The sequence below is a fragment of the Plecotus auritus genome (assembly GCF_963455305.1).
Source record: "Plecotus auritus genome assembly, chromosome: 2".
In the NCBI taxonomy this organism is placed as follows: domain Eukaryota; kingdom Metazoa; phylum Chordata; class Mammalia; order Chiroptera; family Vespertilionidae; genus Plecotus; species Plecotus auritus.
In genome coordinates this window covers 173,158,654-173,230,742 of record NC_137771.1, presented here as the reverse complement: position 1 = coordinate 173,230,742, position 72,089 = coordinate 173,158,654, and the positions used below count along the sequence as shown (strand labels likewise).

General features: G+C 41.1%; 1 protein-coding gene across 2 annotated transcripts; it reads left to right on the top strand.

Moving 5' to 3' along the window:
- The first annotated feature begins 35,142 nt into the window (after positions 1–35,142).
- TFRC (transferrin receptor) lies at positions 35,143–71,290 on the top strand. Of its 2 annotated transcripts, none has more exons than XM_080656249.1 (19): positions 35,143–35,168; positions 45,257–45,315; positions 46,116–46,323; positions 46,838–47,036; positions 48,099–48,248; positions 48,394–48,496; positions 51,135–51,248; positions 51,825–51,923; positions 52,780–52,919; positions 57,442–57,599; positions 58,643–58,762; positions 60,957–61,042; positions 61,221–61,284; positions 63,557–63,624; positions 64,488–64,546; positions 64,763–64,844; positions 65,799–66,020; positions 67,070–67,210; positions 68,247–71,290. In XM_080656249.1, exons 2-19 carry the CDS (start codon positions 45,280–45,282, stop codon positions 68,487–68,489), a joined length of 2,292 nt encoding a protein of 763 aa, XP_080512375.1. In that variant the 5' UTR covers positions 35,143–35,168; positions 45,257–45,279; the 3' UTR covers positions 68,490–71,290. The 2 variants fall into 2 exon arrangements, with proteins under 2 accessions (XP_080512375.1, XP_080512374.1); XM_080656248.1 differs by lacking the exon at positions 35,143–35,168 and adding an exon at positions 39,274–39,346.
- The last annotated feature ends 799 nt before the right edge of the window (positions 71,291–72,089 follow it).

The following is a 72,089-nucleotide window of genomic DNA, read 5'->3' as shown; positions in this document are numbered from 1 at the left end:
CTATGAAAAAAGAGATTTCTGTTGTTCAAACACTGGGTCTCCTCAGTCACTGGCCACTTACCTTGCTATTACGTATGGTCCCTGGACCAGTAGTAACCGTCCCCTGGGGGATGGTTAGGAAGGCCCCACCCCAAACCTACTGAGAAGAATCTTCATTTCAACAAGATCCCCAGGGGATTCAGGTGAGCATTAAAGTCTGAGGAGCTTTGGGACTGGCCACTGAAACGGGTACTTGAAGGCATGTCCAAGTGGAGGGGTTTTGGCCCCTTTGCAGCCAGGACCTCACTGGCCCTCCTGGTCCTGAGACCAAGGCATCTGGAGGTGCTGTGTTTTGTCTCCCTTCTGCCTGCTGGAGATGCCTGGCCCTGGGGCCTCTCCACCTGATTCCTGCCTTCTGCACATCCAGATGGCACTTCCATTTCCCTTTCTCTTGTTGGGTCCAACAAATGGGGGCATATAGGAGACCCTGGCCTTGTCTTGAGTTTACCTGGAACAGAGAGTTGGTGATGCATCTCCTGTGGAGCCCCCGGTTTGCCAGAGAGTGACCTTCTATAAATCCCAGTGGCGTGCAGAGTTCAAGACAACTTCCCCAATAGTCATCCAAGGTCAGCCTACCCTGCCAATGAGGCAGTCATGGGCTGGCTGTGAGGATGACTATTCTGAGAAGTTGGGGTCAACCAAAAACCCTCAGCAAAGCAGAGGAGTTAGTTAGTTCTCATTAGTTCTCCCCAGCATCATGTTTTTATAGGTAACTGTACTTCACTTAACTGGCTCAAACAGTTCCACTTGTTCTAGAAGTCAGGAAAGCTTTGGTGTGGCCACTAATACTCGTGTGACCTCAAGCAGGTCTCTGTGTCTAGGCTCACATGGGGTCAGATGTAACATGAGGGAAGTTCTCTAAAATCCCTTTTCTGTGTTCAGGTAAATATGCCTGAATTGGTGAATGCAGGTCAAGTTTTGAAGGACCTGGAAGGTCAAGCTGTGAAATCAGACTTGGCCCTCTAAACCTCTGCTGTCTGATATAGTAACACTGGCCTCAGGTTGCAGTGAACACTTGAGATGTGGCTACTCTGAATTGAGACACACTGCAAGTGTGAAATATATGCCAGATTTTGAGACTTCATATGACAAAAAGAATATAAAATATCTTGTTAATGTTATATTGATTACATATTGAAACTATAGTATTTTAGATATGTTGGTGAAATAACATACTTTTAAAAATTAATTTCACCTGTTTCTTCCTCCTGCACATGCCCAACCTGGAGCAGGGATCAAACCTGCAACCCAGTTATGTGCCCTTGACCAGGAATCGAACTGGTGAGCCTTCTGTGCACAGGCCGATGCTCTAACCACTGAGCAACTGTCCAGAGCTTGTGTGTGTTTTAAATGTGGCTACTAGATATTTTTTAAATTTTTTAAAATTGATTTCAGCTAGCTGGTTTGGCTCAGTGGATAGAGCGTGGGCCTGTGGATTGAAGGGTCCCGGGTTCAATTCCAGCCAAGGGCACATGCCTGCAGGCTTGATCCCCAGCGCAGGAGGCAGGCAATCAATGATTCTCTCTCATCATTGGTGTTTCTATCTCTCCCTTCCTCTCTGAAATCAATAAAAAATAATAATAATAATAAAAAGGAAAGTGTAGAATAATGTGATCCCATCTGGGCATAAAAAGAAAGAGGGTAGGCCCTAACCGGTTTGGCTCAGTGGATAGAGCGACGGCCTGCGGACTGAAGGGTCCCAGGTTCGATTCCGGTCAAGGGCATGTACCTTGGTTGCAGGCACATACCCAGTAGGGAGTGTGCAGGAGGCAACTGATGGATGTTTCTAACTCTCTATCCCTCTCCCTTCCTCTCTATAAAAAAAATCAATAAAATATATTTAAAATAAAATAAAATAAAATAAAATTGATTTCAGAGAGGAAGGGAGAGAGAGATAGAAATATCAGTGATGTGAGAGAATCATCGATTGGCTGCCTCCTGCATGCCCCCCACTGGGGATCGAACCCACAACCTGGGCATGTGCCCTTGACCGGAATCCTGGGACCCTTCAGTCCGCAGGCTGATGCTCTATCCACTGAGCAAGCCGGCTAGGGCTGTGGCTACTAGATTTAAAATTACATGTGTGAATTGCATGATACTTCTATTGAACAACAATGCTCCAGAGCTATTAAGCTTCTCAGAGAGAATGGGATGGAACCAAAGAATATTTTAATCCTTGGAGAGGGCCCTAAGGGAAACACTTGTAAATTTAACCATCAAGGAAAGAATCCATTGGGAAAATATGAGGGATAGTTCTATAGATATTCTAATCAAAGTTCCAGGTTTTGTCTGTACTTCCCCACGTCAGAATTTGAACCCATTGTTCTGTCTTTGGGGCACAAGTCAGTGTCTGCTTTAAAGGCCAGTTCGATGAGAACCAGGGACAGGTCTCTGGAGTGTGAGATAATCCTTCAGGTCCTTGAATGACCTGGCAGAGACCTAAAATAAAGCGATGTGGTAATGCTCAAAGTGGCATTGCAATAAATTTTCCTGATGCAGAGAATTCTTTCCCTGGTATAGAGACAATGCTTTGTGGCTTAGATAAAGACTGGAAGAGTGGCCTGGCTGGTGTAACTCAGTGACAGTGTTGACCTATGAACCAAGAGGTCACGGTTCAATTCCCGGGCAGGCTCAATCCCCAGGCAGTCTTAATCCCCAGGCAGGCTCACTCCCCAGTGTGGGGTGTGCAGGAGGCAGCTGATTAATTATTCTCTGACATCATTGATGTTTCTAACTCTCCCTTCTCTCTGAAATACAAATATATACATTTTTTTAAAAGACAGGAAGAGTGGCAAAATGTTAGCATATGCATAGGAGGAAGTTACCAACCTATCCTCTGCGGATCAACTTCCTCTCATGAAATTCCCACCAAAAGCCCCACAGGCATGTACCATGTGGACAAGGCTTATGTCCACACTGGGGACCACGGGGCATTAGGACTGTATGGACTGTGCCCTTGGGGCCAGAACTGCTGGGTCATTTACAATAAGCTCATTTTCCCGCTCAGTGTTTTGGAGAGGAACCAAACTTCCTTGACCTAAGCTCTCATTACACAAACAAACGTCTCCTCAAAAAGCCCTAGAGTGAAAGGGACGTGGTGACTATACTTTTGGACTAAAAAATTTGGACATGGGATCAGATAAGAACGGGCTTATTTATGGCATGAATGGGGCTGTCTCTGCTCATTTCACGGAGGTCATCTGTTCCAGCCTCCACAGGGCACCACTCTCCAGCCACCCCCAGCCATTGAGCACGGAGCTTTTTATTAAAAGGCTCCAGAGGGAGAGACTCTCCACTCCATAGTCCCAGCAGGAAGAGGGCATGTTTGTTTCTGATTCTTCCCTGGAGAAGTGCCCCGGAGCCTGGGACTTTCTCAACTGGCTTGGCCCTGGTTGTCTCAGCCATCAGGAATGAAACCAGCCTCGTTCATGCCACATGCCACTCTTTTTGTGTGTGTTATTAGCCACTTGGCATTTATTTATTTGTTTGTTTGTTTGTTTGTTTGTTTATTATTATTTAATCCTCAGCCGAGGATGTTTTTCCATTGATTTCTAGAGATAGTGGAAGGGAGGGGGAGACAGAGAGAGAGAAACATCCATGTGAGAGAGACATATGACTTGGTTACCTTCTGCACGCACCCTGACTCTAGGACTGGGGATGGAGCCAGCAACCAAGGTACAAGCCCTTGACAGGAATAAAACCCAGGACCCTTTAGTCCAAGGGCCAATGTTCAATCTACTGAGCCAAACAGGCTAGGGCTCTCATTTTTTTTATATATATACTTTTATTCATTTCAGAGAGGAAGGGAGAGGGAGCAAGAGAGAGGTGGAAACATCAATGATGAGAGAGAATCATTGATCAGATGCCCCCTGCATGCCCCACACTGGGGATCGAGCCTGCAACCCAGGCATGTGCCCTGACTGGGAATCTAACTGTGACCTCCTGGTTTGTAGACCGCCTCTTAACCACTGAGCCATGCCAGACGGGCAAGGATGTTACTATTAAAAAATCACAAACAATCCTATATAATAAAGAGATAATATGCAAATTGACCATCACTCCAACACACAAGATGGCCACCCACATGTGGACACAAGATGGCCACCACAAGATGGCCGGCAGGGGAGGGCAGTTGTGAGCGATCAGGCCAGCAGGGGAGGGCAGTTGGGAGGGACCAGGCCTGCAGGGGGAGGGAAGTTGGGGGTGATCAGGCCTGCAGGGGAGGGCAGTTGGGGGTACCAGGCCAGCAGGGGAGGGCAGTTAGGGGCAACCAGGCCAGCAGGGGAGGGCAGTTGGGAGGGGGGGGGACCAGGCCTGCAGGGGAGGACAGTTGGGGGTACCAGGCCTGCAGGGGAGGACATTTGGGAGGGACCAGGCCTGCAAGGGAGGGCAGTTAGGGGCAATCAGGCTGGCAGAGGAGGGCAGTTAGGGGTGACCACATTGGCAGGGGAGGGCAGTTAGGGGCAACCAGGCCTGCAGGGGAGGGCAGTTGGGGGCAACGAGGCCTGCAGGAGAGGACAGTTAGGGGCAATCGGGCTGGCAGGGGAGCAGTTAGGCATCGATCAGGCCAGCAGGGGAGTGGTTAGGGGGTGATCAGGCTGGCAGGCAGAAGTGGTTACGGGGCAATCAGGCAGGTAGGCAGGCGAGCAGTTGGGAGCCAGCAGTCCTAGATTGTGAGAGGGATGTCCGACTGCCTGGTGGGGTTGGGGCTAAACAGGCAGTTGGACATCCCTCAAGGGGTCCCAGATTGGAGAGGGTGCAGGCTGGGCTGAGGGAAATACACCCCCCTGCATGAATTTTGTGCACTGGGCCTCTAATATAACTATAACAGATTAAACTCCAAGTGACAACAAGGCATGAAGCTCCCGTCTTCTGCTTCAGCCTGGTCCTCTTTCTGATCTTATCCTTCCCTGGGTTGTGTTTGGCAAACTTTGCTCCATCCAGTTAAATTTCAAACCTCGCTGTAACTATGTAAGATGATGCTATTATTAAAAAATCATAAGAAGAAAAAAAGTAGACTCTGTTAACTTTACAACAAAAATAACATTTCTAAAATTTTGTATCAGCCACCACCCCTCTCTCTTCAAAGGGACTCTGGACCTGGGTTTGTGCATCTGCACATTAAAGGGAGCAACGAGATGGCTGCTAAGGATCTCTCTTCCTAGTTCGGATGCTCAAGGGAACTGAGTAGGCAAGTAAATATAATTATGGGCATAAAACTAAAAATATTTCTTTTCTTTTTTTTCAATATGTTATTATTGACTTCAGAGAGAGGAAGGGAGAGGGGGAGAGAGAGAGAGAAACATCAATCAGCTGCCTCCTGCACGCCCCCTCCCCCACCCCCAATGGGGATTAAACCCACAACCTGGGCATGTGCCCTGACCGGGAATTGAACCAGTGACCTTTTGGCACGTGGGATGATGCTCAATCCACTGAGCTATATCAGCTGGGCTAAAAATATTTCTTAAATAACCAACAAAAGGGAACTGAGGTAGAGACACTGCAGACCAATAGATCCTTAAAAAAGAAAAGCCACTTTGTCCCAGACAGATGACTCAGCTGGTTGGAACATCATCCTGTACACCAAAATGGTGGTGGGTTTGATTCCCAGTCAGGGCACATACCTAGGTTGGGGGCAACAGATTGATGTTTCTCTCTCACATCAATGTTTCCCTCTCTCTCTCTCTCCTTTCCTCTCCCTCTCTAAATCAATAAAGAACACCCTTAGGTGAGGATTAAAAAAGAAAAGCTAGTTTGATATTTAATTAAGTATATGTACAGAGGAATGGTTACTATGATATCCTATTTAAGTTGTAAGCACATTCTAGGTCACATACAAGTAAATAAACAAATATGTGGCCCTGACCGGTTTGGCTCAGTGGATAGAGCGTTGGCCTGCGGACTGAAAGGTCCCAGGTTCGATTCCAGTCAAGGGCATGTACCTTGGTTGCGGGCACATCCCCAGTAGGGGGTGTGCAAGAGGCAGCTGATCCATGTTTCTCTCTCATCGATGTTTCTAACTCTCTATCCCTCTCCCTTCCTCTCTGTAAAAAATCAATAAAATATAAATAAATAAATAAATAAATAAATAAATAAATAAATAAACAAACAAATATGTGATTCTGATGGGGAGTTGAAAAAATAATAAAATTATGTTATATCAAAATAAAGCCAGTATAATCTTGGTAGCTAGGATAGTTCAATGTGTGAACCTCGGTGTCCATCAGGCATGATGTCAATTAGAAATCAGAACATTTCTCATCTGACAATAGGTAATCATGATGAACTTGGTTAATAGATCTAACACCAGATTCCTCTAAAACAAGGTGAAGCTAAAACTGGCAAATAGACCAGAGGAAAGTGAACCATTTCCACAGAGAGGAGAGCTTCTCTCACCTGCTCCTCCACTTACTAGCACCTGCCCTGCACCCCCAATAATATTTTGGAAAAAATTTTCCCAGTTAAATAACTGTTATGACTATGCACCCGCCAAAGTGGTAAAATATACATTTGAAGACAAATTCACATTTTATGCGTGCACAATTATAAACTGGGTCAAGGACCTCTGAGGACCCTCTTTGAAAATCTAGAATAGTTGCCTCTGAGTCCCATAATATTTATTGTATTAACCAACTCCTCCCAAATGAACCACTATAGATGCATTCTTTTTAAATCCTTATAGCTGGATTCTTTTTAATATCTGCATTCTTTTTAATATCTACACCTGAATCAGTGGCCTGCAACTTACCCAGGAGAATAAGCATGAGTTCATGTGTTTTTAAGTGTTAAGCCCTAGGCGATTTGGCTCAGTGGATAGAGTGTTGGCTTGCGGACCAAAGGGTCTCAGGTTCGATTCCGGTCAAGAGCATGTACTTTGGTTGCAGTCTCCTCTCCTCCTGGACCCTGGTTGGGGCGCGTGCAGGAGGCAATCAATTGATGTGTTTCTCTCATATCGATATTTCTCTCTGTCTTTTCCTCTCTCTTCCACTCTCCCTAAAAAAAAAAAAAAATAGCCTCAGGTGAGAATTAAAAAAAATCGCAAGCTGGATTTAACACCTCTGTGTGTGTTCTCTCTCTGCTCAAATCCCTTAAGTTAGAGCTCCATTAAGAAATTCATCATTATTAACATTTACAATCTTCATTAGCCTTGAAGATTTTTGACCTTTTCTTACTTAGAACAAAGGGGTTTTTCCTTTTTGCTTAACTTGAGACTTCAGGGGGAAAACAAAAAATCCCAGTTTTAACTAAAGAGCCTTTCAGGAGGAAGCAACTTCAATGTCAAGTGCTTCTGAGAAGTATGATTTGGATTGTTCCTTTTCAATGGTTTGTAGGATTTCTTTTTCTTTTTCTTTTTCTTTTTGTCATTCCATCAGTGTTGGAGGAAACATTAGGATTTCTCTGTTTCCCCCCCAGTCTCTAACTTCGATGAGCTTCTATAGATGACCAAGTCTCAAGGCATCCCTGAAGAGACAGCACCCTGTCAGGGGGCTAGGAGGGTACATGCCCACTAGACTGTCAGAAATGGGGCCACTTAACAATCAAAGCTTACAACTGTTGCAGGTAGGGTGTCTGGGAAACAGACCCAGAGGGAACTGTGTACCCAGAAGTTGATTAGAAATGCCCTCTGAATTTACCCATGTCAGGAGGGAGGGCAGCAGGTCGGCCTGGGTGGCAGGTATAACACAGCGTCAGCTGGTCCTAAAATGACAAGCTCTTGAACTGGGTTAACCTCTTCCATCAGGAGGGCATGACCTTGGGTAAGGCAGGTCTCTTTAGCCTCAGTGAATCTTCAGAGCAAATTTCTCTTGTCCTAAATCCATCCTAACAGGCACCCTTCTGATTACATTTCCAGTTTCCTCTGTGTTTGTCTGACAGGGACATGGGAAAAGTCTGGAACATCTGAGAGTTTTATCTTCATACTCGTTTTTATCCCTGTATCATTCCAAATGTGGATTTGAGGTGGCAACAGAGAGCAATGCAAGTTTTAAATTGTCATGTTGGCTACCATTTATTGAGTACTATTATAAATTGTATACTGGGTTAATTGTTTTACATAGATTACTTTACTATTCATCGGAACAACCCTGTGAGGGAGGTACTGTTATCTCGTAGATAAGGACGCAGACTAAGCATCTTGGCTTAGGTCACACCATTGGTTAATGGCAATGCGGAAGGTGGGACTGGCTCCTTGCCTGTTGTTTTAACCATTCGGCCCCATTGAAGACGACAGGAACATAAGATAAAACAAGGCGGGAAGGGCCCCTATCTCGAAAATGCAGGCCTTGAAGTCCTGCACAGTTGCTGGAATTGGGCCCCAGAACGGATTCTGACTTCCTGGGGCTACAGAACAGAGAGAAACGCGAACAGGAACCAGAGTCCCAGCAGCACCTGTGCATTAAAAGCAAACCTGGGATGGCTGAACTGTGGTGGCTCCTGGGAGGAGGGTGTTGACTGAGAGGGACCAGAGGGAGGCTCCTCGGTGCTGCAATGTTCTCTGCTGTGAGCCAGGAGGTGTAAGCATGTATGAGCATTTCAAAAGTTGTACACTTAAGGTTTTGTACTTTAGTGTGTTATACTTCTGTTAAAAAAAAAAAAGTTATCAAAATTGTGTCAAAAATAAAACAACCCAATTGATCAGGAGGACAGCCTTTTCTGGTACTGAAACCTTAGGAAAATTCCCAGCGCCTCATAAGCTGGACCCTGTGTGTGATGTGGTCATGGCCCTCTTCCTCAGTAGCTCCTTACTGAGTTACATGTGACTTTTCATTATTGTTCCTCAATGAAGGCAAATGGTATGATGCTTAAGAAAATTCTAGTGCAGGCTTGAGATGCCAGCAGTGTGGTTGGCAGAGCTCTGTTTTCGTTCTCATTATGGTTAAGTTGGCACTCACAGTACTAGTGTAGGTTCCTCAGGGGGACTGCTCTCTCCACGCTGGCTGTGTGCCTGGGGTTGTCCTGGGTCTCTGGCTTCAACCACAGGGAAGCTGTTGGAGCACACACACTGGGGCACAGGGGATTCAGTGGTTGGGAAACCTGGGTTCACTTGTCCTGCCCAAGCCCAGGTCGCCTGCGACTGCATCCCTTCTACTCCCTCCCTTGGGACAGCCCTCCCTTATCTCACAGACTGTCACCAGTCACCAGACCTCTGCATTGCACAGCTCCAGGGAGCACCACTCACAACTGTGAATGTTACAGTGACTCTGTCAACAATGGCCCCATTTCCCCTTCTCCACGCTCCTGCTAAGGAGGGAAGGAAAGGCTTCACCCCAGCCTCATAGCTGGACTGGTGGTTGGACCCAGAGGAGTGTGTGGCCTGCGTGGCTGCCAGGCAGAGACGCTCCGGACCTGATCATCTACGCTTCTGCCATTACTCTGAACCTTGGCTACTAACCAGCCCTCAGGCTCCGGGTTTCATCATAGCAAAGGTCAACATGGCTTCAGAGTCAACAGACCTGGATTCAAATTTGGACTCTATCCCTTACCAGTTGGGCAAGTTCCTAATCACTCTAAGTTTTCCCTGCTGTTAAATGGGTGTGATTAGTGCCCACTTCATTGAGTTATTTTGAAAATTGATCGGCACAACATATGCACAATGTGTAACGCCTTGTATGTGCTCAGTATGCGTTAGCTATCTATTATCTATTATTATCTGTATTATGTTCAACATAGGATATAGCTATATATCCTATTATATAGTAGAAGTAGATATAACAGAAAGGAGAGAGCCAGTTAGTTTTTAACAAATAATCATTTTCTTTTTTTGTTGTTGTTTTGTTTTGTTTTTAATCCTCACCTGAGGATATTTTCCAATTGGTTTTTTTAAAACATATTTTTATTGATCCCATTGGTTTTTAAAGAGAGTGGAAGAGAGAGGGAGACAGAAATATGGATGTGAGAGAAACAAATCAATTGGTTGCCTCCAGCACATGCCCTGACCAGGGCCCGGGCCAGGGAGAAGCCTTCAACCAAGATACATGCCCTTGACTGGAATTGAACCTGGAACACTTCAGTCCACAGGCCGACGCTCTATCCACTGAACCAAACCGGCTAGGGTCATTTTCTTTTTTTAAGTTAAAAAAAAGTTGTGGGAGAGGGAAATAGGAAGATGTTGGTCAAAAGGTACAACATTGCCATTATGCAAGATGAATAAGCTCTGAAGATCTAATGTACAACAATATGACTATAGTGTAGTTAATAATACTTACTGTATTGTACACTTAAAGTTTGCTAGGAGGTAGATATTATGCAGTCCGGGATCCCTAGGGGTATGTCCACCAGCTGGCTTAGGGGATCAGGCCTAAGCTGGCAGTCAGACATCCCTCTCGCAATCCAGGATCCCTTGCTCCTTACCACCTGCCTGCTCACTCCTTACAGCTTGGCTCACTGCTCCTTAGTGCTCCTGCCACTGCCGCTGCACTTGCCAGCTGTGAGCCCAGCTCTGGCTGAGTGGTGCTCCCCCTGTGGAAGGGCACTGACCACCAGGGGGCAGCTCCTGTGTTGACTGTTTGCCCCCTGGTCGTCACTGCACATCCTAGCGACCAGTCATTCTGGTTGTTCTGCTGTAACGGTCACTTAGGCTTTTATTATATAGAATAGGGGCCCAGTGCACGAATTCATGCACCTTGAAAGGAACTGTGGGCGTCAAGGTTGCAGTGGGCACAGGGGTGGGTCTCAGCCCATCCTCCATGCCACCACCCGACCCCTCCTGCCGCGGGCCACAGTCCCCTCTCCCACTGCTGCTGCTCCCCCCATGTGCTGATGGCGCCAGCCCCACTAGCACCCACTGACAACACAGAGCTATTAGGGCCAGCGCCAGCAGCAGGTGTGAGTGGCAGCTCCAGCACTGGCTGCGGGTGCGAGCAGGGATGGTGCTGGCAGTGGGTGTGAGCACTGGGTGGGACCACTGCTCGCAGGAGCAAAGAATTTTCAGTAACCACCAGAGGCTCACCCCGATGACAGCAACCAGCACCCCACCTTGGTCTGGCTCCCTCGCTCACTTGCTCCACCTTCCCACTGTGGCCAATGCCTGCCATGTTCTGCACACACACCCCTAGTGGTCAGCGCACGTCATTGCAACCAGTTGTTCGGTTGCTCAGTTGTTCTGGTTGTTCCGCCGTCTGGTCTATTTGCATATTGGCCTTTTATTATATAGCATTACTACAGTTATTTTATCACACCTAATGAACCAATATTGATACATTATTCTTAACTAAAGCCCATACTTAATTTGGAGTTTTTGTTTTTATGTAATGTTTCATTTCTGTCTAAGATTGTACCCAAGACATCACATTGCATGTCATTGTCATATCTCTTGGCTTCCTATAGAACGTAAGAGTTTCTCAGATTTTTCTTGTGTTGGTGAACTTGACAATTTTGAAGAGTGCTGTTCAGGTATTTTGTGGAATGTCCATCAGTTGGGATTTATCGTCTGTTTTCCTCATGAGTAGTTTGGATTGGGGGGGCAGAACCAAAGAAGTAAAATGCCGTTTTCATTACATCATATCAAGGGTACTAGCAACATGACTTATCACTGTTAACGTTGACTTCAATCACTTAGTTGAGGGACTATTTGTAAAGTTTTCTTTTTTTTCAAAGCTCCTTAAAATGATTAAAAGTTTTATTGGCAATTATGCTTCCACTTACTTTATTTTATTTTTGAGGTGGTATTTCATTGTGGTTTGTTTGTTTTTTTCTCTTTATTTTATTTTATGTTTTTTACAATATACAAAATAAATCTATTAGCAGATTGTAGATACAAAATAATTAGCCATTTACATGGAATAAACATTTATATTTCAAGAAAAAAAGGTTTTTAAATATAATATTACCAAAACTGTACTAACATAGTATAATATCACAAAAGTTGTAGGAGATATTAAAAATCTGAAAATAACAGGATTACTTCTATTATATTCTAAAATACTTTTTTTCTCTGGCTCTATTTTGGTTCATCAGTTTATGTTGTTCATTATATTCCACAAATGAGTGAGATCATGTGATATTTATCTTTCTCTGACTGGCTTATTTTGCTTAGCATAATGCTCTCCAGGTCCATCTATGCTGTTGCAAATGGTAAGAGTTCCTTCTTTTTTACAGCAGCGTAGTATTCTGTTGTACAGATGTACCACAGTTTTTTAATCCATTCATCTGCTGATGGGCACTTAGGCTGTTTCCAAATCTTAGCTATGGTAAATTGTGCTGCTATGAACATAGAGGTGCATATATCCTTTCTCACTGATGTTTCTGATTTCTTGGGATATATTCCTAGAATTGGGATCACTGGGTCAAATGTGAGTTACATTTTTAATTTTTTGAGGAAACTCCATACTGTTTTCCACAGTGGCTGCACCAGTCTGCATTCCCACCAGCAGTGCAGGAGGTTTCCTTTTTCTCCACATCCTCGCCAGCACTTGTTGTTTGTTGATTTGGTGATGATAGCCATTCTGACAGGTGTGAGATGGTACTTCATTGTCGTTTTGATTTGCATCTCTAAGGATGATTAGTGACTTTGAGCATGTTTTCATATGTCTATTGTCCTTCTGTATGTCCTCTTTCGAAAAGTGTCTACTTAGGTCCTTTGCCCATTTTTTAAAATTGGATTGTTTATCTTCCTATTGTTAAGTTGTATGAGTTCCCTGTAAATGTTGGAGATTAAACCCTTATCGGAGATAACATTGGCAAATATGTTCTCCCATGCACTGGGCTTTCTTTCTTTTTTTTTTTTTTTTAAATATATTTTATTTTGGATGGAATTAGAGAACATTATGCTAAGTGAAATAAGCCAGTCAATGAAAGAAAAATACCACATGATCTCACTCATTTGGGGATAATGAAAAACATTATAAACTGATGAACAAAAAGATAGTTACAGAGGCAGTAAAGCATCAAACAGACTGTCAAATTACAGTGGTAAGGTTAGGGAGAGGTGGGGGAAATAAGAGATCAACTGAAGGACTTATATGCATGTATATAAGAGTAACCAACGGATGCAAAACATTGGGGGGTGAGGGCATATATGGGAGTGGGGTGGGGGTCGGGGGCAATGATAAGATATGTACACATGTAATACCTTAATAAAAATTTGAAAAAAAAAAAAACAAAAAAAACAAAAAAAAAAAAAAAAAAAAAAAAAAAATAAATATATTTTATTGATTTTTTACAGAGAGGAAGGGAGAGGGACAGAGAGTCAGAAACATCGATGAGAGAGAAACATCGATCAGCTGCCTCCTGCACACCCCCCACTGGGGATGTGCCCACAACCAAGGTACATGCCCTTGACCGGAATTGAACCTGGGACCTTTCAGTCCACAGGCCGACGCTCTATCCACTGAGCCAAACCGGTTTCGGCCGCACTGGGCTTTCTTAATGTTTTGTTGATGATTTCTTTTGCTGTGCAAAGCTTTTTATTTTGATGTTGTCACATTTCTTTATTTTCTCCTTAGTTTCCATTGCCCTAGGAGCTGTATCGGTAAAGATATTGCTACGACATATGTCTGATATTTTGCTGCCTATGGATTCTTCTCAGATTTTTATGGTTTCCCATTTTACATTTAAATCCTTTATCCATTTTGAGTTTATTTTTGTGTATGGTGTAAATTGGGGGTCTAGTGTCTTTTTTTTTTTGCATGTATCTATCCCATTTTCCCAACACCATTTATTGAAGAGACTGTTTTGACTCCGTTTTTGTAAAATATTAATTGAGCATAATGGCTTGGGTCAATTTCTGGGTTCTCTGTTCTGTTCCATTGGTCCTTATGTTTGTTCTTGTGCCAGTACCAGGCAGTTCTGAGAACAGTAGCTTTGTAATATAGCTTGATATCTGGTATTGTGATCCCTCCAACTTTCTTCTTTTTCAAGATTGCTGTGGCTATTTGGGCTCTTTTTTTATTCCATATGAATTTTTGGAGAGTTTGTTCTAGGTCTATGAAATATTCCGTTGGTATCTTAATGGGGATTGCATTGAATCTGTAGATTGCTTTGGGTAGTATGGACATTTTAATGATGTTGATTCTACTAATCCATGAACATAGTATATTCTTCCATTTGTTTATGGCTTCCTCTATCTCTTTTTTCAACGTCCTGTAGTTTTCCAAGTACAGGTCTTTTACCTCCTTAGTTAAGTTTATTCCTAGGTATCTTAATTTTTTTGTTGCTATGGTAAATGGTATTTTTTTTTAGTTTCTCTTTCTGTGAGTTCATTATTGGTATATAAAAAAGCCATAGATTTCTGGGTGTTAATTTTGTATCCTGCTACCTTGCCGAATTCATTTATTAAGTCTAGTAGTTTTTTGATGGAGTCTTTGGTGTTTTTTATGTACAATATCATATCATCTGTGAATTAGAGTTTTCTTTTTCCTCCCCTTTTCATACTATTTAGAAGGAAGTCACTATGCACAGCCCATACTTTAGGGGTATGGAGTTTTGCTCCATCTACTTAATGGAACAATATCTACATCCTGTATATTATTTGGAATTCTTTTGTACAGGAGATTATTTATTCCCACTTATTTCTTTTTAAAAAAATATATTTTATTGATTTTTTACAGAGAGGAAGGGAGAGGGATAGAGAGTTAGAAACATCGATGAGAGAGAAACATCGATCAGCTGCCTCCTGCACACTCCCTATTGGGTATGTGCCCGCAACCAAGGTATATGCCCTTGATGGGAATTGAACCTAAGACCCTTGAGTTCGCAGGCTGATGCTCTATCCACTGAGCCAAACCGGTTAGGGCCCCACTTATTTCTTTAGTCTATCATTTATTTATATCAGTAGGATCTAATGGATGTTTATTTTATACTTTTGGTTATAATCCAGTATTATGCTATTTACTTTGTTGCTCAAATTGTTCCAGCTTTGGTCATTGGGAGCTCCTTCAGTTGGCCCCTGTGCCATAGACATATCTCATGATTTTGTTCTTTGAGCTCTTCTGGAACTAGCAGATGCTAGACTCATCTTGTAGATTCCCTGCTCCAGCCATTTCTCCAAGGAGCCTGGTTTCTTTTTTATCGAAGAATGGTATCAGAAATGATGATCTGGGCACTGGGTGTGCTCATTGTACTTGGGTGTTGTTGCTTCTAGCACCTCTAGGTAAACAGAGCTTGGAAATATGGGTGTGTATACTAATAGCTTCTTAGTGGGTTTATAAAAACTGTCTATATACAAAATTATACTATCTGCAAATAGAGGTAGTTTTACTTCTTTTACAATCTGGATATTTTTTATTTATTTTTTCTCCTTAGCTTGCATTCTGGGATAAATATTGTTTGGTCCTGGTGTATAACTCTTTTTATGTGTTGCTGATTTCAGCTTATTTGTATTTTGTTAAGGGTTTTTGCATCTATATTCATAAGAGATATTGCTCTGTTTTTCTCTTGTGATGTCTTTTGTTTTTGTATTAGGGTAATAATAACCTCATAGAATGAATTGGAAAGTATTTCCTCTACTTTTATTTTTTTGGAAGAGTTTGTGAAGAATTGTTATTTCTTTTTCTTTAAACATTTGTTAGAATCTACCCATGAAGCTGTCTGGATGCAGACTTCTATTTGTGGGAAATTGAAAAATTACTAATTTCATCTCTTTACTTGTTATAAATCTATTTAGGCTTTCAATTTCTTCTTGAGTCAGTCTCAGTAGTTTGTGTCTTTTTAGAAATTTGCCCATTTCATCTAAGTTATCCAATTTGTTGGTATACAGTTGTTCATAGTATTACTTTATAATCTTTCTTATTTCTGTAAGGCTAGTAGTGATGCTCTCTTTCATTCCTGATTTTCATATTTTGAGTGAGTTTTTTCTCTTTTTTAAATTTTTGTCAGTTTAGCTAAAATTTTGTCAATTTTGTTGATCTTTTCAAAGGACCAACTTTGGTTTTGTTTACTTTATAATTTTTTATGTGTATACTAATCTGTGTATAGATGCACATGAATAATTGTTACTATATATATATATATATATATATATATATATATCCTATCTAATAAAAGAGTAATATGCAAATTGACCGTCACTCCACCACACAATATGGCCGCCCCCATGTGGACACAAGATGGCCACCACAAGATTGCTGGCAGGGGAGGGCAGTTGGGAGGGACCAGGCTTGCAGGGGAGGGCAGTTGGGGAGGACCAGGCCTGCAGGGGAGGGCAGTTGGGGGTGACCAGGCCAGCAGGGGAGGGCAGTTAGGGGCAATCGGGCTGGCAGCGGAGCAGTTAGGCATCGATCAGGCTGGCAGGGGAGTGGTTAGGGGGTGATCAGGCTGAAATGGTTAGGGGCAATCAGGCAGGCAGGTAGGCAAGTGGTTGGGAGCCAGCAGTCCTCGATTGTGAGAGGGATGTCTGACTGCCTGTTTATGGGATCGGGCCTAAACAGGCAGTCGGACATCCCTTAAGGGGTCCCAGATTGGAGAGGGTGCAGGCTGGGCTGAGGGACACACACCCCCCATGCACAAATTTTCTGCACAAGGCCTCTAATATATATATATATATCCAGCTGTATCTATATTAAGCTAAACTCAGGTTCATACTGATAACTCCATAACTCCAACCCTAATCTAGTATTACATGATTTATTCTAGCTTTCCCCCTTGCTTATCTGTAACTTCACACTCCAAGAGTGAGAAGTCTGACTCTCACTATCTGCCATTCATTTACTAATTTACTTATTTATTCAATCCCAGTATACATGAGTAGTAGTTTCAGAATTGTTAACCCATACGCCCATGGGAAACAACTTTACCAATTAGAACACAGTGCTATGTACAGTTCCTTTTGTCTTTAGTCTTATAGTCTCCATTTATTTCCAAAGTCATTTAGGCCAACATTTTCCCTCCAATCCCTTCAGTGAGATGATATCATACATTTTAATAACAGGTTTTTTTTTATTGCAGCCCATTTTCTACTCGGGGATTTTCTCAACTTCTTACTTCATTTTTTAAAAAATTTGCATACAATAAGGTTGATTCTTTATCTGTAAAGTTCTCTGGGTTTTTATAAATAGTGTCATGTGTTATACAGAATAGTTTTACACCCTAAAAGATGGTTCACTTATTCAACTCTCCCCAATCCCCAAACCTCTGGCAACCACTGATGTATTTTTTATCTATATAATTTCCTCTTTTCTAGAATGTCACATAAATAGAATCATGCTGTATGTAGTCTTTTTTAATAAATATATTTTTATTGATTTCGGAGAGGAAAAGAGGGGGAGAGAGAGATAGAAACATCAATTATGAGAGATAATCATCATTTAGCTGCCTCCAGCACCCCTCCACTAGGAATCAAGCCCACGACCAGGGCATGTGCCCTGACCCGGAATCGAACCGTGACCTCTTGGTTCATAGGTTGATGCTCAACCACTAAGCCACACTGGCCAGACTGTATGTAGTCTTCTAAGATTGGGTTCTTTCACTTAACAGTATGCATTGTATTTGGTCATATTTTCCATGTTGTTGCATGAATTGATAGCTCCTTCCTTTTTATTGCTGAATAGTATTCCATTGTATGGATGTATCACAGTTTGTCCCCTAGAATTTTTGGAATTCACCACATTCACCTTTTGAAAACTACCTTGGTTTCTTCCAGTTTTTTTTTTTTTTTTTTTTGAGGTTATGAGTAAAGCTGCTTCAAACATCGATGTGTAGATTTCTGTGCACATAAGTTTTCAAATCAGCTGAATAAATGCCTAGGAATATGATTGCTGGATTGCATAGTAAGATAATTTAAACTTTATAATGCAAGTGTCCCCCCCAACATCCTGCGTGGTTCAGGGTTCAGGTTCAGGGTTCGGGTTCTGGAGGAGGCCGCACACAAATGGAAGAGACAAAACAAGAAAATACTAATTTGGGAATTGGGGGCCAGGCGGAAGCCCAAGGAAGGACTCAGCTTTGCTCTGGCCTTGCGATCCCTTTCATTCAGGTTTGGGATATACCCATAGCCCTTAGGCAGGCAATTCCAGTAACAGGCAGACTATCTTATCAGTAAGGATTTAAATAAGACTAAAAGGTGGAAGTTGCTTCAGCTACCTTTGTCTCAACTAGACAGTGGGTGTATGGCTCTGACCTTTGCCAGAGCTCAAGGTCTCCAGCCTCCCGGGTTCCTTGTCCATACCTCTGTGCTAGTGAAGGCAATGGGAGGCTTCCTGCATTATAAGAAACTACCAACCTGTCTTCCAGAGTGGCTCTACCAGTTTGCATTCCCAGCAGCAACGAGTGAGAGTTTTTACACACTACAGGACTTTTCAGCTAGAATGACCCAAGATCTAAATTTATGGCCCTCTGCTAATCTTGCTCTTTATTTCTCTGATGGATCCAAGGCCATGGGAAACCACAGGAAACTAAAGGTGTGCCTGGGAAAGTGTTAAGAACCCATTAATCAATTTTATCAGTCTCTCCTTATGAACACCAGATGTCAAGGACATTATATCCTGCTAATTATAAAGGACTATGTCACACAGGGGAAGGGTTCTTTTTTAGTGAACTGGTAATCTCAAAGCCTCTCAAAGAGATTTCCCCTAGGCCTTCTATATTTTGCTCCCCTTTCCAAAAATCCAGATGGTACCATTTTATAGGGTACTACAGATACTTTATTTCTCATAAAATGCTTAGCTATTCCTGTTGATTTTGTTGTTCATAGTAGGAAAGCTATACATTTGAGTTGAAGTGTCATAGATAAGATGGTCCCCTTATTATTATTTTTCAAACTATAAAAGGTTTATTTAGAAAGTCACAGAGATAGAAGAAGTAAGCCATAGAAGAAATGGGCTTAGGAAACAAGTTACAGAGGCCAAAGAAGGGGCGTTGGAGCTTAGGAGAAAGAGAGGCAAGGAAAAATGTGCCTGGGGGAAGAGGGTAGGGAAAGGTACGGGCATGCTCCAGAGAGAGAGCCACCAAGGTCCCTTTATTATAAATTTTGAATTCCAATTGGAGATGAATCTTAAGATATAGCTGTGACACAGGCAAATGAATATGGCATTAGGACTGTTGGTTTTAAGGACACCTAGAGGGACTGACAGGTATTAGGACAAGTGTGGGAAAGGGGGATAGGGAAGCCACCATGTTCTTCCATTTAGTGGGTGTCTTTTCATTTTATTGGTGGTTTCCTTTGCTGTGTAAAATCTTTTTAGTCTTCTGTAGTCCCATTTGTTTATTTTTTATTTCCCTTACCCAAGGAGATACATCAGAAAAAATAATTCTAAAAGAAATGTCAGAGATTGTACTGCCTATGTTTTCTTCTAGGATTTTTAGGGCATTGAGTCTTACATTTAAATATTTGGTCCATTTTCCGAAAGACTCCATCAAAAAACTAACAGACTTAATAAATGAATTTGGCAATGTAGCAGGATACAAAATTAACACCAAGAAATCTATGGCATTTCTATACACCAACAATGAACTTACAGAAAGAGAGACTAAAAAAGCAATCCCATTTTCCATCGCACCAAAAAAATTAAGATACTTAGGAATAAACCTAACCAAGGAGGTAAAAGACCTATATGCGGAAAACTACAGGACACTGAAAAAAGAGATAGAGGAAGATGTAAACAGATGGAAGAACATACCATGTTCATGGATTGGGAGAATCAACATCATTAAAATGTCCATACTACCCAAAGCAATCTATAGATTCAATGCACTCCCCATTAAAATACCAACGGCGTATTTCACAGACCTAGAAAGAACTCTCCAAAAATTCATCTGGAATAAAAAAAGACCCCGAATAGCCACAGCAATCCTGAGAAAGAAGAATAAAGTAGGAGGGATCTCAATACCAGATTTCAAGCTGTATTACAAAGCCACTGTCATCAAAACAGCCTGGTACTGGCACAAGAACAGACATATAGATCAATGGAACAGAATAGAGAATCCAGATATCGACCCAAACCAATATGCGCACTTAATATTTGACAAAGGAGGCATGAGCATACAATGGAGTCAAGACAGTCTCTTTAATAAATGGTGTTGGGAAAATTGGACAGATACATGCAAAAAAATGAAACTAGATCACCAACTTACACCATACACAAAAATAAACTCAAAATGGGTACAGGACTTAAATATAAGACGGGAAACCATAAAAATACTAGAGGAATCCACAGGCAGCAAAATCTCAGACATTTGCCAAAAGAACTTTTTCAGTGATACTGCCCCTAGGGCAATGGAAGCCAAACAGAAAATAAACAAATGGGACTACATCAAAATAAAAAGCTTTTGCACAGCAAAAGAAACCATCAACAAAACAACAAGAAACCCCACTGTATGGGAGAACATATTTGCAAATGGTATCACTGATAAAGGTTTAATTTCCAACATCTACAGGCAGCTTATACAACTTAATAAAAGGAAGATAAATGATCCAATAAAAAAATGGGCAACGGACCTAAATAGAAGCTTTTCGAAAGAAGACAGAAGGAAGGCCAAGAGACACATGAAAACATGCTCAAAGTCACTAATTATCCGAGAGATGCAAATCAAAACAACAATGCGATACCATCTCACACCTGTCAGAATGGCTATCATCAACAAATCAACAAACGACAAGTGTTGGCGAGGATGCGGAGAAAAAGGAACCCTCGTGCACTGCTGGTGGGAATGCAGACTGGTGCAGCCACTGTGGAGAACAGTATGGAGTTTCCTCAAAAAACTGAAAATGGAACTCCCATTTGACCCAGTAATCCCACTCCTAGGAATATATCCTAAGAAACCAGAAACACCAATCAGAAAGGATATATGCACCCCTATGTTCATAGCAGCACAATTTACAATAGCTAAGATTTGGAAACAGCCTAGGTGCCCATCAGCAGATGACTGGATCAGAAAACTATGGTACATCTACACAATGGAATACTATGCTGCCGTAAAAAAGAAGGAATTACTACCATTTGTAGGCACTTGGATGGAATTAGAGAACATTATGCTAAGTGAAATAAGCCAGTCAATGAAAGAAAAATACCACATGATCCCACTCATTTGGGGATAATGAAAAACATTATAAACTGATGAACAAAAAGATAGTTACAGAGGCAGTAAAGCATCAAACAGACTGTCAAATTACAGTGGTAAGGTTAGGGAGAGGTGGGGGAAATAAGAGATCAACTGAAGGACTTATATGCATGTATATAAGAGTAACCAACGGATGCAAAACATTGGGGGGTGAGGGCATGTATGGGAGTGGGGTGGGGGTGGGGGGCAATGGTAAGATATGTACACATATAATACCTTAATAAAAATTTGAAAAAAAAAAAAATAAATAAATAAATAAAAAATAAATAAATATTTGGTCCATTTTGAGTTTATTCTTGTATATGGTATAAGGAGATGGTCTAGTTTCACTTTTTTATTTTTTATTTTTGCATGAATCTGTCCAATTTTCCCAATAGCATTTACTGAATAGACTGTCTTTACTTCATGGTATGTTCTTGCTTCCTTGGTCAAATATTAATTGACCATATAGGCTTGGGTTTATTTCTGGGCTCTCTATGCTGTTCCATTGATCTATGTGTCTGTTTTATGCCAGTATTGTGCTGTTTTGCCTACTATGGCCTTGTAGTATAGTTTGATAACTTTGTTCTTTTTTTTCTCAGGATTGCTTTGGCTATTCAGGCTCTTTTGTGGTTCCATATAAATTCTTGGATTATTAGTTCTAGTTCTGTGAGATATACCATTGGTATTTTTAAAGATTTATTTATTGATTTTTAGAGAGAGGAAGGGAAGGGGAGGGAACAAACAATGATTTGTTGTTCCATTTATTTATGCATTCATTGGTTGCTTCTTGTATGTGCCCTGACTGGGGATCAAACCCACAACCTTGGTGTATTTGGACGATGCTCTAACCAACTAAGTTACCCTGTCAAGGCATACTATTGTTATTTTGATAGGAGTTGTGTTGAATCTATAGATTGCTTTGGGTAGTATGGACATTTTTACAATATTAATTATTCCTATTCATGAGTACAGTATATTCTTCCATTTATTTGTATTTTTTTCAATTTATTTTTTTAATTAAAAAATATTTTTTTCAATTGCAGTTTACATTCAATATTATTTTGTTTTAGATTCAGGTGTATAGCATTTGGTTAGACAATCATATACTTTACAAAGTGTTTCCCCTGATATTTCCAGTATTCAACTGGCACCATATATAGTTATTACAATATTATTGACTGTATTTCCTATGCTTTACTTTAGATATATTTTGTAACTAACAATCTGTACTTCTCAATCCATTCACCTTTTTCACCTAGTCCCCTAACCTCCCTTCCTTCTTTAATTTCTTTCTTCAGTGTCTTATTTTCTGAGTATAGGTCTTTTTGTTTTTTAATGTTTTTATTGATTTTAGAGAAAGAGGAAGGGAGATAGAGAGATAGAAACATCAATGAGAGAGAAACATCATCTATTGGTTGCCTTCTGTATGCCTCCTACTGGGGATCGAGAATGCAGCCCAGGCATGTGCCCTGACCGGGAATCAAACCAGTGACCTCTTGGTTCATGAGTCAATGCTCAATCATTGAGCCACACAGGCTGGGCTGAGTATAGGTCTTTTAACTCCTGGGTTAAACTTATTCCTAGGTTTTTGCTTTTTTTTGATGCAATTGTAAAGATATTATTTTCTTAATTTCTCTTTCTGATAGTTCATTATTGGTGTATAAAAATGCAGCTGGTTTCTGAATATTTATTTTGTATCCTGATAGTTTGATGAATTTATTTATCAGTTCCAATAGTTTTTTTTTTTAATATGTTTTTATTGATTTCAGAGAGGAAGGGAGAGGGAGAGAGAGATAGAAATATCAATGATGAGAGAGAATCACCGATCTGCTTCCTCCTGCACACCCACTTCTGGGGATCGAGCCCGCAACCCGGCATGTGCCCTTGGCTGGAATTGAACCTGGGACCCCTCACTCCACAGGCCAACACTCTATCCACTGAGCCAAACCAGCCAGGGCTCCAGTAGTTTTTTTGTAGAGTCTTTAAGGTCCTCTGTATACAGTACATTGTCATTTATAAATAATGATAGTTTTACTTCTTCCTTTCCAATTTCAATTCCTTTTATTTCTTCTTATCTGGTAGCTGTGGCTAGTACTTCCAGCATTATGTTGAAATAAGAGTGGTGAAAGTGGACAGCTCTGTATAGTTTCTGATCTAAAGGGAAATGCTTTTAGTATTTCCCCATTCAGTATGATATTAGATGTTGTTTGTCATATATGGCCTTCATTATGTTGAGATATGTTACCTCTGTTCCCACTTTGCTGAGAGTTTTTATCATAAATGGCTGTCAAAAGCTTTTTCTGAATCTTTTGAACTAATTATATAATTTTATCCTTTATTTTATTTATGTGGTATATCATGTTAATTGATTTTCTAATACTGTACCAACCTTGCATCCCAGGAGTGAATGTTTTTAATGTTTTGCTGAATTTGGTTTGCTAATATTTTGTTAGGATTTTTACATCATGTTTATCAGGGATATTGGCCTATAATTTTCTTTCTTTGTAGTGTCTTTATCTGGTTTTGAGGTCAGGATAATGCTGGCCTTGTAAAATAAGCTTGGGAGTCTTCCCTCCTCTTGAACTTTTTGGAATAGTTTGAGAAGGATAGGTGTTAGTTCTTCTTTGAATGTTTGATAAAATTCACCTGTGAAGCCATCCAGTCCAGGACTTTTGTTTGTTGGCAGTTGTGTGTTTTTTTTTCATTTCTGCCTCAATTTTATTAGTTCTAATTGGTCTGTTCAGATTTTCTGTTTCTTCTTGATTCAGTCTTGGAAAATTGTATGTTTCTAGGAATTTATCAATTTTTTTCTAGATGGTCCAATTTGTTGACATATAGTTGTGTATAATATTTTCTTACAATTTGTATTTGGATTCTTTTTGCTGCTCTGACTGGGTGTTTTCTGCTACCTTGTCTTCCAAATCACTGATTTGATCCTCTTCTTCATCTAGTCTGCTATTGATTCCTTCTAGTTTACTCCTCATTTCAAATATTACATTTGTCATTTCTGACTGTTTCCTTTTTTATAGTTTCTATGTTCTTTTTTATGCTTGATATCTCTTTGTAAAAGATGTCACTAAGTTTCTTGAATATTCTATAACAATTGTTTTGAACAGTGCATCTGCTAGATTGCTTGCCTCCATTTTATTTTGTTCTTTTTTTCTGGGGATTTCTTATGTTCTTTCATTTGAGTCATGTTTTTTTTCTCCCCATTTTGGTTGCCTCTATGTATTTGTTTCTGTGTATTAGATCTGTTATGTCTCCCAGTCTTGGTAGGGTGGCCTTATGTCATAGGTGTCCTGTGGGGCTGAGTAGTGCAGTCTCCCTGGTCACCTAAGCTAGTTGCTCCAGGAATGTTCTTGTGTGGGTTGAGCCCTCTTGTTGTAGTTTAGTGTTGATTGCTGTTGGCTTGTCTGTGGGTGGGGTTTCCCCTTAGGCTGCCTGACTGTGAGGATTAACCCTGTCCACAACGTATGAGCTGCAGTGCAAGGGCTAAGCTCACAAAGCAGAATTTGCTCCAACAGAGTCTGGTGCCTGCTGAAATCTCCCCTTGAGTGTGCTGCTAGTGGAACTAATCCAGTTGTGCTCTGGTGTGGTCTGAAACCAGCCACTGGATGTGTTGGTTCTGAGCCTCTTGGGAGGTACTCCAGTGTAGATCAATGTCAGATGCTCCCTGTGACCAGCCCTGGGCTACCTGTTAGTAGCTACGAAGTGATCAATCCATGGTTAGTACCCTCCTTTGTTGGGCCTGGGTGCATATGGAATGGACCAAGCTGCATACTGAGACTGGCTTCCAACAGTACCAACCTGGAACAGGTCAGCAAAAAGGCCAAAGGCATCCCACAATCCCCCACCTCCTGCTGGCTACCTGCTAGGCTCAGCCACTGAAAGAGTCTCTGGCAGTATTTAAGTTCTGTGAAGCAGGCAAGTTCTGAGTCACCAGGTAAGGGCGAGTGGTGTTCACCAAGTTGATACAGATTCAAGCTTAGCACAAGTCCTGGGTCTGAGGCCACTAAACAAAAGTCTCAGGGTACACCAAAGCCAGAAGGCACCAGCATGGGGCCTGTGGACCTTTGTGGTTGGGTGGGAATCTCAGTGAGTTGTCAGTAGAGTTGTCAAGCTAAAACTGATTAAGATTTGGCTATGTGAAGAGAGGGCTCTACACAGGAACAGTGGTGCTGATCAAGGCACAGGGCGAGAAATGGCACTCACCCCAAAGCTACACACTCATTCTCTCCCTGTACATCTCTTACACCCCTGGATTCTGCCCAGACCTCATAGAGGGCCTTCCAAGAAAGTCTCTACGTGGGCTCAGGCTGACTGCAGCTAGCTGATTCCTTCACAGGGTAGGGGCTTGGCAAAGTAGAGCTACAGGGAGTCAGGAGGGTGGGGTTATTGCATTCCCCCAGTCTGATGCCCTATAGAGAGGAGTGCTCAACCCTGGAAAGAGTGTGTCTGTGAGCTGTGTTGGAGAGGGGGCAACTGCTGAACTTTTAACAATTCACTTTTTATGTCATTTTTTTTCTAACATTTTTCTTTTTAAATACACTTTATTTTTTTAGAACAGCATTAGATTTATAGAAACATTTTGAAGAGAGTGCAGGGTTCCTGGATATCCCTCAAACTCAATTTTCCTTATTATTTATTTGTTAGTGTTACATTTCTTCCTTTTGACCATTTTATTTTCTATACACATCACATAATTCTGGAAACACATTTTTGTTTGGATGGCTCAGCCTCCTCAGAGCTTAGCTTGGTGCTCTGCAGAGGAACCATCATTCAGCACAGGCCAAGTTCTGTGGAGCCAAACCAAGGTGAAATCCTCATTCTTCATCCAGAAGGATGCGTTAATATCACCTTTCCTTCCTTGAGGAAACTTAAAACTCTCCCAAGAGTGAGCTCTGATTTTTTTTTTTTTTTTTTTTTTTTTTAAGGAATGCTGGAATCTATTGGCTACTAGTCACCAGCAGCACCCAGCTTTGTGATTCTAGATCAGATCAGGAGAAGTTATCCAATAAATGAGCTGGTTTCATCTTAGCTCAGGAACAAACTAATGCCAAAGGAGCCTCATCCAATAAACATTTATTCAGCACCTACTAGGTGGCCATGGGGAGAGGCCCCAGAGCTATCAGTACTGTCCCCTTAATCTGTAAAGCACAGTGTCATAGAGCAGGGAAGAAAGGAGGCAGGAGCATCAGCTTTGGGGAGGAGGGTGTTGGGTTCTCTTTGGCACAGGTTGAATTTGAATGGGTCATCCAGGTGGAGGTGTCCCTGAGAATAAAGAGCTGGCAGGAAGAGGGGGGTGGTGGGCGGGGGGAACAGAACACAAATTGGTATGTGTACAGTGAGCAGAAGGAATCTCATTGGAGAGGTCCAGATGGATCATGTGGGTACCTGACCTTTAACTCATTACGTACCTTCTCTCAGATAATTCATGGCATTTGCACATCTGTTGCCTAGCTGGTTTTTATAGAAATTCTTGGAGCACTTCTATGCATGCTTTGTGCTAGCCATTTGTCTGTTTTAAGTGATATCTAAATATGAAACAAGGATGCTTATCTTAATGTTTCAAAGGCTTTTGATGCCATCGAAGTGGAATGGCAGGCTTCTGGAAGACAGATAAGTCATCAGTAAGAACCCAAGAGAAGTCTTCTAAGGCAGCTCTTTATCCCCAGGGTTCAACGCAGTGCCTGACACAATAGATTCCATGTAAACTTTTGACAAATAACCCCGGGAACAAGGTGAAAAGACCCATAAAGGCTCATTCATTCACAGACTCGGTCTTACTATGTAAACATGTGGAAAATCAGAGGTAGCCCTCAGACAGGGAGTAGGGACTTGACAGATGGCCCCAAAGCAGGCTCAGGACAAGGTAATGCAGTCTCTCTGGCAGAGGGAGCTGATGCCATGTAGACAAGCACCGAACAGGTGCCCCCAGCTCCTCAGGCAGGATGCTGGTTTAGGGCCATTCATGATCCAGCCCAGTAAGTGTGCTAAGTTAACAAAGAGAAATGGGTCAGAGCAAGGGCTGGCCTTCCAGGAGCTAACCACACAGATATCCAGAGAGGCTGGGGTGGTATCTGTGGGCTCAGAGCAGAGGGACAGAGCCTTAGGGGAGAAATCGGGGCTGTGTAGATCAGTGCCATCCTCACCAGAGTCTCATTCTCTAGGGGAGGGACACATCAGGTCAGGACTACCATGGGCAGAAAGGGGTCTTGAGAGCCCATTCCAAGGTAAGGGCCAATACCACCTGCACTGAGCCAGCACCGACCCCCCTCATTTCCAAGTATGAGTGTCCTTTCCCGGAAGCCACCTCTCTTTTCCAACTCAGAGAGGTGCAGAAGGCACAGGTCAAGGCTGGTGCCCACACAAGCTGACCTTTAACTAGACTCCAAAATTAGGTTCCCAAATGTACATTCTGTCATGTGTTTGTTTTATATCTTGTGAGTGTGAGTGGGTGTGTGTGTGGGAGAGGCGGGCAGGGGTAGTAGTGATTTAGCATGTTTCCTTTTAGTTTCTCAGTAAGAAATCTTGTTTGCTTGTGGGGGTTGTTGGTGTTTGACTGTTTTTTGGAAAACCCTACCCTTGCTCCAGGCCTAGCCCCGTCCGCAGGAGAGGTTTCCAGAGCAGAGTCTGCAGGGACCGGCTGTTCAGCTGGTCTTCCCGGGGACTTGGTGAAGGTCACAAATAAGTCTAGGCTGTTCCTCTATTTCAGTTTCAGAAACTCCATTTTATCAGTTCATCCAGCGTTATCAGGCAATCTGCTGCCCAAAGGCACAAAACATTGGTTCATAAGGCCTGTTTATTAATCTGAGTGGAGCAAGGTAACTGCTCTCTAGGCCAAGTCTAGTGTCTTCTCAGGAAACAAAATCTTTTCAAGAATTAGGATGAGTCCTAACCGGTTCGGCTCAGTGGATAGAGTGTCGGCCCTTGGACTGAAGGGTCTTGGGTTCAATTCCGGTCAAGGTCATGTATCTCGGTTGCAGACTGGATCCCTGGCCCCCTCAGGTCGCCTATGGGAGGCAACCAATGAATGTGTCTCTCCCCCTTCCTTCCACCACTCTGCCTAAAAATCATTGAAAAATTTTCCTCGGGCCTTGGCCGGCTTGGCTCAGTGGATAGAGCGTCAGCCTGCGGACTGAGGAGTCCCGGGTTCGATTCCGGTCAAGGGCACATGCCTGGGTTGCAGGCTCGATCCCCAGTAAGGGGCATGCAGGAGGCAGCCGATCAATGATTCTCTCTCATCTATCTCTCTCTCCTTCTCCCTTTCTCTATGAAATCAATAAAGAAATATATTTTTTAAAAAATTTTTCCTCAGGTGAAGATTAACAACAACAAAAATAATTAGAATGAGTGGGTTGTTTGGCAAAGGAGATGGATCATCTTAAGGGCTGTTTCACTTAAGCTGTGATGGCCCCAGGAATTGCCCCTGTCCCCTGAAAAATTTTGTAGAATAATAGGCCATTATAGCTGCATAAAAATAGCTGCCAAGCAGAAACCACCTTCATGCTAGTGTGCCCTCTTTGTGGGGAGTGCTGGAGAAACAGCTGGTAGAAACTTCTCTTCTAAACTTTACTCAAGTGTGCTCTGAAGGCCAGCAGCCTGGGATCTTTTTAGAAATGCAGAGTCATGGACCTTCTGAGTCAGAATCCGTATTTTAACAGACTCCCAGGAGACTCAGTGCTGTACATTAAAGTTTAAGAAGCCTTGCCGAAACTGGTTTGGCTCAGTGTATAGAGCGTCAGCCTGCGGACTGAAAGGTCCCAGGTTCGATTCCGGTCAAGGGCATGTACCTTGGTTGCGGGCATGTCCCCAGTAGGGGGTATGCAGGAGGCAGCTGATCGATGTTTCTAACTCTCCTTCCTCTCTGTAAAAAATCAATAAAATATATTTTAAAAAAATAATAATAAAAAAATAAAGTTTAAGAAGCCTTGAGATAGTGTCTAGACTCCATGTGGATCTCAGAATCCACTTCAGTCTGATTCATCTCAATACCTGCAGGGAACCCTGCCTGTCCCTTAATAAAGTCAACACCAGACTTGGATCTCCCATCTGAGATGAGCTGGGGGTGGGGCACACTGGGCTCAGCAGGACGGCCTCCTGTTTCCCAGGGTCTTTTTGTCTTTGGAGCTCCTTGCTGCCATTGCCTACCCAAAGTTCTGGGTTTGACTTGACTCCAGAAGCCAGTGGGTCTCTTCAAATGCTTCCTGTTTAAACCCTGTCTCAGAAGCAGTAATCTTATGATGTTTGGAGATGGTTTATCATGATTGCATTTTAAACTGGCTGCGTTTTAATTCCTGGTTGAGGGATATAGACCTTCATCTCATCGGTTAAGCAAATTCCAATGTCACTCTAAGATAGGTTACTTCCCAAAAGCATTTCTGGAAGATAGTTATTCCAAGCACATTGCACCTAATGACTTTGTCTTCATATGTGTGCCTGTGGTATTAGATTCTATTAAAAACTGGACTCAAACCTTCCTAAGTTGGTTATTTATAATTATAATACCCAGGATGCATCCTGGCAGCAAGTCATTCTACTTTGGGCACAGAGCTTCAACCATCTGCCTGCTGGACAGTATTTCAATATTTTAATACCTGAGATGCAGTGAAAGGTGGCTTTAAGACAGAAGATTGAATAGATATGATGTTAGGCTGTGCCTTTAAAAGCTGTACCACTTGGAGACAATTATTTTGTATTTTTGCACTTCCATTCATTCATTGGTATGGTACCTATTTCACAGAATTGTTGGGAGGCAAAAATAAGATGACACAGTAAAAGCACCAAGTACCTGGGCAGCTCAGGGGCTCAGTGAACGTTGGTAGACTAACACCTGGGAACCCTAGCTCTGGGATGTGGCTTTCCCTGCCCTTTAGGAACTGAGATGAACCGGCGGGAGCAAGGCCAGCCCTCACAGATGTAACCACCAAAAAAGTTGCCCCCTTGACCACATTTCCATGTAGGAGAAATAAAATTTTTGGCAGTATCATTTTCCAAATCAAGAGAAAATTTGTCTTGGGTATATTAAGCTGAAGAAACCAAAAGGTTTCTGTTGACATGGTATTTTTCCTGACCACAGGATCTGCTGATTTGGGATTTAGATTTAATTATCTGTTTGCAAGTTTTTCTTTACACATTTGTTCATTTTCTCCATCTATGTCAGCAGCCACCCAGCACTTCACAAAGTTCTTTCAAAGCCCTCTTCTTTAGTCTTTTTTTTTTTTAAGTCCTCAACTTAGACAGTGTTTGGCCATATGGCACAGTGTAGCAGAAGCTTAAGATGCCAAATTTACACCATAGAGGAAGGGAAACTCAGATATAAGCAAAAGAGTTGCCAGCTACAGATGTTAAAAGGAGGAAGGCAAAAATAAAAAAACCCAAACTGATTCATTGATGTTTTGGAAACAAAGTTAATAGAATTCTTTTAATTCAATAACTCTCCTTATCAAAGGTAGGTATATACAGTCTGAGAATTTAACAAAATTAGCTATCTGGTAGGGACAGTATGAATGCACTATAATTCTGTCAAATACATATCTAGATTTCTGGAGGACCAGTTATATGACAAAGTCTTATTTTAAGAATTATATGAGGTTTCCCCCTCAACAAGAATATAAATACAACTTCTGAATCTTCTCCAATCCCACTTGGATTGTCCCTGAACCTCTTTAATAAAATTTCTGCCTTGGGCAGAAGTCTGTAGAGTTGTCTATGCAGACAGTCTGTGTCATGGTTAGATTTGTAAAGAGGCAGTATAGTGGCATTGTTTAGGGCTGTGTTCAGAAGCTAGATTGCCTAGGTTTGAATTATGGTTGTCACCTCTTATTAGCCACACAACCTAGGGCAATAACTCCTTATAATGCCAGTTTTCACACCTGGAAAATTGGGATAATATTAATTCTTATTTTTAAGGATTGTTATGAGGATTACATGAGCCAATACTATAAAGGGTTAGAATTGTTCCCAGCACATAGTAGATGCTCAATAAATTTTAGCCCTAACCGGTTTGGCTCAGTGGATAGAGCATCGGCCTGCGGACTGAAGGGTCCCAGGTTCGATTCCGGTCAAGGGCATGTACCTTGGTTGCGGGCACATCCCCGGTGGAGGGTGTGCAAGAGGCAGCTGATCGATGTTTCTCTCTCATCGATGTTTCTAACTGTCTATCTCTCTCCCTTCCTCTCTGTAAAAAATCAATAAAATATATTTTTAAAAAAATTTATCTGTTGTCATTCAACTAAAATGGCAAGGATGTTCCCAGCCAAATAGACTAAGCTCTTTTCCATTATTAGCTATTTAGACTGGTGATAAATTGGGAAAGACAGTCAGCATACCGTATATCAGACTACAACAATATGTGGATATCACATTATCCACAGAAAGGAGAGAGATATGGAAAATTTGTACAATTAGAAAGTCAATGGCAAAACTAGATTTTGAACCCAGATCTTTCTATTCCAAAGGCCACTCTGTTCCCATTGAACCCTGCTGAAAGCTCAACATGAGTTGACAATATGCAGTAGCTGTTGAGGTAGTGAATGTGGTAGCAAACACATAGGATTCATATAGGCCGTAGACTCAGAACAGAGGAATTGGTGGCCCTGCTCCAACTGGAGTGGTAAAACTATGCTTCCAAAAGCGACCAGTGGGTGGGGAGGTGTGGAATCGTGCCCTATGGTGGCCCTTCTAAGAATATTTAGGATATTTAGCCTGAAGAATAGAAAATAGCTGTGGACATAAGAGCTGTCTTCAAGCAATAACCAATGTATAGAAAGCAGAGGGAGAGAGAATTCAGATTAATACAAGTAACAACTTTCTAAGCAGGAGCTACCCAAGGCTCTCTGCTTTGGGAAGTGACAGATTTGCCCTCTTGGAAAGGTTAAGGAGAAGCTGGATAACCACTTAATGGGGTGAAGTAGTGGGATTTTGTTCAATGAACTCAACATATGTTTATTTCACATTTATTATAGGCCAGAGATAGTATATAAGTTAAAGTTTCTCCCAAATTTGAAGTTCTATTATGAAACTAATTTTATTTTGCCCAGATGGGACTAAATAAAACCTCATAGGCTGTTCAAAACTCTAACTAGGCCACTATACTCTTTGGCATAAGTATCATCATAATTAATGTAAAAATTAATTATTCTCCTTCCTTGCCCCGAGTAACCTTTGCCACTTGCTATAAAGTAGGGGCAAACTCCTCCATATTAACCTGGATGTTGCTCCTGTTCCATGTTCTCCATGTGAGCTTCCTTTTCGCACAGGAGAAACAAAAATTAACTTAGTTCACAGTATTAGGACAGGAAACTGAAGGTTTCCAAGTACATTTTTAAGGGGAAAAAATGCAAAATAAAATGGAAAATAGTACCAACCTCAAATATATGAGCTGACAGTCCACCTCCAATCTCTGTAGTGCATCCTGTTCCAATGTGCTGAGCTCCACATTTTTATTTTATGATTCTAGTCTTAAAGTGATCGCCCTAGGCTTGGGGTTCCAAGGTTAAGAAAATGGATACAGTTTGTCAATAGGAACTGTAGTCAGAGCTGAATGCAGGTGAGAGTGGTTTCTGCAGTGGCTGCTGTGAGGACCTCCTATATGGTGGGCAGAGTCCGGCTATCATTGAGCACAGTGCAGGCCAGCATTTGAAAGCATTGAAAAAGACTTTATCTGTTTTCTAACTCTGCCTCCCAACTCATAAAATCTCAATCAATATTTGCTGAAGGGTAGGGTGGTAGAAAGTTGAAACAGTGGACAAAGTAACAGGGAGAAACCTCAGGAGTTGAAATTTAACTTTGAGCAAGTCATTTGTCCCCTTCACCAAAACGATTTGTGCTCTGAGAAAGATGACCCAGGACTGTGCTTTCCAAATACAGGTCACAACGCAGTGAGAAATCAAGCTTAATCGGTTGAAATCAGCATTTTAGAAATTAGAGAATTCTAGACTGCTTTGCACACAGCAAGGGTATAATTTCATGAATTTTTTATTTCAGTATCATGTAAACACACACACACACACACACACACACACACACACTTGTATACTGAATTGTGAAATAAAATGGACATTTTACCATGGAGCGCAGTTAAAAACGTTTGTGAAATGCTGACCTAAGAGACCCCATTTAACATTTAGGCCACAGATAGGACCCCAGAAAGAGCAAATGGTTTCGAATCCTTTATTACCGAGGTGACAGATTAATGTGTGTTTTTTTAATGTGATGAAATGTACGTAACAAAAACAGATTAATGTTTTTAAATGTAAGGGACAAAGTACTAAATTTAATGCCTTTGTCTAAAAACTAAAAAGCTCCCACTTTCAACTTCCATCATCTTGTAGGTTTGGATTTACAATGCCTTCCCCCTGCCCCATTCCACTTTTTTTCCAGCTAGGTTCCTGGTAAGAGCTGTATGTTTGGTCTTTGACCTTATGGGACAAACAGCAAAAGTTCCTTCTTGTACCTGTGACTGAGTTAGAGAGGAGAATGTGTTTACACTCAATTGTACTTTTACATTAAAAAGTAGATTATTTAAAAAACAGGTAAGCATGAAGATTAGCTAGAATCTAAATGGGCATATAATTTGGAACAAGGTTTAGAGAACTCCGAGTGTGCCTTGGTGAGCATACCAAAGCCGCACCTCTCTTTTCAGAACTAGGCATTTGGCTGTCACAGACCCTGACTTGCTTTTATTTTTGCTTGTATTTAACATTTGCATCCCTGTTATTTGTCCTGTAAACATAAATTCTGTTTCCCCACCGACCTTGTTTAACTTTTCAGGGGTACAGATTTATCTCCTGTCTTTTCGCATGTTTTTGCCTGACACAACGCTACTCAATACTAAATGTTAATAATGATGGCAATTAGTTATCTTTTCTTCTTAGCCATCATCAATCACTGAGCCTTTTTTTTTTTTCTGGAACTGGGGCATTCAAAAACCATTAAAGACAACTTTCCTGCTCTTGAGCAACAACGTTGTTGCTAGTTGCTTAGAACTTCTCAGTTTCCAGGCTTTTCCCCCTCAGTGCCGCATTTACTCACTTGGCTTGGGCTCTGAACTAGCAGCAACTTATATTTGTATAATGGTGTCCTTTAAGAGCTTTCCTACCTTTTTTTTTTTACAATTCATCATCTGTATATTGTATCGCCTGTTTACCACCCCAAGTCAACTCTCCTTCCATCACTATTTAGGCCCCCTTTACCTTCTTCAAAGTCTCTCCACCCCTCCTTCCCTCCGGCAATCACTGGTGAAGGAAAAAAAGAGATGCTACCTCCATGTGGCCAATGGGGAAACTGAGGCACGGAGCTATTAAGCCCATGGTTATGCAGCACAATTGGTGACAGCACTGGGACCAGTTGCTGACTTCTAGGCTGATTTCACATTAGTGGTGTGGACGAAAGGGGCCACATGCTGACCTGACAAGCTCAGGGGAGGCCTGCAAGGCAGTCTCGCAAACTCAGAGACCTAAAGGAACCACAAAGGATGGTCTGAAATTAAACTTGAACTAAAAGCAGTTACGTCCTAGGCCGGTATCTTCACTGACAAGGTCAACCTTTACCTTAACTGAGCCTATCTGTCTTTTTGCATCTATGATAACATACCCTTGAAATGTCTAGGTAACTTGTAACTTCCCTTTTTCTGGAGCCCCTGGGGCACAACCAAATGTGGTGGGCCCCAGGACAGATACCACAAATTCCTTCATTATCATGTTAATTGTTCCTGCACCCACCTAAGTATGTGTCCATCATTTTACTTTTTATCCAATCCCAGGGGTTTCCCCCCCCCCCGCCTTTGCTTTATCCCACCTCCTTAATCTATCACCAGTGAATTTCATGTAACCCACCTATGTCCCCGCTTTGATTGCAATGTATAAATACAAATGTAACTCGCCATTCTCCAGAGCATTATCTCAATTCATTGAGGTTCTGCTTCCCGGCATCTGTCTACAGTTTGGCTCAAATAAACTCACAAAAATTATTTACAGGTTTCAATGTTGTTTTTTTACATTAACAGTGGCTTCTCTGGCTTGTTTTTCCTGCGATTCCTCCCAAATAGCAAGACTTGCTTTCATCTCCAGGTGAAGAGAAAAGAGAGGAAGGGAGGATTTTGCAGCTGACTCCATACACTCTCCCACCGGTCATTCCTCTGAAGAAGCTGCCAGGTAGAGTGGAATTTCAAACATACACCACAGGATCATTCTCCCTTCATCCTTCGGGCAAACCTTTCTGCTAGGCTCAACAGCTTGTGTCTTCCTCTTCATCAACCTCAATCCTACACAGGTTCCCCACCCCACCCCCACTGCCGCTATCCCAGAGTAGAGCATTCCTATGAAACCTTTCTCATAAGCTGAGACGGTGTAAATGAAGACTCAATTACCATGAATTTATATGGGAAAAATTGGGGGCATTTCAGCCTCCCAAAATAACCTACTAACTCACACCAAATACACTTAATTATGTCCAGATTTATGCTAAGTAAAAGACCTTTATGAGCTCTCGTAGGCTTTTCCGATACTTTAGAACACATCCTGCTAACGATGCACAAAATAAGTCAAGGTGAAGCACAGATGCTCACAGACACCGTTCAGAGCAATGGTGGCTTGAAGCCGGGATGCTGAGTGTCCGTCCCTGGGAAGGAGCTGGCGGGGGGCCTCTTGGTGCTGGGGGTGAGCACTGCTTCTATATTGGCTCTCTGCAAAACAAATGCTGATCTTAACCGCCCTCCCCCCCCCCCCGCCCCCCCCACACACACAACACACAACTCCCGTTTCAGATTTCCTTTGAAAACAGATGTTACCACAGAAGGACCTGGCCTTTCGGTGGGTCTGCCTAAGGCCGGCTGGTAGTGTGTGGGTTCTTGACTTTGTGCAGGAAAAATTTCACAACAGGAGTCCAGATGAATTTTACGAGTAGAGGACGTTTATTAAAGCTGGGGATGGTGAAACAAGGAAGGGCCTAGATAATAGGAGAGGGACTAGGTGGGGAAATGAGCCTAGGCTAGGCTGCTTTGGCTCACTAGGAAGTCAGAAAGAAGAGGGTCTTGGGGACAGGTTCAGGGGGTTTGACCAAGGCTGTCCTGGTTGTAAGCCTCTAAGCCTCGTGGGGTCCCTTAGGGTTTAGGAAATGCATGCCGTGGGGGGAGTAGAGGGGAGAGGGAAAGGCACAGGCGTGCTCCTGGGAGGGAGAGGGAGCCCTGGGACGTGTGTTTTGAGGGGTTTAAAGGCTGGGAGTTCAGGGGAGGTCTTAGGGGAGGATCTCAATAGAATATTTGTCAGTTTTATGTTGATATGCAAAAATGAGACTTATTTCCTTAACTTTATCTGTCTTTGGGTGTGGTTGGCAAATGGCACTAACTGGATTTCTGCTATTTAACTCCCAGAGTAGGGTGATTTAAGCTATTTACCCTCTGGTTGGGGAGAAGTGCAAACCATTCTCTCTCTCTCTCTCTCTCTCCCTCTCTCTCTCTCTTTCTCTCTCTCCACACCCCCCCCCCCCCCGGTTTTCTGTGTAATGGAACATTTGTATAGACTGCCAGACAAAGCAAAATTACTTCTCAGTGTGTATAGATTCAGCAAAAAAGCAAGACAAATTTATTTTCATCTAACTTGAAATTGCAGAGGAGGGGGAAAGGGAATTTAATTGCTTTGTGTCTATTACTAACAAAAGCATGAAAATCCTATATAATAAATAGGTAATATGCAAATTGACCCTCACACCCTTGCATCACAAGATGGCCACCCCCACATTGTCACAAGATGGCCACCCCATGTCGTCACAAAATGGCTGCCCCTATGTCATAACAAGATGGCTGCCCCACGTTGTCACAAGATGGCAGCCCCCACGTTGTCACAAGATGGCAGCCCCCATGTTGTCACAAGATGGCCACCACAAGATGGCTGCCCCCCAAATCATCACAAGATGGCCTCCTCCACATCATCACAAGATGGTCGGCAGGGGAGGGCAGTTGGGGGTGACCAGGCCTGCAGGGGAGGGCAGTTGGGAGGGACCAGGCCTGCAGGGGAGGGCAGTTGGGGGTGATCAGGCTGGCAGGGGAGCAGTTAGGTGTCAATCATGCCGGCAGGGGAGCGGTTAGGGGGCGATCAGGCTGGAAGGCAGAAGTGATTAGGGGGTGATCAGGCAGGCAGACAGGCGAGTGGTTAGGAGCCAGCAGTCCTGGATTGTGAGAAGGATGTCCAATTGCTGGTTTAGGCCCAATCCCACAGTCAGACATCCCCCGAGTGGTCCCAGATTAGAGAGGGTGCAGGCTGGGCTGAGGGACACCACCCCTCCAGTGCATGAATTTCATGCATCGGGCCTCTAGTAAAAATATAATTGACACACTCTTTAAGGTGATGTCCTTCCTCTTCATTGTTTCATTGTAGTAATTTTTAAAAAATATTTTTATTGATTTTAGAGAGGAAGGGAGAGGGAGACAGAGATAGAAACATCAATGATGAGAGAGAATCATTGATTGGCTGCCTCCTGGGGAGAAAGCCCACAACCAGGGCATGTGTCCTGACCGGGAATTGAACCCTGACCTCCAGGTTCTTAGGTCCACGCTCAAACATTGAACCGTGCCAGCAGGGCTCGTTGTAGTAATTTTTAAAATTTGGGTTTTCATAGGTTCTGTCTGACCTCCATCTCCTAAGCCCTCTTTTTCCCCACGGGGCTGTAAGATTATCACCAGGATACTAGCATTGTTAGTTTTTGTTTTTTAAGATCCCACCAGTCTAGGAAAGGGAGAGGGGACTCAACAGGCTTATTGTCTGAATTTCAAGGCAGCCCTTCCACAGCTAATTCATATGCATCCTATTCTTCATTTTAACTTTGTCCTGTGTAGATCCACTAAGGTGCAGAGAGAGATATTCCTGCTTACAAGATTTCAAAATAGTTCTTTGGGAGAGATTTTAAGGAATGGAAATAAAAGGAAAGGTTGTGGGTAGAACCCGGAGTATTTTCCCTATTATAGCGCTGCATAAAGGGAAGAGCAGGAGCAGAAATTAATTTGCATTTTAAAGGATTGATTGTTCTACATCCCTCAGGGCTCTTATCATTTTTTAATTGAATCTTTATTGTTGAAAATATTACATATGCCCCTCTATATCCCCCCCTTGATCTCTTCAAGCCCACCTCCACCCCTCACCCCAGGCCTCAGACACCCTATTGTCTGTGCCCATGGGTTATGCATATATACATACAAGTTCTTTGGTTGATCTTCCCCCTCCCCCCCCCCCCCCCCCCCGCGCCCCCACTTCCCTCTGAGATTCTGCAGTCAGTTCTATACTTCTATGTCTCTGAATCTATTTTGTTCATCAGTTTATTTTGTTCACTAGATTCCACATATGAGATCATGTGATTCTTGTCTTTCTCTAACTGACTTATTTTGTTTACCATAATACTCTCCAAGGGCTCTTATCTTGAAAAGGCTTTATCTCTAACCCTTTTATAGTCCCCGTCGTTTTTTCCCTTTGTACACTTGTCTAATCTCCCTCATTGGACCATAGGTTACAAAGGGGCAGGGAGAGGGTGTGAATGTTTGGAAGGTGTTTAATAAAGTGGCAAGAATTTAATTTTATTTATTATGCACTGAAAAATCCTATAACAATGGCAATGATGTGGATAAAAGTTCATCCACAATTCTATCATTCTAATCTCTTTTTCTATTTCCCTTCCATTCCCTCACGCATTAAACATTAGATGAAGCACGGCCAGTCTTGGTTCATGAGTAGCTTTTCCACATCCTAATTTTGCATTTTGCTTTTAATTATTTTTCCTCTTTGCTTAGCCTAAGTATCCCCAAGATTGCAAAATACATCTGCACAATATGGCTTTATGGCTACCTAATATTCCACCAAGGACATATGTTTAAAGGAATTATTTAGGTGTAAGAAGCCAACATTTAGGAGTAAACCTTAACACCATTTGTCCTTGCACTGCAAGGCCTGGTGATCCGTCAAGGTTAGACTGAAGGATCGGGGTTGCAGGTTGCGGGCCGCAACCCAGCAGAGAGACTTGCAGCCTCAGGTGGTGTTCCAATCACTCCCTCCCCCCCACCTCCCCCGCCCCGCGCGCACCTAAAGAATTGGCGCCTTTTCCCTCACCCTGCTCCGCCCCTCGCCTCGCTCTGGAAGCGGGCCCAGGTCCTGCGCGTGTTTCGCCGGGGGCGATCCGTTTGCAGAACGCCTCTTTAGGTGTACGTGCGGCAGGAAGTGACGCAAGCCCGCGGGGGGTCGCAGGAGGCGGGGCCAGACTATAAATAACGGGTGGGGACAGTAACCGGCTCAGAGTGTCAGCTTCAGTCGGCGGAGGTGCGGTTGTCTGCGGGCGGAGGGGCTCCGGGGTGAGTGACGCGCCGCTACTAGTACTCCTACGACCGGTTGCTTCTGCAGGGCAGGTCCGGGCGATCTGCGGAGCGGCCCGCTCGGTGCTGTCCAATCTCCTCGGGAGCCGCGGGCGACAAGGGGAAGGTGCCGCGCCTCCAGGGAGCGGGCGGGCGGGATGGAGCGGGGCCCGCGTGCGAATGGGGAGGAGGCCGCCTCGGCGCGAGGAGCGGGCGGCAGGTGCACCGGGGCGGATCGGCGGGGCAGAGAGGGGCTGCCCTTGCCTTCTTTTCTGCTCCCTGCTCGTCTCAGTCTCCGAGAGCCGAGTGGTTTCTCTGTTAGGACTCAGGGCGAGCTGGAGGGTTCCCAACTGTCACTCTGCGTCCCGCCATTCTGCTTCCGGCTCCTCAGGCCACACGATCCCTGGTTCTCTCTAGCAGGCCCTTAAAAGATGCAGGTCCTCGTGGGACAGCCCTGCGCCGCTGACTCGGAAGCGAGGGGTCCGCCCCGCGCCGGGCAAGCCACGCTGCTGCAGGGTTGGCCCGCTCCGCTGCGAGCACGTGGCTGCTCTAGGAAGTGTCCCCGGGGAATGGCTGTCGTGGTGCGAGGGTGACCTTGAGCTGGTAGCCCTTAGCTTCCTTGGCGCTCGCCCCGGAACCTGGTCTCACTACTGAAAGGAACCAAGCTGCCCTGGATTCGATTACTAGTTTGTCCGGGGCATTTGGATAGGGGTTTCTGTGAGCTGTACATTTGAACTCTCTGGCATAACCTGATCTTTCTTGCCACTCGCTGCAGTTGGGCTTGTGTGTGGGTTCTCAGTTTTCCCCAGACAGAAGCCGACTGAACACCGATGGGCTTGGCTCTCCTCACTATGAAATGGGAGACCCTGGGAATAAAACTTCTGCTTTCTGAAAGCTGTGGTCTAGAGGCTTAGTAAAAGTTATTTGGATTGGAATTGGTTTGCACAATTAGCGATGTGGTCAAAGGTCCATTGTGTCACTGTTTCTGGTCGACCGCTCTCTAAGGTGGTCGCTGGGAGAATAGTACTTTGTGCCTTGACTCTTTTCGGTTAACACTTTACCTCTGCACACTGTAGTGACCTTGGGTACCTCGAAGAACTTGATTGCTATTTTATCCTGTTTTCTTGGCGGGGTTGAGGGGGTTAACAGGATTGCAGTAGGATATAGTCCTGTTACAGAGGTTATTTAGATACCTGATATCTCTATTCTATGCTTAAATATGAGTTTGGAATACTAGATGCTGATTCAGTTGTTTCTGAGCTGGGGAGCTTTGACCTCTGACAAATATTTTAAGTGATTTACAAAAGTTGATTTTTACTGTGAAAATTTAGGCATGCTAGTACTTGCTGGCCCTGCTGACCTCCCCAGCCACACACACCCCTCAGTTTTGGATTATAATAAACTCAGTATGCTTGACAAAAAAATCCAGAATTAAAACATTTGTGTCATTGAAATTAAATTTTCCAAAAGTCTGTAAATAGCATAGCACCCTTTAAGTTGTCTTTGAGCCTGGCCAACAAGTGTTGGCAGACACATCAAAGTGTTGCAGGTCCCAAGGCACACACCTGGGATCTAGGGTCCCTGGGCCCCATGCAGGAGGTAACCAATAGATATCTCTCTCTTTCTCTCCCCCTTTTCCTGCCCCCTCCCTTCTCCCTTCCACTCTCTGAAAATCAATAGAAAAAATCCTCAAGTGAGGATTAGCTACAATTTGTCTTTGATGGAATGTTCTTTGTCAGGTAATGGCATGCTTCTAGTCTGTGCTGAAGATTGTTGGATAGGGAAGAGTGCCTTGGCTAATTCTGCCCTAAGGGGAGGCATTTATTGCCTCTGATAATGTACATGTACTTACTAAAAATGAAGCAAGGCTCACAGCTGAATTTAAATTAGACAACAATGAAAGCTAGTTAAAAATGATCTTTTCCTGGCTGATGTAGTTGGAGCATCCTGCTGTACACCCAAGATGGCGGGTTCAATTCCCGGTCAGAGCACATACCCAGGTTGCAGGTTTGATCCCGGATTGAGTCCTTGTGCGGGAGGCAACCAATCTATGTCTCTCTTCTCTTCTCTGAGGCCTTTTTAAGTCCTGAGGCCATTTGGAACTCTTCTTGTGTGTTTGCCTTCTGTATGCTTTCCTTGTGAGCACTACACAGGTAAACTGCAATGACTTCAAGTGGTCCTGACCTTCCAATTGGGCAATCTTTTTTTTTCAGAAAGCTGAATGGTAATAAAGATACTGCTTGTTTTCTTTTATTTCCTCCATTGCCTTTTTAATTTAGGCTCTTAAAGCTAGGAAAGACCTTGACCTTCTCTTTACAAGTCATTCTGTGTATATTCAAGTATGAGTTCTGAGGGCCCTGCAAAAGTTTTATAAGTTCATGTAGTCTCATTTTCACTGGCAAATGCATAGTTGTCTGGGGAAATATTTTGCAAAATGGGTATCAGTAATCAATTGCTTGAGGTCTTGGAGCCTTACCCATGTAAGCTTTAAAGTTTTCTACTTTTAAAAATCTCCATACTACCCAAGCTTTGCTCAGTGATTTCAGGATAAAACAGAATAGTGATGTATAGGAAAAGATTCCAGATATCAGGTTTCATTATATTCTTATCATTTCCAAATGATATGAAAAATGAACTTCATACATTAAGCATGCCCCTATATTAAGAAATAGAATCTCATTACCATGTAATTCCATGTCAAGTATTATTTAGGATAGGCAAAACAATCAGAAGAGGCTTCCCAGAGATGGCCCTTGAGTTAGGACTTCAACAAGGAAAGAATGTTAGTGGGTAAAGGCAGGACTTGCGTCTGTTTCACGTGGAGAAAGTAGGATCAGTGAAGTATTAGGCAGTGAAGGCCTCTAGAACAGCCTCAAGCAGGCAAAAGGAACTTCACTTTATCTGAGCTCCAAGGACTGGAACTGGGGCCTCTTTTCAGTGATAACAAGTGTCTTCTTTTTATTTCAAGTAAAATGGAGTAGCAGCTTTGAGTGTTATAAATAGGCGAAAGTATAGTTCCTACCCTCCTGGTTTTGAGACACCCCAAAGGAGCTTAAGGCCTCAAGATAATTACTGTATTAAAAAAATTAAATAGAAATTAATGCCACATTAAAGAAAGTGGGAATAATGTTTGAATTTTAAAGAAGTTTGAGATTGTAGTCGACTACCTTTGCCTGTCTCCTGCCTTCCATTCCATGGCTCATTTGAAAACATTTCAGATCCTCCTTCCATTTCATGTTCAGAAACAGGGGGCTCTGTTTTGCTTACCTTAATTATCATTATTAATGTGAGCAACTGAGTAGTTTTCCCATTTATTGTTAAGAACACCAAAGGTACCAGGTGCTCATATGAATGAAAATCAAGGTGATGTTTGGTTTGTTTCTTTTAATCCTCACCCAAGAATATTTTTCCATTGATTTATGAGAGTGGAAGGGAGGAGGAGAGACACACAGAGAGAAACAACATGTGAGAGAGACACATCAATTGGTTGCCTCCATACGAGCCCCAACCAGTACTAGGGATCCCGGACCAGTGCTAGGGATAGAGCTTGAACCCAAGGTAGGTGCCCTTGACTGGAATCGAACCCGGGACCCTTCAGTCCTTGGGCGGACTCTCTGTCTACTGAGCCAAACTGGTTAGGGCTGGTTTGTTTCTTGTAATAGATTATCAGCATTGGTGGTGATATCTTGAAATAAACCAAATAAGAGTTGCTGGATGTGTTTATAGATAGGATAGTGTTACTGCAACTAGTCTGGAAAGTTTCTCTCCCATGCTTTTAGAATATTTAAATTAATGATTTCAGTTGGAAGAAAATACATTAAAGGGGTTCTTTTAAATAGAAGGCTTTACTATGTGTTTTGGTAGTTTTATTTTTATTTTTTTGAAACAGAATGGGTGTGTGAGGTAATTTTAAAAGAATGACTCAAATTTGCTGTATGTGAAACTTCAGGAATAACTTGTGGATATCATAGCATTATATTCTTCACAGGTCTGTTAAAATAGGAATTGCCTAGGTCATAATTTTTTCCTCTGACTTGATTTCTTTTATATTATAGTCTTAATTTTGTACCTGGGGGTTGAAATAGAAATACCTATTTTCTCAGTAAAAAATATGCTTTGATTTTAATTATACAAAACCATCCTTAGATGTTTTATTAATGTAGACGTGCAATCACTCAATCTCATCATTTACTTAAATCCTTTATTTAGATCATTTTTTAAAATATATTGTCACTTTAGTGTTAAAATTAATTTAAAACTAGAAACCTTGAGGAATGGCTGATTCAGATGAGCATTAAAGTAAGCTGCTTTTTCCTAGAAAAGGATGATTAAAATTGGTTCAGGGTGGGGCCTTCTAGTTCTGGCTCTAGTGATTGGGTTAGGTCAGTTCTGGTGCAGCGATAGTGATAAGCATTTTGTACCAGATGGGGCAAGAGATTGTGCTTCTAAGAATATGATCTATTTATTGGTTATTGGCTCTGGTCTTTAAAGCTACGGACTTAAATAAAATGTGTCATAGGTTTTGATAGGAGACTTTTCTAATTCTAGTTTATATAATGCCTTGCTTTACAGTCTGCATATATCTCACAACTTGCTTTGTGTCATGTGGGTGTTAAATGTGCTGTAAGTGTACTGGTAGTATCGAAAAAGCCCTAAAATAGATAATATGGCATAAATGTTCATTTTATACATCTCAACATAGTATCATTTTCCAGTGTGTAGATGCACTCAAACCAAATTAAAAATCCAGATTTCAGTTAATAGTTATGTTTTAACCTAACATGGGACTTTATTGGCTACAGAGGTATGTTTTTCTTTGGAAAAAGTTAAGATTAGTGTCTTAATATTTTTAGAAGCAAGAACACAATTTCTTTTTCTTTTTTTAATATATTTTATTGACTTTTTACAGAGAGAAAGGGAGAGGGATAGAGAGTCAGAAACATCGATGAGAGAGAAACCTTGATCAGCTGCCTCCTGCATACTCCCACTGGGGATGTGCCTGAAACCAAGGTACATGCCCTTAACCGGAATTGAGCCCGGGACCCTTGAGTATGCAGGCTGATGCTCTGTCCACTGAGCCAAACCGGTTAGGGCAAGAACACAATTTCTATAACCCAGTAACACATTGAACTTCATTTTTAGGTTATAATTTTTCAGCCTTGAACCAAGTCACTTAGCTGCTCAGATAATTTGGCTCTTCATCTAGGAAATAGCATACTCTGTTTTTCCTTTTGTGTATTCTTTTTGCTTCAAAGATCTAGCATGTCATTTATAGGAACTGTTCATTTAATCAGAAGGATCAGGTTTTCTCTCCTTTTCTATTGGAGATGCTTTGTTGTTTTTTTCAGGTGCCAATCTATTTCTTTGGTATTGTCCTTTCGACTAAATTCAGTTACATAAATTTACATACCATGGATGACAGTCTAACTAGTTTTCCCCACGTTTTTAATTTTGAAAAAATTTCAAGCCCACAAGAAAAATTGAAATAACAGTAATATGCATATCCATACACCCTTTACCTAGACTCATCAGTCGTTAAGTTTCCACATTTGCTTTATTTCTTATATACTTTTTAAATGAAAGTTACAGGCATTATAATACCTCATCCTTAAATTTTTACCCATTAATCTCCAAAAACGCAATACCATTATCACATTCCCCAAATCTAACATTGATGCAATACTGTTCCAGTATATAATTTATATTGAAATTTCTTATTTCTCCCAATAATGTCCTTGAGGCTGTCTACCCACCATACCTCAATTTGATATCTGATCAAAGATTGCAATAAGCTTAGTTGTCTATTTTAAAAAGTAACTTTGATACATAATCTAGTGTGGTAATAAAAAGCCTTTATTATTTAGATAAAGTGGCATCTATCTCATTAGGATAATTCTGTTTTATTACTAGGCTCTTCTGTGTGGCAGCTCAGAATGATGGATCAAGCCAGATCAGCATTCTCCAACTTGGTAAGATATTTTAAGTTTATATTTCTGTCAACAGTTTGTAAGAATGTGAAGTATGCAATAATGACTCTCACCAAGTAAGCATGAGATACTATCCAAACCTGTTATCAGGTATTCATTTACATTTGAAATGGTGATCATGAGGTATAACTTATCCCACAAAAGAAGAATATAGTATTTAGTATTGAGTAAGATTAATTATGGAAAATCTTGTCAGGACTTTCAGGGTATTTGGGGCATTGTGGAAGGGAACTGCCAAGTAGATCAGAAGAACTAAAAGCATAGATCAACATGTATTTACATAAACCAAATCTGAATGAAAAGGCTGAAGGAGATGAAGAAGGCCAGTATATGTTCTAGCCGTAACCTGCCATTGACAGAACTGGGTGCACAGAAGAATAATTGGTTTGAAAAGGGAACTGCTTTTGTTGTTGTTAATCCTCACCCCAGGATATTTTTCCATTAATTTTTAGAGAGAGTGGAAGGGATGAGAGACAGAGAGAAACCTCATGTGAGAAAGACATATTAATTGGTTGCTTCCCCCACACACCCCGACCAGGGTCAGGATTGAGCCTGCAACCCAGGTACAGGTCTTTGGCTGGAATCGGCCCAGGACCCTTCAGTTCCCAGGCCAACTCTCTATCCAATGAGCCCAATTGGCTGGGGCAGGGACTTCTTTTTCCTTAAGAATATATTGCAAGTCATAGTAATGGCCCAATAATAAGTATATTGCCTGACCAAATGTTTTTATTAATGTTCCTACTACCTTCTTAATGCTTTCTTTATTTTTAAAAAAATCGCAGTTTGGTGGAGAACCATTGTCATATAGCCGGTTTAGTCTCACACGGCAAGTAGATGGCGATAACAGTCGTGTGGAGATGAAACTAGCTGCAGACGAAGAAGATATTGACAATAACATGAGGGGTAATCGTGCTCACGTTGCAAAACGAAAAAGGCTTAATGGATTAATCTGCTGTGGGACTATTGCTGTAACCATCTTTTTCTTGATCGGTAAGAGTGCCATTTAAAACTTAAATGTTCCTTGTCACCAATTCTAAGAAGTTGTTAATTCAATTCAGCAAACATTTATATTGTACCTTCTTGTGTGCCATTGTGCGATGTAGTAGAAATACAATAATTAAGATTCTATACCTGTCTTTGAGTTTAGCGTGGTGGGAGAAAGAGGCACATGAATCATTTCAGTGTAATGTGCAAATGTTAGACTAGAAATATGCTCAAGATATTTGTAGCATAGAAGCTTGGCCTAAGGATTCAAGGGAAGGCTACTGGGAAGAAAAGGCACCCATGCTTTGAAAAGGTAACTGTTTAAATAAAGTTATTATATAATTGATTAGATTATATATTTTGATTATATATTTTAAAAACATACATTGATTCCTTTCTAACTGCTTTAAATTAGATTAAAAACAGTATTCTCAAGACTAGCTGAGAATATTTTAATCCCTATAGGAATAGGTTATAAATAACATTCTGTGAATTCAGCTCTGTAATTTTTCATCTTTAGGATTTTTGATTGGCTATTTGGGCTATTGTAAACGCGTAGAGCCAAAAACTGAATGTGAGCAAACAGATTCTCCAGTGATAGAAACTGAAGAGGAAGCTGAAGAGGACCTGCCTGAAGTATCTTCCCACTTATTTTGGTCAGACCTCAAAGCAATGTTGTCAAAGAAACTGAATACCGTAGAGTTCACCAACACAATCAGGTAAGTTTGAGCAACGTCACAAGTTCAACCTTAATATCTAAACAAAGGTGACCGGTCTGGAGGAAAGACTTTTTAGAGTAGGGGAGACTTCCCATGTTTTGTTAGACGGTAAAGGAGTCAGTAAAGAATTCAAACTATGTTGATAGGGAAAAGAGTAGAACTTTTGTGGTGACTCTCCTTTTTCTTAAAAAGAATTCACAGGTCCACCCTAGCTGGTTTGGCTCTGGATCGAGCATCAGCCTTCAGATTGAAGGGTCCCAGGTTCATTTCCAGTCAAGGGCACATGCCCAGGTTGTGGGCCCGATCCCCAATGGAGGCAGCCAATCGATGATTCTCTAGGTCAAGACTAATTGACATGTCTCTAGTATTCCTTGATTTCTTCTGGTTCTCACTCATTAATCCATGCCTTAAGAAGGTTGTAAAGGTTTCTGTCCTTAGATTTTTTTTTAATTGATTATATATAGAGAGAAAAACATCAATTGGCTGCCTCCTGCACCCCCCTACGGGGGATCTAGCTCACAACCTGGTAGGTGCCCTGACAGGGAATCAACCAGCAACCTATTGGTGCACCGTCCATGCTCAACCAACTGAGCCACAAAAGGGGCGATCCTTAGATTTTTAAATTCTTCCTTATACACATATCTAACTCTGTAAAGGACAAATTTATATTTTACCTTTTTCTAGCTTTACTAGCTTCCTATATGGTACAATGGTACAATAGTTCTTTTAGTCTTAAATTTAGAAATATTGGCATTTTTATCCCATCTGATGAATACTTTTGTATATACTGTACATCAGGCATTATGGATGAAGTGAGAGTATTGTCTACTAAGAGAAAAAGATCAAATAACTAATATGCCATGTATATTTACAAATAGCCATGGCAGATCACAATAAGCTGTTTTGCTTCCAGGGGATTCACAATACTTTAAAGTAGGTGAAAATAATGGTCTATACCTGAAACTTATGTAATGTTATTAGCCAATATTCTCTCAATTAAAAAACAATTTGTTTGATATTTGAGTTTAATGTTTATTTTAACAGTGACATTTTTTCCTCCAGGCAGCTGAATGAAAATTCTTATGTTCCTCGTGAGGCTGGATCTCAAAAAGATACAAACCTTGCTTTTTATATTGAAGATAAATTCCGTAAACTTCAATTCAGCAAAGCCTGGCATAATGAACATTTTGTTAAGATTCAGGTCAAAGGCAGGTATGTTGGAAGATGGTAAACTTATTTTATAGAAGTAGCTACTTTTAGTTAATGATAAATATAGCAAAGACTAAATGTATTAAAGCTATTTAATTTTTTTCCCAATGGTGGTCTTAGCTTCATTATAACATTATCTTTTTAACAGTGATCCAAACTCAGTGACCCTAATTAGTGTGAAAGATGGCGCAGGATTCCTTGTGGAGAATCCTCAGGGTTATGTGGCATACAGTAAGGCTACGACAGTTACTGTAAGTAAGACAAAATACTGCATGACTTTTTTTTTTCTTCTTTCTGCTGTATAGCTCAAAAGCTCATCGTCTTTACTGTTCTTAGGAGTTATAGTATAAATTTACTTGTAAAATGTAACTGGTCATGAGATTCTTATTCTTAACCCTCCTATGCCACAGTTAAAATGAAATCCCAAATCTTCATCTTGGTTGGCAAGGCTCTAAGTAATCCTACTGCTCCCTTCTCTTCACTCTGTTCTTGCTGGGGTTCTTGTCCCAGCCTTACAAAGGGTTCAGCAATCTGGAGAAAGGGGCTAATGCTTAGATTCAAGGAGTCCAAAGACGAAATATAATTTTGAAAGGCATTGGGGGTCAGAGGATCTTCAGCTAAAGGAACTGAAGACTACTCCTTGACTAAGGACCCCGTGCTATTTATTTACACAATTTGTCCTAAGGTAAGGTGGAGATAATACACTTCAAAGGGTAGGGTACAGAAGCATTGTCAGTTTGGGGAATAGCCTACAGCTGTTCAGGTGTTAGGCCAACAGGAGGCAATAAAATGCTCTGAGCTGTCTGGCAGCAGACAATCCTATTCAGGTTTGGGGGAAGTGCCGTTTAGCCTTTCCAATAGGTAATTACATTTGACTCAACCCTTGTTGAGCTCCCCAAACTTAACCAACCTTTTGGTGAAACTCTTGTAATTATGACATGCTGGAATTGGTTTCCGGCATGCTCTGTCCACTCTTAATCTCCCTGCTGTTCCTCAAACACTCAAATTCAAGCACACTCTCACTTTAAGGCCTTCATAAAACTTGCCTTTTCCTTTGCCTGCACCACTCTTCCCTAAATATCTGCATGGCTTGTTTCCTCACTTTGTGCAAGTCTCTTATCTAATACTAGAGGCCCAGTGCACGGATTCTTGCACCAGTTGGGTCCCTCGGCCTGGCCTACACCCTCTCGCAATCCAGGACCCCTCGGGTGATGTCGGACTGCCGGTTTCGGCCCAATTCCTGATCCCCCGCAGGCCAGGCTGAGGGATCCCACTGGTGCATGAATCCGTGCACCAGGCTTCTAGTATGCATATAAGATCTTTAGTTAATCTCTTCCTGCCTTCCCCTCTTCCCCCCTTCCCTCTGAGATTCATCAATCTATTCCATGTTTCCATGTCTGTGTGTTGAGCATCTTCCCCCTGGTGGTCAGTGTGCATCATAGCTACTGGTCAAACGGTTGGACACTTAGTATATTAGCCTTTTATACATGTATATATAGAAGATTACCTCCCCAGGGAAGTCTTCCTTGATTTCCTTATCAAAAATGTCTTTCCTCTAATCACTTTCTCATACCTTGCTTTATTTTTTCTTCATGGTACTTGTGGCACCTGACATTATTCATTTGATTCTACATTGGAATATAAAGAGCTAGGAGTTCGTTTCATTTATTACTATGTCCTAGAGCTTTGTACAGTGCCTGACACATGGTAGTATGTATTTGCATATATCAGATTCCTCCTTATGTGGGGACAGATCAATACCATCTTGGCTGCAACCAATCTTAGCTTGATTCTTTAATGCTTGATGTGATGGAATTTAGGCAAATATGGCCCAACTATTACGGAAATTAAAAAACAGCTAGATAGAATAGTTCTGTCTAGGTTTTTCAGGTTAAAAAACCACATATACGTATGTCAGGGCCTTTCTAGTGGATGCCTTTTAAGCCAGATGAAGTTTTATTGTTCTTTTGTCTTCCTGCTTAACCTGTGCTGTGTCGCTTTGCCTGGTTACCTACGAGTTAGGGGTTTGGAGGTGAGTGGATTGTTCTGTTAAAAAACATTAAGGATCTTATTTCCTCTGCAAGCTTTCTCGATTTAGATATTTGGTTATTAATGTCAGTTTATCTGATCTCTATTAATAGAGTTTAGGAACATTATGATGATAGCTTACATAAACATCTAAATATTGATCTATGCAAGTTGCTTTGTTATAATAGACCATTCTTGGACAAATTTATTATCAGAGCTTTCAGTTAGGGAGTATGTATGTCTTTAATTGTCTGGGGTTCAAGTATGAGACCATTATGTAATTGGTGCTGCCATGGCTAGCCTACAATATTTATATTGGTATATGTCTCTGTGTTTAACATATCTTGCTATCCTTTCTCTCCCCCGAGATGTCTGAAGCAATGTAAAATAGATTACTTAATCTAAATATATCAATGTAGATTAAAGATAGCGTGGGATAATGAAAGACATGAATGTAGGAGACCAGAAATGTTGATTTCATTCCTGATAACCCTAACTACTTTTTAAAAAAATGTTTTTATTGATTTCAAAAGAGGAAGGGAGAGAGAGATAGAAACATCATTGATGGCAGAGAATCATCGATCTGGCTGCCTCCTTCTGGGGATCATGCCTGCAACCCGGGTATGTGCCCTGACCAGGAATCGAATCATGACCTCCTGGTTCATGGGTCAATGTTCAACCAGTGAGCCACAGTGGTCAGGCATCCCTGACTACTTTTGACTTTAGAAATCACATGTGTCCTTTCTAGGTCCTGGTCCTTTTTTACCCTGTCTTGAGTTTGATCTGTAAAACAATTCTGCCTTAGACTCTATGGCTGTTCTAATACCATAATGCGCATTAAGTCTTATGTCTTTATTTTAGGGTAAACTGGTCCATGCTAATTTTGGCACTAAACAAGACTTTGAGGCTTTAAGCACTCCTGTGAATGGATCTTTAGTGCTTGTTAGAGCGGGAAAAATCACCTTTGCTGAAAAGGTAAGTATGAGCTATACATTGGTGTCATAAGCTTCCTCAGTTAAATGCTATTGTTATTTTATTACATTCTGAAAACAAGTGGTCTTAAATGCTCATACCTGATAATATAAATTTATTAAAGTACTCAGTGAATACCAATTATCTAAAGTCAATAATATACTTCAAAACTGTGGCATATCCGCTTGGATTATTTTGCAGCCATTATCTTTCAGTGAAAATGAACTCATCAAAAATGCTTCAGTGAAAGCAGTTTAAATTACCTATGCAACAAAGTTTTATATATATATAATCCATCAATTATAAGTAGGTTTTAGAAAAAGGAAAATTAAAAGTCACACCTACACAAGGAGCTAGAATGGAACATATCAAGACAGTAAATATATTGGATGGGTTTTTATTGTTTCTCTTCTAAACTCTTAGTGACTATTAAGACTTATTTTTTTCTAAACATAAGCTATTTTGAATATAGGGAGTATAGGTGTTATCCTCTGTAACCCTTTAGCATGAAGTCTAGTATGTATTCTAAATTTATATGATTAGTTCTTCATATTCTGAGCTTTGTGTTTTGTTTTTTAGGTTGCAAATGCTGAAAGTTTAAATGCAATTGGTGTTTTGATCTACATGGACTCTACTAAATATCCCGTTGTTAATGCAGATCTTCCAGTCTTTGGACATGTGAGTTCTTATTTTTGAGCAAATGAGTTTATGGGTTCTCTAAATTATTGCTAGATTTCACTTACATTAGTAGAAATAAAACTGTGCCTTCCTTAAATACTTTTGTCTGGGAGAGTTTTAGCAGTAAGCAAGAAGGTAAATTATATGACATTGAAACCTAGTTGCTACTTATTGCTAAAAGTACTTTATTAGTATAATCTAGTCCCCTAGTATCCACGGTTTTGCTTTCAGTTATCCACTGTCAATTGTGATCTGAGAATATTACATGGAAAGTTCCAGAAATAATTCATGTTTTAAATTGTGTGCTTTCCTGAGTAGCATAATGAAATTTTGAGTTACCCAGTCTGTCCAGCCTGCAATTGGAATCATCCCTTTGTCCAGTGTATCAATTTTATATACACTACCTGCTCATTAGTCACTAAGTAGCCATCTCTGTTATCAGATTGACTGGCATGGTATCGCAGTGGTTATGTTCAAGAAAGCTTAATTTTATTCAATAATGGCCCCAAAGTGCGAGAGTGGGTATGCTAGCAGTTTGTATATGCCAAAGAGGAAGCGATAAAGTATATGTATGTATATAGTATATGTAGGGCTCAGTACTCATCAGCAGTTTCAAGCATCCACTAGGGTCTTGGAATATATTTCCCACTGATATGGGGAGACTATTGTAGTGTCTTGAATTGAATTTGGCACATGCCATAAAAAGCAGGAGTCATGTATCATAGAGCCACTCACACTTACAGACTTTAAGGTGCTAAACTAAGCTTGGGCTATAACCTCATACTCAATCTGAATCTTACAAGGAAATTTCTTGAATAAGTACCTGATAGAGGTGATTACTCTTTTGTTTTACTAGGCTCATCTGGGAACAGGTGACCCTTATACACCGGGATTCCCTTCTTTCAATCATACTCAGTTTCCACCATCTCAGTCATCAGGATTGCCTAATATACCTGTCCAAACCATTTCCAGAACCGCTACAGAGAAACTGTTTGAGTAAGTTCTTATTTGAAAACTGCCTTGCAGGGTGAGACTTTATGATTAAGGAGAATAATCTATTGATTTGATAAAGCCTTAAATCAATTGGCTATTGTTTTCCACATTTGGGACATTTTGGGGATGGATAGCTATTAACTTGGTATAGATAAAAAATGAAAATTTCCAACATAAAGTGATATTAATGGTAGACCTTGGATTTATAAACTCAAGGAGTCCTTGTTCAATTCACTCAGTGAATTCCTTGTGCAATATACCTAGCATAGCTCTGTTTGCATACTTCCTGTGGTTAAACACTTTGTTGCCTATGGCAACCCGTTCAGTTATTGGAGAAGATCTGTTGGGATTCATGTTGAGCTATGATACGCATTCTGGATTTTCTTTCTCTCTCTCTCTCTTTTTTTTTAATGTTTTTGTTGGTTTTTAGAGAGTGGAAAAGGATAGGGAGAGAGATTAAAACGTTGATGAGAGAAAAACATCGATCAGCTGCCTCCTGCACACCACCTACTGGGGATCGACCCTGAAACCTGGGCATTTGCCCTGACCCGGAATCAAACTGGTGAACTCTTGGTGCATGCCCCCACCCACCACCCAGGCCTTCATTACTATTGTCTGTGTTCCTGGGTTATGCATATATGCATACAAGTTCATTGGTTAATCTCTTCCCACTCGCCCACCCTCCTCTACCTTCCCTCTTAGGTTTGACAGTTTGTTTGGTGCTTCTGTGTCTTTAGACCTATTTTTGTTCTTCAGTTTATGTTGTTCATTAGATTCCACGTAAGAGTGAGGTCATGTGATACTTATCTTTCTCTGAGAATATCCTATATAATAAAAGCCTAATATGCTAAGTGTCTAGTCATCCAGTTGGCCGTTCAACCAATCAAAGCATAATATGCTAATGATATGCTAAGGCCACTCAACTGCTTGCTATGATGTGCACTGACCACCACAGGGCAGATAGTCGATTGGTCGACCAATCGCTATGACATGCACTGACCACCAGGGGGCAGACACTCAATGCAGAAGCTGCCCCCTGGCAGGCAGTGCGATCCCACAGGGGGAGCGCCGCTCAGCCAGAAGCCAGGCTCACGAGCACAGTGTCAGTGACGGGAGCCTCTCCTGCCTCCACAGCAGCGCTAAGAATGACTGCTGGCTTAGGCCCGCTCCCTCTGGAGCAGGCCTAAGCCATCAGTAGGACATCCTCCAAGGGCTCCTGGACTGTGAGAGGGTGCAGACCAAGCTGAGGGACGCCCCCGCACCCCCGAGTGCACAAATTTCATGCACTGGGCCTCTAGTTCTTTTATAACTGAGATAAACCTCTATACATACTACCCATGTTAGTGGAGTTAGTAAATGTGGGAATATATATAAATATAATTTTTAAAGGTCTTCTCTTTCAAGTCACTCTTTTATTTTTTTTAATTTAATAAATCTTTATTCAGATTATTACAAGTTTTCCTCTCCCCCCCCCCCCCATAGCTCCCTCCACCCGGTTCCCACCCCACCCCACCCTCTGCCCTTACCACCCCCCCACCACCACTGTCCTCATCCATAGGTGTACGATTTTTGTCCAGTCTCTTCCCATACCCACCACACCCCTTTCCCCATAAGAATTGTCAGTCCACTTACTTTCTATGCCCCTGATTCTATTATATTAACCAGTTTATTCTGTTCATCAGATTTTTTTTATTAAGGTATTATATGTGTACATATCTTACCATTGCCCCCCCCACCCCACTCCCATACATGCCCTCACCCCCCAATGTTTTGCATCCGTTGGTTACTCTTATATGCATGCATATAAGTCCTTCAGTTGATCTCTTATTTCCCCCACCTCTCCCTAACCTTACCGCTGTAATTTGACAGTCTGTTTGATGCTTTACTACCTCTGTATCTATCTTTATGTTCATCAGTTTATAATGTTTTTCATTATCCCCAAATGAGTGAGATCATGTGGTATTTTTCTTTCATTGAGTGGCTTATTTCACTTAGCATAATGTTCTCTAATTCCATCCAGGTGCCTACAAATGGTAGTAATTCCTTTTTTATGGCAGCATAGTATTGCATTGTGTAGATGTACCATAGTTTTCTGATCCAGTCATCTGTTGACGGGCACTTAGGCTGTTTCCAAATCCTAGCTATTGTAAATTGTGCTGCTATGAACATAGGGGTGCATATATCCTTTCTGATTGGTGTTTCTAGTTTCTTAGGATATATTCCTAGGAGTGGGATTACTGGGTCAAATGGGAGTTCCATTATCAGTTTTTTGAGGAAACTCACTTGATATTTAGATTCACTTGTTGATAGACATGTATTTGTTGTTCATAATTTTATCTTTACCTTTTTCTTCTTCCTCTTCTTAAAGAATACCTTTCAGCATTTCATATAATACTGGTTTGGCTTTGATGAACTCCTTTAGCTTTTTCTTATCTATGAAGCTCTTTATCTGCCCTTCAATTCTGAATGATAGCTTTGCTGGGTAGAGTAATCTTGGTTGTAGGTTCTTGCTATTCATCACTTTGAATATTTGAATATTTCTTGCCACTCCCGTCTGGCCTGCATAGTTTCTGTTGAGAAATCAGCTGACAATCGTATGGGTGCTCCCTTGTAGGTAACTAACTGTTTTTCTCTTGCTGCTTTTAAGATTCTCTCTTTGTCTTTTGCTCTTGGCATTTTAATTATGATGTGTCTTGGTGTGGTCCTCTTTGGATTCCTTTTGTTTGGGGTTCTCTGCACTTCCTGGACTTGTAAGTCTATTTCTTTCACCAGGTGGGGGAAGTTTTCTGTCATTATTTCTTCAAATAGGTTTTCAGTATCTTGCTCTCTGTCTTCTTCTGGCACCCCCATAATTCAGATGTTGGTATGCTTGAGGTTGTCCCAGAGGCTCCTTACACTATCTTCATACTTTTGGATTCTTTTTGCTTTTCCGGCTGAGTGTTTTTTGCTTCTTTGTATTTCAAATCTTTGACTTGATTCTTACAGTCCTCTAGTCTGCTGTTAGGTTTCTGTATAATATTTTTTATTTCAGTCAGTGTATGTTTAATTTCTAGCTGGTCCTTTTTTATATCCTTGAGGGTCTTGCTAAATTTATCGGCCTTTTCTAGGAAATTCTTGAAAAACCTTATAACCGTGGTTTTGAACTCTATATCCAGTTGTTTGCTTTCCCCCATTTCTTTCATTTGTGATCTGTTTCTTTGCCTCTGCATTTTCGCTGCTTCCCTGAGTTGGTAGAGAAGCTTTGTGTGCTAGGTGTCCTATAGGGCCCAGTGGGTCGGCCTCCCCAGTTCCTGAGGTGGACACTCTTGGTGCACCCCTTTGTGGACGGTGTGCACAGCCTTGTTGTAGTTAAGTCTTGATTGTTGTTGGTATCACTGGGAGAAATTGACCTCCATGCCAATTGGTTGTGAGGATCAAATATTTCTACGATGGGAGAACTTCTGTGCTGGAGACACCCTTATGAGACAAGACTTGCAAAATTGCAAAAGCCTCTGCTCAGCTTGGATGGGGCAGAGTCTCAGGGCGGAACAGACAGCCTTGGCTTCCCGTCAGCCCTGCCCTATGAGGTCCCTGGGTCTCAGTGTCCCTCGGTAATTGCTGCAAGCACCTCTGAGAGAAAGCCGCCCTCGAGTTTCGCCCGCTGCCAGACAGTCCAGTTTCTCCCCGAATGAGTCTGGGTTCCCAGAGTCTTACCCGGAACTGGAGTTCAGCGCAGTCGGGAGCTTCCGTCTCCCTCCCTCGTGAGAAAGCCAGCTGCGCACTCAGCAGTCAGTCCTCTCTGTGCTTAAATGCCTCCGGACCTCTGCCTTCTATAGCTCCCCTGAGTCTCAGTGTGCTTTTCTCTTTCCTTTTAGTTGTAGAATTTCCACTCAGCCAGCATTCCTTTGGTTCTGGATGGTGTCCGTTTTGTCTTTTAGTTGTAGTTTTGAAATTGTTGTGCAAGGCCACAGTTTAGGTGTGTACCTATGCCGCCATCTTGGTTTCTCTCACTCTTTTATTTTAAAATATATTTTTTATTGATTTCAGAGAGGGAGAGAGAGATAGAAATATCAATGATGAGAATCATTGATCAACTGACTCCTGCACGCCCCCTACTGGGGATCAAGCCCGCAACCTGGGCATATGCCCTTGACCGGGAATCAAACCCGGGACCCTTCAGTCCGCAAGTCGATGCTCTATTCACTGAGCCAAACCGGCTAGGGTAAACATGGGACTATATTAATGGACTTTTATATAAGAACTTCATTCTGAGTCCATCTTGGTATATATTTTAAATGTAATATATACTCTCTGGCAGAAAAGCACACATCAGAAGAAGGTAAGAACATAGTGCTTAAACAGGAAGTAACTCATGGTTGTCTACAGATCAGAATAAGAAACAAATAGCCACTAGGGAGTAAATTTTGTATGTTCTCTTATATGACCTCTTAACCTGGAACTCTACTGGATGTAAGAAGGACTGATTTTGTAAATCTGGGGAAAGAAGCAGTAACTCAGAATGCTGATTTCTGTTTTTTACTTCTAGAAATATGGAAGGAGACTGTCCTTCTTCTTGGAAAACAGATGCTTTATGTAAGCTGGTAACCACACAGAATACGAATGTGAAACTCGTTGTGAACAATGTGCTGAAAGAGATAAGAATTTTTAATATCTTTGGTGTTATTAAAGGTTTTGAAGAACCAGGTAAAGACCCCCTGATTTTTCTGTCTAATTGTGTCTATTGCTCTATTTTATGTATTTCTGGTTTTCTCCCTATTAAGCATGTGGCCAGAGGAGGGAGTGTAGGAAGGCTGGCTTGGCCTTGTGAAAAGCTAATTCTTGTATGTCTTAAAGTGAGTCATTTAGATACCAGTTTCCTTGGGAGCTAAATAAAGCCCCAGGAAAGTAACTTGTCAAAAATTGACCATTGTGACTTAAAAATTGCTTTTAATTATATCATGAAAACAGCTATAGACAATGCATAATGAATCAGCATGTGGGCTATAATTTGCTGATACTGATAACAGGTCATCTGTCTTTTAAATGCGACATATCATTGAGTATTGGAAATCCTTGGACTTCAGTTGATTATTAAACAACTAGAGGCCCCGTGCATGAAATTTGTCCTTTAGCCCGGCCTGCACCCTCTTGCAGTCTGGGAGTCCTCGGAGGATGTCCAACTAATGCGGAGGCAGAGAGGCTCCCGCCACCACCACTGTGCTCACCAGCCCTGAGTCCAGCTTCTGAATGAGTGGCACTCCCCCTGTGGGAGTGCACTGACACTGCTTTGAGTGTCTTCCCCCTGCTGGTCAGTGCGCATCATAGCAACCAGTCATTTTGCTGTTTGGTCTATTTGCATATTAACCTTTTATTATATAGGACTAGAGGCCCGGTGCACAAAATTCGAGCACTGGGCTCTCGCAATCTGGAACCACTGGCTTCTCACCGCTTACCTGCCTGATGCCCCTAACTGCTCTCCCCTCCTGGCCTGATCCACCTAACTGTTCTCTCCTCCTGGCCTGATCCCCCTAACTGCCTAACTGCCACCTTCTCCCTTCTCCTGCAGTCGGCCTTCTCACCTTCTCCCTTCCCTGGTGCTGGCCTTCTCACCTTCTCCCTTCTCCCCAAAGTCCTAAGGTTCTCTTACCCTTAATGCATATACTTAATTTTTACCCTTCTATGAATGTGCTTATTCTAGACTCAGGAAACAATTTAAGAGCTCATTGTATTTTTTTTTTTTTTAAAAGGTCGCTACATTGTAGTAGGGGCCCAGAGGGATGCCTGGGGTCCTGGAGCTGCAAAATCCAGTGTGGGAACAGCCCTTCTATTGGAACTTGCCCAGATATTCTCTGATTTGGTTTTTCAAGGTAGAGTGCAAATTTTGAGAACCTGAATATGTATGTGCTCTAAATAATGTTATAGTATGCTTTGCTCACTTTTACCTTTGTCACTTTTTCTAAACATTGAGTTCTTTAATATAAAGCAGATATTTTGTTATACCTTCCTTTGACTTTCGAAAATATAGTTAACATACAAATTGATTTCAGGTGTTCCACATAGTGAATTGACATTTTATATGCCTGATGAAATAATTACCATGATAGGTTTAGTAACCATCTGTTACTATACAAAGTTATTACAGTAACATTGACTGTATTATTTGAAGTCAATATACATTGACTGTATTATTATATACCAGGGGTCCTCAAACTTTTTAAACAGGGGGCCAGTTCACTGTCCCTCAGATGGTTGGAGGGCCGGACTATAGTTTTTTTAAAAAAAAAACAACTATGAACAAATTCCTATGCGCACTGCGGGCCCAGGACAAGTCGGCTGCTAAGCAGGACAGGCAGCGGCACCCGGTGGGCCGGATAAATGTCCTCGGCGGGCCGCATGCGGCCCGCGGGCCGTAGTTTGAGGATGCCTGCTCTATGCTATTCATTATATCCCTGCCTTTGACTTTGAAACAGCTTTCCATGCAGTGTCTTCATTTTACTGGAAATCATCCATTTTTTAAAAAATTTTATTGATTGATTAATTTTAGAAAGAGGAAGGGAGAAAGAAGAATCAAGTAGTTGTTCCACTTATTTATGCATTCATTGGTTGATTCTTGTATGTTCCCTTACTGGGGATTGAACCTGAGACCTTGGTTTACTGGAACGACAGCTCTAACCAACTGAGCTACCCAGCCAGGGCCCATCCATTTCTTTTGAGATACTGAAAAGTGTTATATTTGGCCCTAATTCTGAGTTTGACATACCCAGAATGATATGGCAAATCTAACATGGCCCCTAAGGAATCTATTTGAAAGCAAGCAGTGACATATCTCTGTACTAATGTTTTATAGTTCTACTAGAGGCCTGGTGCACAACAATTGTGCACTGGGGGTGGGAGCTCCCTTAACCTGGCCTGCCTTTTTTTTTTTTTAATATATATATTTTATTGATTTCTTACAGAGAGGAAAGGGAGGGGATAGTTAGAAACATCAATGAGAGAGAAACATCCATCAGCTGCCTCCTGTACGCCTCCCACTGGGGATGTGCCTGCAAGCCAGGTACATGCCCTTGACCGGAATCAAACCCGGGACCCTTCAGTCCGCAGGTCAGCGCTCTTATCCACTGAGCCAAACTGGTCAGGGCAACCTGGCCTGCCTTTTGCAGTCTGGGAGCCCTCAGGGGAATGGCCCAAGCTGCAGTTGGACATCCTTTATCGCTGCCATGGAGGCGGGCCGCTGCACTTGCCAGCAGTCAGCCTGGCTTGTGACTCACTGACCATCAGGGGGCAGCTCCTGCATTGAGTGTCTGCCCCCTGGTGGTCAGTGCGTGTCATAGCAACCGCAGTTCTGCCATTTGGTCAATTTGCATATTGCCCTTTTATTATATAGGATTGTAAACTTTTGTATAATTTGATATATTTATGAATATGGGAAAACATTTGTATATTATAAACATAACATATAAAAGCTCATTTTGAAGCCTTTTTCCCATGGTATTTGCCACTCCTCTATACCTACCCACACACATGCAAACCTTTACCACATTATTAAATCTTTGGATCTTATTTCATAACAACTGTTTTTCAAGCAATTTTTTTAAAAAAAGTTACATACTTTTAAGCAAATTGTTCTCAAATAAGAATACACTGTGATTTCAAATATATCTTGGTCCACAAGGTAAGGGACTCCAAAGAATGGAGCTGAAAAAAGTGCCTTTCAGTAAGCTGGTTCCTGCTGCGTACTTGAAATCTTATTTGCAAATGATTACCTACCTTTTTCTTTTAGATTACTTTGTTTAATTTGTAAAAATTTATTTTTATTGCATATAGTTGACATACAATATTACATTAGCTTCAGTGTGCAACATAGTGACTCAACAGTTATTATTTCCTTATAATGTGATCATGTAGATCACTTTCAAAATTTGTTTGTTTTCACCTGGGTCTCAAAAGGAAAATAAATTTTTAATCTGCTGTCTTGGGTTAGAAGTTTCTGATTTTATCTTTAAGTCACTTGTCTGCCTGTACTTTTTCCCACAATGAAGCTAACCTTTTGTTGTCTTTCAGGCGGGTTTAAACCCAGAAGAAGCATTGTCTTTGCCAGCTGGAGTGCTGGCGACTTCGGAGCTGTGGGTGCCACTGAATGGCTGGAGGTATTAATGACACCCAGAATGGCACCCAAACTTGTGTTGTCTTAACTTGTCTTCCAGAAACCATGCTCTCAATAGAATATTTAGTCCCAATAGAATCCAAATTAAAAAGAAACTCCTGATAATCGTTACTTTATGTGATGATTAGATTGATACATGAGTATCTTTCCTTCTCTTCTAGGGATACCTTTCCAGCTTGCATATAAAGGCTTTCACTTACATTAATCTGGATAAAGCTGTTCTCGGTGAGTATCCTTTTCATTAGCTATTCATGAATTTAGATAAACTAATTATAAAACAGCAAAAGAAAGCTTTCTAAAGCAGCACTTACTACTTTTTACAGTTTACATTGGCCGTTTCCAGATCAAAAGATTCACATAGCTTTCTTTTAATTGTCCATTAAATTAAAATGGGTGCAGATAGCTTCGTCCAGAGCAAATGTTTCTCAATGTGGTCCCCACATCAGCATCAGGATCACCTGGGAACTGTTAGAAATGAAGAAATTACAGGCCCTATCTCATACCTTAGAGTCAGAAATTGGAGCATAGGTCCAGCAAACTGGTTTAACAAGCATTCCAAGTGATTCTAATGCACTAAAGCAAGCATGTCAAACTCAAAAGGCTAACACGAGCCAAATAAACAGGTTTAAATTTATGTGGGCCGCAAAAAACAAAAGCTTCAGTTTTCATAGAGACCTAGGTTTATTTCAATAGAGACATGCTGAATACAGGGCTGAAATAAATGAGTAATCCTATATAATAAACGGCTAATATGCAAATCAACCAAATGGCAGAACGACCAGTTGCTATGACATGCACTGACCTGACCACCAGGGGGCAGACACTCAACTCAGGACTGACCCTGGTGGTCAGTGCACTCCCACAGGGAACACTGCTCAGCCAGAAGCCCTGAGCTGGGCTCATGGCTGGCAAGCGCAACCATGGTAGTGGGAGCCTCTCCCGCCTCCGCGGCAGTGCTAAGGTACCCGACTGACAGCTTAGGCCTGCTCCTGTAGGCCTTGAGTCGGACATGCCCCAAGGGCTCCCAGACTGCAAGAGGGCACAGGATGGGCTAATGGACTCCCCTGACCGTATGAATTTCATGCACTGGGCCTCTAGTTGTTAACATAAAATAATAGAACATTTTAATAAAAATTAACATTTTTTCTTGAACATTAACTTACCAGACACTGAATAACTGCACAGATTATTAAGCATAACACAAATAAACCTATTTTTCTTGTTCTCCGAAAGCGAAATATTTCTTGTTGTGCATACCAAACAAGTCAGTACAAGACTAATGATGTGGCAATCGGCTGCTAAAATATTCGCTACTAGTATTAGTGGTGAGAAATGGTGCCCCTGCGCATAGGCGCATAAGGGAAATGAATGTAACACAGTTATAGTAATCAGTCATTAGCAAATGTTATAGTTCGTTACTAATAATTATGTATAGCAGGATATTGTAAAAATTCAGTTATGAAATTTTTATTAAAATGTTTCTTACATACCATTATATTGGCTGGGCCACAAAAATATTCGTTGTGGTCCACAAGTGGGCCGCGAGTTTGATATGCTCGCACTAAAGTTTTAGAACCAATAGTCTGGACAGTATTTTAGACCAAAGGGAACTAAATCATTTCATGTAGAATTGCACTTCTAGAGACTAGTTCACATATTACTACATTGTGGCATCATAGATAGAGATACCAATTAAAAGAGTTTGAATGTTATTAAAAATGCAGGTGTAGCCAATGGATGAATGAGAAGAGTAAAATGTGTCTCCATTGGAATAAAAAAGGAGGGAGTTAACAAAATCTTACTAGATTTATCATTATTGCCATTTTACCTGTACAGCAGAATGTTTTGAATATAGTAAGCTTACTTATAATTAGCAGATGACTGCCTTAACATGGATGAACCAAAAAAAACAAATCATGAACATTAAAGTATGCAAACTCAAGCAGTAAGAGATTCAGTTGAGTCAAATTAAGGTTAGTGGTCACTAAAGAACTTTTATCTACTTCTTTAAGAGGATAGGTTGTATATGCCACTCATCTTGGTTATTATCCTCCTGTCTTCCTATTTGCCAAGTACTTTTAGTTGTTGAAAGTAGCAGTGTGAAAATTGCTTGACTAGAGAAGGTGCAACGTTAGAATAATCTCTTTGCATGAAATAAGCCAGTCAATGAAAGAAAAATACCACATGATCCCACTCATTTGGGGATAATGAAAAACATTATAAACTGATGAACAAAAAGATAGTTACAGAGGCAGTAAAGCATCAAACAGACTGTCAAATTACAGTGGTAAGGTTAGGGAGAGGTGGGGGAAATAAGAGATCAACTGAAGGACTTATATGCATGTATATAAGAGTAACCAACGGATGCAAAACATTGGGGGGTGAGGGCATGTATGGGAGTGGGGTGGGGGTGGGGGGCAATGGTAAGATATGTACACATATAATACCTTAATAAAAATTTGAAAAAAAAAAAAAAAAAAGAATAATCTCTTTGCAGGTACCAGCAACTTCAAGGTTTCTGCCAGCCCATTGTTGTATTCACTCATTGAGAAAACGATGCAAGACGTAAGTATACCTAATTACGAAAATATATAACTTTAATTTTTTGCTAATTCACATAAGGTAAAAAATATTGATAGCTAAAGTGAACTTAGAATAAATTTTATAGCAGCGTTATATCAGTCATGCTCTTGGCTTATTTTTCCCCAGCCTATTGAACCATGGGAGTGGTATACGAAGGGCTCTGATCACAATGTGTAGTCTGTTTAGGAATATGTAGCAGAGTTCCATGAGGCCTAAGCTGTACTGTAGGTACCCACAGAGATTGTCTATAGAGTCAGAATGTAAAGGAAGGTTTTAAATGGACTTAAACTATCCGTGAGACTTAAATCAGATGGTCAGATAAAATATTCATTGAATAGAGTCAAACATGTGAATGACCATAGTTTTGAAAGAGTAAGGAACCAAATTTGCCTACCCCAATTAGAGGTTATATATTGGGGTGATTAAAGTTGGAAGGGAACCAAGGGTCAGGGAAATTGACCTTGATTTCCCGGGAAACTAGGGATTACAATAGGGTCTCCAATAAGGCAGTGGTGTGTTTGCAGGTTAGGCTGGCAGTAGTATGAAATGTGTAGAAGGAAGAAATGAGATAAGACATACCATGAAGGCCAGGAGAGGGCTTTTAAAATTGTGGTTAAACCACCTTTAAAATGTTCAGTAGGAAACATTTTTTTCTCTCACCTTAACTAAAGGCACTAGCAGTACAAGCTTAGTAGGAATAACTTCAAAAATTTGAGATTGTTTTGTCCTAAAATTTTTTTAAGGAGATATAATAAAAATGTAGTGTCTTTTAATAAATGTTTATAAAAGAGAAATATATTTCAGAAAGGTTCATTTTAATGATAACTTAATTTCTTATTTAACAGGTGAAACATCCAGTTACTGGGTTGTCTCTATATCGGGATAGCAACTGGATGAACAAAGTGTAAGTTGAGACAAGTGAATGAACAGCTGATAGAAAAACAATAACAATCATGCAGTAGCACATACTGTGTTAGGCAGAGTCTGTGTAACTTTGCAGTGAGCTTACCTATACCTAAAGAGATTCCTTTTAAGACTTTTTGGGGGGCTAGGAGTAAGGTTACATGGTAGCACTGTGTTCTTTAGAAAACTTTCTAAAAAACACCTTCTTTCCTTGCAGGGAGAAATTTTCTCTTGATGATGCTGCTTTCCCTTTCCTTGCGTATTCTGGAATCCCAGCAGTTTCTTTCTGTTTTTGTGGGGTAAGTCTGAAGAACTCTGAAGTGTTGTATCTTGGATCTTCTTTCATCAAATTTGAGAACAAGTTTCCTAGAGTGCTTACAATCTTTTTAGGAAGTTATACACGTGCAGTTGTTGTATGCTACCTTATGATCAGTTTTACAATAGAATTCTTTCAGTTAGCTTAATTAGCATTTGATTTTTATTTGCTAAAGCGTCAATTAAATAAGAACCATTAATAACAGGCTACTTATTGGCCAATGGAGGTTTAGAAGATATCATCTAAGAGTAGTAACACTTTATATTGAAAGTACATTTCACATATGCTCTCCTCTTTCCTCATTAAAATGAAACTTTCCAGAGCAAAGATAACAGGATATAACCTGAAGAAATCTGGCTAAAAAAATCTGTTCTGGGTATCCTATCTAATAAAAGTAATATGCAAATTGACCATCACTCCAACATACAAGATAGCTGACCCCATGTGGACACAAGGTGGCCAGCAGGGGAGGGCAGTTGGGGGGGGGACCAGGCCAGTAGGGGAGGGCAGTTAGGCATCAATTAGGCTGGCAGGCAGAGCGGTTAGGGGCAATCAGGCAGGCAAGCAGTTGGGAGCCAGCAGTCCTGGATTGTGAGAGGGGTCCCAGATTGGAGAGGGTGCAGGCTGGGCTGAGGGGGACACAAACACACACACACACACACACACACACACACACGTGCACGAATTTTGTGCACCGGGCCCCTAGTCTGATATAATAGAACATGGATTCTATGGAGCTTAGAAGAAAGTAGTCATTCTTGGAGTAGGTTAGGGTAACAAAAAGTGGTGTTTTTTTAAAGTAGTGTATAAGAAAAAATTGGGGTTAGGAATATGTTAGAAACAAAGGAAGAATTATAGTTCCCATTACCTTGATGGTGTAACTGGAATGTTACTTTTCTAACCTACCTGAGTACATTAACCTCGCTTTGTTTTTCAGGACTTAGATTATCCTTACTTAGGTACTACCCAGGATACCTATGAGGTACTGAATCAGGAAGTCCCTCAGTTGAACAAAATGGCCCGTGCAGCAGCAGAAGTTGCTGGTCAACTCATAATTAAACTTACCCATAATGCTGAATTGAACCTGAACTATGACATGTATAATGAGAAAATGCTTTCATTTGTGAGGGATATGAACCAATTCAAAACAGACGTAAAGGTGAGCACTAATTAAAACCCGGTTCTTAATGCTGCAGTATTAAGCAATTTGAGGAATGATGTTTAACTGTTCCTGGGGAAGGACTTGGTGGTAACTAAAACACATTTTAAAGTGAACTGAGGTATAATTTTGCTTAGAATCCATAATTCATTTGAAAAGGAAGTTGGGAGGTTATAGATCTAGAATAGACCATGGCAAGTATATCAATATCTAGAACTATGTTTTCTATTCATGTATTCCAAGCAATCCATAAAGAGCTAGGACCCAGAGACTAAAGGTGTCAACCATGACTTTGAACCTGTGAGTTTAGATTATATGTGCCTTTGGAGATGACATGATGAGAGAGAACATAGCCAGTAGTTAGTTACAGTCTTATTTAGTATTCATCCTGTATAGTATTCAAACTTTTGATAAAATCAAAAGTGTTTTCCAACTGATAACCGAATCTTATTATGGCTTTCCTTTTAATTTTTAAAAATTGAGAGAGGAACATCAATTTTTGTTCCACTTCTTTATGCATTCATTGGTTTACTCTTGTATGTGCCCTGACCGGGGATGGACCAGCAACCTTGGCATATCGGGAAAACACTTCAACCAAGACTTACTATGGCTTTCTTGAAACAAATTGTAACTGATCAGAAAATGGAACTTAACCAGATGGAAATAACTAGATTCTGAAGTTTGTTGAACCAAAATGCTTCATGTGTTCTCCCATAGGAAAGTTGAACTGGAAACAATATACTACACAGGGTTATATACTTGGACTAAGTAGATTATGTTAAATTTTTTTAGTATGGTTTTCTTTTGAGACCAAGAGTGATACTCATACTATATGCTGGGCTTAAATATGAGCATATTGCTGTAGTTTAGAGAGCTTGGAACCTCCTGCACAAGTGCTTTAATCTAGCTTTCTCTGGATCTTTGCACTTGTCTGTGAGTTCACCCCCTTTTATCAGACTCTCAGTTGCTACACCTAAATTAGAAAGGTGTAGAATAACATCCTTAGGAATATAATAATCTAATAGTGAATGGAATGTCTTTTGCTACAGGAGATGGGTCTGAGTCTACAGTGGTTATATTCTGCTCGTGGAGACTTTTATCGTGCTACTTCCAAACTAACAACAGATTATAAGAATTCAGATTCAACAGACAGACTTGTCATGAGGGAAATCAATGACCGTATCATGAGAGTAAGTAACCTCTTAGAAAAGGAAGAAATATGTTAAATTTTAGTTGGTAAACTTTGCATTTCTAAAAAGTATAACTTCAGAAGCCTAGAATCATTTGCTTTTAGAATTCACAGATTTTAACTCTTAAAAGGTCTAAATCAACATATCAAACTTGGAAATACAAGAAACATTTAACCTAGTGTTAACTTTTTTAGGCTTTAGAAACATTTTTATTTTTTAATATGTTTTATTGATTTAAGAAAGGAAGGGAGCGGGGGTGGGGAGGGGGGCGCGAGAGAGAACCATTGATCGGTTGCCTCCTGCGTGCCCCACACCAGGGATCAAACTCGAAACCCCAGGCATGTGCCCTGACTGGGAATCTAACCATGATCGCCTGGTTCATAGGTCGATGCTCAACCACTGAGCCACGCTGGCTGGGCTAAACACATCTTTAAAGAAGAAATCATTAATTATTTTAGCTGTCATTTTTTCTACATTTCTGTTGTCTAATCCAGCCTTTAGGCTGCTTGGAAGAAGCAGAAGATTCTTTTACAGCAGAAATTTGTAAATCTTCCAGATGTGTGCTCCAACAACAAAAAAAAGAAAAACAACAACAAAAAATACAATTAGAGTTCACTTTTACAAAGGAATTGACATTAGTTTTACAGGTCTTTTTTAATATATTTTATTGATTTTTTACAGAGAAGAAGGGAGAGGGATAGAGAGTTAGAAACATCGATGAGAGAGAAACATCGATCAGCTGCCTCCTGCACACCCCATACTGGGGACGTGCCCGCAACCAAGGTACATGCCCTTGACCGGAATTGAACCTGGGACCCTTGAGTCCGCAGGCCGATGTGCTATCCACTGAGCCAAACCGGTTAGGGCATAGTTTTATAGTTTTAATAGAAGATTAGTAGCCTGGTTCTCAGCATTCTTAAATTAAGGGAAATTGAACATTTGGAAGTGGGATAGTGACAGTGGCTTTACTGTATCAGATTCTTTCTTCACAACCAAAGTCAACACTGTCAGTGCTCTTGTATGTTTTGTTTTTTAGGTGGAATATCACCTCCTCTCACCCTATGTATCTCCAAGAGATGCTCCTTTCCGACACATCTTCTGGGGCTCTGGCTCTCACACTCTCCCAGCTTTACTGGAGCACATAAAACTGCGTCGGAAAGATAGCAATGCTTTTAATGAAACACTGTTTAGAAACCAGTTGGCTTTAGCAACTTGGACTATTCAGGAAGCTGCAAATGCCATCTCTGGTGACATTTGGGACATTGACAATGAGTTTTAAATGTGATACCCTTAACTTAGGGTGCTTGTGACTTGTGCTGGTTGTGCTAAATTTTCAGTAGGGCTACAAAACCTAATATTGTTAAAGTTCTACCCATTCATCCTGGTACTACTAGATATCTTTAGGCAGCTTTTAATACAGGGTAGATACCTGTTCAAATGAATAGCCATTGAAAAATGTTCATGTTAGAATGTTTTTCTCTAGAATTTTAAGTGCTTTGTAATGGTAACTGCTTCTTTTCTGTTACAGTTATAAAAAAGTCAGAACCAGTTACATGAACTATTGCTCTAAATCCTAAGGACAGATGTCTCTTGAGTGGGAGGAGGAAGGTGATATCTGCTGAAGGTTAAACATGGTATTTTAGTGTAATCCTCCATCTTCATTTGATGCTAAATAGCAGATACCAGGTTGTAAGACCTTATCCTCCAAGTGAGATCTATGCCTTCTTTAAGGATTTAGCTGGTTTCCTCATCCCTGGATGAAACAGTTAACTTTCAGAAGGGCTGGGACTTTTTTTCTTGCTAAATGAGGTCCTTTAGCTGCATAAAATAAAGTTCAACTGTTTATCGCAGGAGCAAGGCCTTAATGTGTTAACCTCAAGACCATTTATAAAGAGAGGAGACCAGAAGCCAAAGACCTAGTATATTTTCTTTCCTTCTGTCCCTTCCCGCATAAGCCTTGTTTAGTTTTTTTTGTTTTTTTCCAAGATATTTTGAAAGAGAACCAGTTTTAGGTGTTTAACTTCAAGCTCAGTTTGTCAGACTTTAAAGAACACACTGCCAAATTTTGGTCAAAGTGTTAATTTTTTGGAAAAGCTTCCTATCATTTTGGCTCAAGATATTTATTGTTTATTTATCAGTGACAGAGTTCACTATAAATGGTGGTTTTTTATAGAAGATAATTATCGGAAGCAGTGCCTTCCATAATTATGACAGTTATACTGTCGTTTTTGTTTTGTTTTTTTAAATAAAAGCAGCATCTGCTAATAAAACCCAACAGATACTGGAAGTTTTGCATTTATAATGGTCAATACTTGTTTTAGAAAACAGGGTTTTAGAAAACAGCCTCAAATAAAAATTTAAAGCTAAATATTAGAGACTTAAATTTTATTAGGGATTGCTAATCAAGTTAGACTTTTATTTAGCCAAGTAGATAAAAATGGTAGTTTCCCTAAAGTACTGAGTTGTGACCAAGTTATAAATTAATTTCACTTAAAGGCTGTGATAGTACTCATAAGCAAAATTTTTTACAGCTCAGTTTATCCAAGATGTAACTTTAATTCAAAATTTGCAAAATTTCCAGTACCTTTGTCACAAACCTAACTCACATTATCGGGAGCAGTGTCTTCCATAATGCATAAAGAACAAGGTAGTTTTTGCCTACCACAGTGTCTATATCGGAGACAGTGATCTCCATATGTTACACTAAGGGTGTACGTAATTATCGGGAACAGTGTTTCCCATAATTTTCTTCATGCAATGACATCTTAAAAGCTTGAAGATCGTTAGTATCTAACATATATTTCTAGCTCCCTATAATGCTCTATCTTTTAGTTTTAGTTGCAGAAACATTTTGTGGTCATTAAACATTTGGTGGGTAAATTCAACCATGGTAAAATAAAACTACTTCCTTCAAGATTCTTTTTGTTGATTCAAAGGTTGTTTTTAAACCTAATGTGGTGTTATGTTACATTTGTGGTTTCTCTGGGTCTTCTGTTTAGCGGAATAGTAGCACACATTTATAATGTTTGCTATTGACAAATGAATTTAACTTTATCCCCTATATGCATGTTATCTCCTATTAACCTTAGTTCATTCAAGCTTGAATCCAGAACTGACCTTTCAGCTTAAAGCAGGGGAAATTTGCATAGGAGGTCTGGGGGGGTGGGGAGGGGAGAGTGAAGGGTGTGGGGAGCCGGCTTGCAAAAGGATCTTTGATCATGCCTACCTACCTACCTACCTACCTACCTACCTACCTACCTACCTATTAGTACATGGTGGTCATAAGTTAAATGTAGATGTGAACAAATACGTTTGAGACTACATGAGTAAAGACTTTGTTTTCTACTCAAACAGGTAATCAGCTGTTTGTTATATGGGCAGTTCAATATTGTCACCTAAGAAAAAGTCCATAGGGTCTCTTAAGGTTCTTTTAAACTTGGTGTCACTTACCTAAGTTAATAATAGATCTGGATTATTACAGCCTCACTGAATTATTTCACTACTTGGTCTATTTAGTCTTTACAGTGTTTTATCTTGAATGATATTTAGTGTAGCTAAGTATAAAAAGGTCATTGCTGGGATTCCTAGTTGAGTATCATGCTTTATCATACTTTAATAAAAGCTCAGTGACTTCAAGGCATAATATTAATGGGCATACATTTTACAGCAGTAAATTGCTTTTAAAAACTCTTTCTATGGTTAAGGTTGAGTTGTTACCAATCCAAAGAGGTAGTAAAAGGCTTACTATTCCTGAATGAAATGTATATTTGACTAGTGACACCTGCTGGTCTTCATATTTTTTTCTGGTTATAGATATGAATGTACATTTCTAAGGTAAAGGATTAAAGGAGTGAACTGTGTGATGATTCACTATTCTAGAACTTGTATAACCTTTACTGTGTTTCCTCTTTGAATGTTCTTGAAATTTTACTTGGCTAACGATGGCTTAATTAAACTTCTCAACCTACTGATCAGCTATATCTTGTGAACAAGTGATATGCCATTATCATTGTATACAAGCTGGTATGTGCAACGATGTGGATATTCCTTATCTTGTGTAATAAAATGCTTGAACACTGAGTTGTCTTTTCTTTATTTTTTTAAGTAAAGGGGTTTATTGAAGACACATTCCAAACAAGGAGCAGATTCGGGAGGAGGGGAGACACAGACGGACAATGGTCAGGCTGCTTTAGCTCACTGGGAAGTCAGAGGAAAGGGGGCCTTGGAGACAGATTCAGGGGGTTAGCCCAGGATGCACTGCAGCTGCCCATTTCTCCACTGGTTGCAAGTCTCATGGGGTTCCTTAGAGGTTGGGATATATGTGCCTATCGGGGAAGGAGAAAGGGAATGGCATGGGTGTGCTCCTTGGAGGTAAGGTGCATGGGAGAGAGCTGAGTTGTCATATTTTTTTTTAATGTTTAAAGTATTACATATAGTAGTACATATTTCTCCTTATTTTCCCCCCATTGACCTTCCCCCAGCCTTCCCTACCCCGTCGCATGCGAGTTGTCATTTTTTAAAATAGATTCTTTTTAAAGCAGTTTTAGGTTTACAGCAAAATAGTGCAGAAAGTAGAGAGAATTCCCATATATTCTCTGCCTGCACCCCACCCCTTAGATTCCCCCACTGTCAACATCTCCCACCAGAATAGTACATTTGTTACAACAGTGAACCTACAATGGCACATCCTCATTGCTCAAAGACCATAGATTACATTGAGATTCACTTTTGGTGTACATTCTATGAGTTTGGACAAATGTATAATGACATGTATCACCATTACAGAATAGTTTTGCTGTTCTGAAAGTCCTCTGCCCTGCCTCTTTGTCCTCCCTCCCTCTTAACCCCTAGACACCAATCTTTTGACCGTCTTACCTTT

Coding starts and splice junctions, on each gene's coding strand:
- TFRC (XM_080656249.1), top strand. CDS start 45,280: ATGATGGATCAAGCCAGATCAGCATTCTCCAACTTG. Junction 48,249..48,393: donor AAGATTCAGGTCAAAGGCAG/GTATGTTGGAAG, acceptor TCTTTTTAACAG/TGATCCAAACTCAGTGACCC. Junction 64,845..65,798: donor TTTCTTTCTGTTTTTGTGGG/GTAAGTCTGAAG, acceptor TTTGTTTTTCAG/GACTTAGATTATCCTTACTT.